This window comes from Mauremys reevesii, linkage group 1 (assembly GCF_016161935.1).
Source record: "Mauremys reevesii isolate NIE-2019 linkage group 1, ASM1616193v1, whole genome shotgun sequence".
NCBI lineage: Eukaryota > Metazoa > Chordata > Testudines > Geoemydidae > Mauremys > Mauremys reevesii.
The window spans coordinates 236,531,388-236,603,476 of record NC_052623.1 but is presented as its reverse complement, the minus strand read 5'-3'; the positions used below and the strand labels follow the sequence as shown (position 1 = coordinate 236,603,476).

The following is a 72,089-nucleotide window of genomic DNA, read 5'->3' as shown; positions in this document are numbered from 1 at the left end:
GGGCTGATTGGAAAAGTGGCTGCAGCTGGGGCCATGCCCAAAACAGAGCTACAGGGCCTTATAAGAAGGCCAGGGGAGCCAGAAGAAAAACAGTCTCTCTCTGTATTCAGAAGGAGATGGGCCTGGCTGCAGGGAGCTGAGATAGAGTACCTGAGTGGAGCAGGGCTGGGGAAAGGCTGAGGAGCTGGGGAGCTCTGGCCTGGAAAGCCCCAGGCTGCGGCCTAGCACAAGGCCAAAGGGGTACTGGGGGTTGCAGGGGGCAGCCCAGGGGTAGGCCAAGGCAGCAGGTCCAAACCCTCCTTGCCAGTGATGAATGGGCTGATACTGCAGTCTGCCCCAGGACATGGGGCTAGAGAATGACTGGCAGTGGCCAATTCTGAGGCAAAGTGGGGACAGTAGGGTGGGGGTTCCCCTGGGAGGGGGAGACCCAGTTAAAGGGGCACCGGAGTCCTGGGAGGGACACGGGGGCCAGGAGAAGACAGGTGGATCACCGGCCTGCAGTGGGCGCTCCGAACGCTGGACTGATCTAATTCCCAAGGACGACCAGCAGGAGGCGCCGCAGGGGTGAGTCCAACCCGTTACAATCCCGCTATTGGAAACTTAAACTTCAAAATGATTGAATGTGCTCCTTTTACTGGGCATTAGGGTTTTTTTATTTTGTTTTTTTAGATCCAGCCAACTGTAACTATGCATATATACCTTCTGCAGTCTCCAATGACTTTAGCTGACCCACAACCACTATATAAACTACTGTATGGGTGTCTTCCTTAAGGCCCCAATCCTACAAAGACTTATTCGTGTCATGTTCATTTTACTTTAAATCACTCACATGCATAAAGTTAATCATATGACTAAGGCTTCATGCTCCCCTGAACAGTAAGGGTGAAATCCTGACCTCTCTTGAAGGCAATGGGAAAACTCACATTGTCATTAATGAGGCTAGGATTTATCCCAAGTAACTTATGTTTACCACTGGGCTGGAGGCACTCCTCTGTCAGTTGGTAGAAGGATGCACTAGCTTTTCACTAGCCTCCTCCTCCCCCCACCATATATGCTTTAGCTTTAAGAAGACTTTCATTTAAAATGACTAGCTCCCATAATTGACACAAATATTAAATGAATAATGGAAGAACTAGAACACAATTGCAATTTATCACCAGATAGAATAAAATTAGAGAGTGCTAAGAATGGAATGTATTAAAATAAGGATTAACATAACTTTTCAGTTCTCAGGAGACAGCACAGCTTAAAATGTATTTAGAGTTCACCTTCTACTTGGCCATGATGTCCCCTGCACAATAAGTCTAAATAAAAGATAAAATGTATTTAAAATAACTAATTTGCATACAGACAAGGTCATCTATTAAACGAATCCCCGTGGACTACAGAAGAACAGCAGGCCTACTGATTTATGCCTCAAGGGAAATTTCAACTCTGTTATCTTAATAATGGGGTAACTATGAAGAAAATTTGGGTTATAAACCTCAAATACACATGCATGTATTCTATATGCAGATATTTGCATAAATATTTGTCCTGTATACTGAAATGGCACGGGGGAGATAAATTGAATCTTTTGGGATGTAATTACTACAATTGTACCTTCTAACTTCCTACTGTTCAATCTGTGTAACATATTTCATTTCAGAAGCTAGTTATCACCACAAAAAAGCTAATGTAAAGGAATGCTGGATTTTCTTTGGGGTAATCTTATTATTAGATTTTAGGAATATTCATTATGGATACATTGGGCAAAATTATGCTCTATTACACCCATGAAGTGTCCTTGAAATCAAGAGGATTGAAAGTACTAGAGTGTTTGACCCATGGCATATAAATGGTCATAGAAGTACACAGTGTGCATTTCACTACTCTGAACCAAAATATTATTTTTAAAAAATGCAGCAATATACTACATACAATTTCAAACTAAATGTGAATAAATGCTAGTAATGAAATTTAGTGGATCTGTTCTCCAAAGAAACTAAAAAAGCAAACATCCTGAATTAGTAAATTTTGAGATAGTCCTTCGACCATTAATATTGTGGGTGTGTACTCTGTTCTTGCAAAGCAGATTTTCTCCAAATGGAGCAGTTTTGGCTTATCTCAGACCTAGTCACAATGATCCAGGCAGTGGTGACCCGGACTTGTAGTCATCATGATTATCATTTGGGAATGTGTCATGAAAAAGCTCCAATAAGTACAAAGTGCAGCAGCCAATCGTATATATCAATGCAAGTCTGAGCGCATTACCCTGTTGTGTAGTGAGGGGAATCATATACCCTAAGTAGAAAGGTATTTAAACTTTTTTTATATACCACAATCTCATTGTTCTCAGGAGTACATGTAGCGTTAGCTGGTTATAGCCAGTAAGAGCAATGGAAACCCTCAGGGCTAGCCTGAGGTCAGATGGGCTCCCAGCAAATATTAAATTGTGTGCATTGTCCACAAGGCTGTGAAATCATGAAAACTCCCTATGCCATGAACTGTTTCCATTGAGGGGCTCCTGAAGTCAAAGAAACAGGCGATATAAGAGAGGAGGAAGCATGATGAGACCCCACTGCACCAATCTGAAAACTTACTTCACAAAGTCTCCCCTTGCCCTCCAAGTGCTACCACTCTGCACCAACTGCAAACACCTTAACTGAGCTTGCTTTCCATCCTGAACACAACCAGTGAGTTATCAAGCTATCCATTAAGACTTTCAAATGAAGCCTATGGGAACTGACTCACCAGAGCTGGAATCTCTCATCAACAGCTAACTGGACTGAATTTTTATTATTTAACATAAATTTCTTGGTAGTTGATATGATTTTTTTGCTTCTAGCTCACACATACCCTTGACAACTACACATGACTTGATTAAAAAAAAACAGATGTACATTTCCTATTTCCACCAGGCATTAGCCTCCTGGGTACTCAGGAGGACTTATAGTTATGTAGAAATCCAGTGAAATGTAGGAATCTGTACGATTTGCAGCAAAAAACTGTGGCTCAACAACAGATGTTGTTTAGACAATATTATCGCTCCCCACTTTCACCTGGTCTGACACAACTCACCATCTGCATCTTAAAACACAAGGGAACCTGAGGGATGAAAAAAGGAATAGCTCACTTGCTAACTGGGTCATGAAATATGTATGGTGCAGCCCCAATCTCTCCCTTTGGGTCGTGGGGCAGGGGAGTGGAGGAACTTAGGCTCCTGTGGTCTTCCCTCCCTCCTGGGCCAGGGATATTGCTGGGCTTCTGAGCCTATCCCACTGACTCCTGCTGTCATTGGACAACTGGGCTCAGGACAGACCAACTGAGTGGCTCCCACCTGCAAGGGCAGGGGGAGGAAAGAAGGGTTGTTTTTGCCCACAGCTGGTCTGTAGCCATTTTTGCTTTTGTTCCATCCCCACGGGCCATGCTGATAGCCAAACTTTATTTGGGGTTTGGAAGGGACTTCTCCCAACATGACAAAATTGGCAAAAGCATGTGGCAATTTTCACTTTCCATTTGGTATCCCAGAGGTCTGATTTAGTGATTACATCACAACTGTTGCAACTCTGGTCAGTTCCACTATGGTGGATGGGTTAAGAAAATCTCTGAATGTGAAGTCCCTGTAACTTTATGAGTTGCTTGGGCATGGGCTTTGAGCACAACATTGCACAGCATGGGGCTACACCTCCATGTCTCATGCAATGTAGGGCTCCCCTCATTTCTCCTACATCTTGTGTGGATGAGAGGGCAATGGATTGGGACTCTGGTTTTGTGCCAGAGTCCCTAGGTAGGCCAGGGGTTGTGCAGGGGGCATTGCCATCATACTCATCCTCAGGTTTGTAGCACCGGGAACTACTGATGCCCAGTTAAATTCCACCCTGGAACAACCCTGCTCGGGAGTTTGGAGAGGGATTCATTGGCTAATCATTTAATAAAATTGCAGCCTCTGCATTTAAGTCTATGAGTCTATAACCATACTTCAGCATCTGGCTCATTGTGTCTGTGTTCACCTCAATTCCCTATTTGCTATTTGATTGACTTCAGACAAAAGGATGGGATTTCAGTGGCACTCACAGGGCTTGTTAGGTAACCGGACATTTGGAGCACCAACTACATCATGGTCCTCATGTTAAAAAGTTGGTAGGTCAAAATGTAGCTGTTCTCCTGCTCATCACTACACTAACAAGAGTGCTAAGCTTTCTGCTAATATGTCTCAATATCGAGTTGCAATTTTCATCTATTTGTCGTTCATTGGCAATATTCAGTACTTATATACAGTAGTTGCTAAAACTGTTAAATCTGAAATAGAAAAGTTAAAACCATTGTTAGATTCTGTTTCTGGGAGGGAAGGAAAACTTGACACAAATTCACCACAGTTTTGACCCATCAGCAATATATGCTTTCCTGTTCCGTGTGTTCCCCCCACCTTTACATTATTTTTCTTCCTCTATTTTCTACTCTACACATTAGTGCAGTCATTGTACCGCCTACCTTCAGCAGGATTTGTGTATCAGGAACATTCCACAAATGGCAATTAACTGCCCCACTACAACATGAAGTTATAATGACCCACCAAGGGAAACAAGAGGGTAACCTCCCATGGAGATTATGGTAAGAGATTATGGGTGTATGACTAATAGGTAACTGTGCAGGGAATTCTTCAACCCTAGCCTGTGGAGCACTGTGCTAAAAGTGTGTGTCTCTCTCTCTCTCTCTCTCTCTGTAAAATATTCTTATGCCTATAAAGAAACTTAGTTTAAGCATGTATCTGAGTCACTCAAGGGTCTTCCCATTGTGACTATGACTATATATGTTTTCAGTATTGTTGGTAGCAGGATATGAGTGAGAGAAGGTGGGTGAGTTAATATCTTTTATTGGGCCAACTTCTGTTGGTGAAAAAGACAACTTGAAAAAAGGCTCGGTGGAGCTCGGCAGCTTGTCTCTCTCACCAACAGAAGTTGGTCCAATAAAAGATATTAACTCACCCACCTTGTCTCTCTCAGTGACTGTATAGTCATCTAAAATACTTTGTTACGGATATACTTTGTAAGTAGACTTAAAAAATGAAATATGTATGAAAATCAATGGGTTAACGGCTGCAATGGATTACAAAATGGAAGTGCGTAAAAAGGCATGGCCAAGCATGACCTAGAATTGGGCAATTTATTTCACTGCCACCAAAAACATCTGAATTGGATGTCAGTTATGTGCAACATTGTGTATTTAATTAGTGTCCTGGGTGTTCTGGCACTGGCTTTAACCATTCTTTTGCAAGTTAGTGCATGCTCAATATGAACTGAACAGATCATTACAGCTCTAATTAACATATAGCGTATATAAATGGAGATTATGGCCCTGACAGCCGCCAAATAAGCACAGACTTATCTTGGACATCTCCCAAGCTGCTTTCTTTTCCTCTGAATTCTGCAACAAGCTGATTCTCACCACTGCCCATTTCAGCCTCCACTACAGCTGTGCCAAGTTTCCTTGACAATGTCAGACCAAATCACTTCCCAAAATATTTCTTCTCCTTGCTTCTTTAAGCTATCAGACATCAGGACAGCTGTGGTCTGCTACAGTAAGCATGGAGCAGGGGATTCAGGAGACATCCAGACCTAGCTCTGATACTTACTCGCTACGTGACCCTTTTGCCGCTGATCTGCTCTGAGACTTGAGTTGTAGTCCTGCTCTGCCAATGACTTGCAGTGTGCCTTAGTTATCACAGCTGTAAAACATGGCTAAAAATCCTTACCCACCCTCACCCAGGCAAAAACATTGTAAGGGAAGAGTATTATTGATGTATTATTATAAACTTATTTTATAACCCAGCTACTGTACCATATTGAAGTACTTTTTGTTCCTGCTCTTACAAGCCACCAAGCCATATGTTGACTCAACATGCTTTTGGAATCCAAGGGCTTTCAGGGATCTCTGGATTCAATATATGAACCATATTCTCTCTCAATAAATCTGCCCACTTAGAATATGTTTGTAAAAAATGGCATTAAGGTGTCAATCTCATGTTCATTGCCATTCAGTGATTTCCTTAGCAAGCATACCTTAGCAAGCATACTTCATAGGGAAAGAGATTTTTCCCCCTTAAAAACTAGTCCTGAAAACTCAGCCTAGCCTCAGAAACAAACTGGGTTCTTTCCATCACATGCACCATCATCTGCAATTGGTGTTCTGCAGGCCTAAGAGGAATAAAACACAGTCAAGTTTTGGTTTTTGCCACTAAAGTCAGATTATGTCTGAATAGACAAGAGGAGCTGATCTGTTGTGCAAGATGCCATTTTTACATTGTCTCTTCACAGAGCAAACACAACACTTCCAGGCTGAATCATTTATTGGTCTTGTCCCAATAGTCACATCTTGCCCTTGAATTACAGGAGGGACAAAGGACTGTTCAGAGACTGCCTGAGTAAAAAGCAAAGAGACCGGCAATGCTACAGGAAGGAGAATTGCAGAATGTTTGGAAAAACAAAAATGGACTGTCTGGTTAAGCTAATGTCTGTACCCAGGGTTCTTCTATTTCTACCCCAAAATATGACACTTTTCCTTATTTTGAATACATACTTCTAAGCGGATGTGTTAAACTAGGAAGAGCTGGTCAGAAAACAGGGACATTTTCCATGGAAAGTATTGACTTTTCATCAAATCCCCAAAGCAAAAACTCTCTGGTTTTCAGCTAATTTTTAGCTAAAAATCTTTCTTCGGGTTTTGGTTTTCTGATGAAAAATGTTTAAGGAAAGCAGACACTTTACATGAAAATGTTCATTTTGTCAAAAATCCAGTCTTCTGTCAAATGATAGTTTCAAGAGAATCCGCCAATAGATCAGCCAATAAATAAAACTCCAGTCCTCTTTGGGGAATGCATTTTGGGACAGGAGCCCATAGAGAAGGAATCTGGTGTCTTTGAAGAAACTGATGATAAATCACTTGTGAACAAGCTGCTTCTGAGTCAGGGTTTTAAACATAATGAAAGCACTACCTCATTCTTTTAACTGTCAGCCCTTGACACAAGGGCTTTGTATTAGTGGCCTGTTTTTCATATGTATTGAGCACCCACAGATCACATTGTCTTTAAGAAAAGCTGCAAGGGGCTCAGCACCTTGTAGGGTATATCTACATAGCCCCTGGTGCCGAAACTCCCAGCTCAGACCAACAGACGTGGGCTAGTGCTAGCACTCTAAAAATAGCAGCGTAGACCATGCTTTGAAGTTGTGATTGAGTTGAAGCTCAGGCTCTGAAGTGAACACTGTCTACCCTGCTATTTTTAAAGCACTGGTGCAAGCCCCACAAGCCCAGATCTGTCAGCCTGAGCTGAGAGGCTCCCTGCCATAGGCTGTGTAGACATGCCTTAGGGAATTAGCATAGCTAGGACTTGAAATCTGGGTGGGCCCCAACTTTCGGGTGGGTGGGCAATGACAGGGAGTGGGACGGAGGAGGGCAGGAGGAATGGGGGGCCCACCTCCCCCCTCACCCTCTCCAGCTGGCCTTTATCACTCAGCAGGCACCAGAAGACAAGGGTGCCTGGGGTGCACAGGCTACAGGGTCTTCCCGTGGGGCAGAGGGGGGCCCCACTGGGGCTCAAGCTCTGCCGACCCCTGCCAACCCCAGCTTGATGTCTGTCTGCCCACATCCCTCTGTCCTGCTGGCGCCGTGGGCTTCTGACCTGGTCTCCAGTGCCCTGCTCGTGCCCAGCCCAGTCATGTGCCTAAGCACTCGGACCAGCTCCACTCCGGCCCCAGTGCTAGCCCTGCTGAGACCTGCCTCCATGAGGCACAGTCCCTGCCTGGGACGACTCACTCCCTCTCAGCCTGTGGATTCAGGGGACTCCAGCCCCAGCCGGGCTCTGGCTCAGATTTGACTGGGTCTGGATGCTGAGCCCCTGGTGTAGCATATATCTACACAGCAAATGAAGAGTGATTGTAGCCCTGGGTAACAATAGCCGTGACCACACAATGGCATGCACTTCAGCGTGGGCTAGCAACCCAAGTATGTGCGCAGAGTTCCCAGTGGACATGCACTGGGAACTTGTGTACTGGAGTGGCTAGCCCATGCTGAAATCCATGCCACCACATCCTCACTACTACTGTTACCTGCACCAGCGAGACTAAGCTACAATGGGTATGCCTACCCGCACAGCAGTCACACCTTCATTTGCTCTATAGACATATCCTAAAAGTCAGGCCTTGCATTGCTATGTGAACAGATTAACACGTGTCTGGGCTTTTCACTGGTTTCTCACAAAGGCTCTGAAATGCTTCAGATTGCACTGCAGACATTCGATTATCTGACTGTAGGGAATCAGCACATCGGGAACCACTCTTTAAATGAACAGTTTCCTTTATGACATAGCATTTAAGCCAGGATGGAAAGCTTATGCATGATGCTGATTTGTGTCAAATACTTGTTATTTTCAACGTTTTGCTGCTTTCCAAGAAGTTTAATTCTGTGAAGTTGGTCAGGTGGAGAGTCACTGTAGCCACAGCACAAATTATTTCTCATCTTTCATAACTCTTGAAAACTGCTCAGGAAATGTTTAAAATCTATCATCCATCCCAACTGAGAAGAAAAGCAATTCTACTCAGTGTTTTTCTGCCTTTTCCCTTTTAGCAAAGTGCAAATTACAGCATTCAAAGGTTGAATATAATGAGGTCTTACTCGCTGCTACCTGAAGGACATAATCACTACTTCTTTGTAATAGGAATACAAGTCTTTCACTGACCAGGGTTTTGTTGCTATGGTGACTTATTTTACCATTTACTTTTGTGTTTGCAATATTTCATTATGTCAAAAAACAAAACAAAAAAAATACCCCAACCTCTCCCACCTCCATAAACGATAGCAGGTTTTATTTTTTCCCCTCCAATTTGTGGATGGTTTCTAGTAGAGGAACAAAATGTGCTGTATTCCATAATTACACTTTCACAGAAGAGGAAAAAGCTTTCTCCAGCTAAACAAAACCTGATAAGCATCAACCCCCTCCAGTCATTCAGCTCAAGGATTTGTTGTTAATATTCAACATTTTTTGACACCAGGAAGCATGATAGGTGTCATGACGCAGGTCTTGCAAGCAACAAAAGGTTTATTAATGAGAAGAATGGACCTTTAAATGGTGGGGTTTGTTTTGTTTTGAAAATACTCTCATTAAGGAGAGATGAATTGAATAATCCAGTTGCTGGACTGTGTGAATATCAGTTATACTCTGAATACAGCTGATGTTTGTGTGGTTTCAATTTGTTTTCTAGGGGGCTGCTGATGCCAGCAGCAGACCAGAGCTAAAGTCATAAGCTAGGAGCTATTAGCCTTCCTCTAGCTTACTTTGTCTTAGTCTAGAGGCTTAAAGGCTTGTTTCCTGCTCCCTTCCTCCCACACACACACCTCAGTTAGGGGTGTCATATTTGTCTAAAATAAAAATAGCTATGCTGGCACAACCCATAGAGTACACACAGAGCGGTATAAGGGTGCCTTACATCAGAATAGCTTATTCCTCTTCCCATACATAGCTATAGGCCAGTATGAAATTGCTTAACTGTCAACAGTAGAGGACTTGCACTGCCATAACAATACTGCTATAATCAAAGAGGTACCACTTTTGTGTTTAGACAAGGACATAAGTGTCCTAAGGTTGCACTATCCTGGTTCTCTCTGTGTCATTTCCTCTTTCATTCACAATGATAACAAAAAGGTGACTTCTCTGTATAGATGTAGATCACAGCAGTATTCAGTATTTCTCATGTTTAATTTGGATGAATAAGGAAGGTCAATGCATTGAAACAGCCTTCCATTTAATGTTCAAAAGTCCAGAATACAACAAATTCAAGCAGGCTTTGTACTGTAAATGAAACATTTCCAATAACCCTATGAGAAAAAATGAAATATCCATATCCAGCCTGCAAACCCTGTAGGGCAGGGGAAGGATGTTGCTACCACTAAAAGCAGAAAATGCATTGGCCAGAATAAGATGATCAAATTTGTTTGTAGTCTTACCTCCTAAGATTCAGAGATGAATTCATCTCATGGATCAAAGTCCTGTGTGGCATTTTAGGTTCTGAGCTGAAGTGAGGGGAGCTGAAGAGGAAAGCCTACTTCCCCAGCAAATATTTTTTCTGCTTATCCTTACAAAACCAACAGATGGGGGTTGATCTCACTTAATCAACTCCTTGCTACTGAAGGGGCCTCAACCATTGGTGCCCCTTGGTCTCTCCTATGCTCTACCTGTGGATAATTTATCCTCCTGTGGGTTGTAATATCTTTACCCAATTTCAGTTGTTGGGATTAGTGTGTGGTTGCTGGGTGGTGGTGGTGGCCTGTGATATACAGGAGATAAGAAGATCTATTGTTCCCTTCTGTCCTTAAATGCTATGACTCTATGACCAGCAGTCACTCTGAAGAGGACACAAGGGGGCTAGTAGAATCATAGACTCATAAAACTGGAAGGGACCTTGAGAGGTCATCTAGTCCAGTCCCCTGCACTCAAGACAGGACTAAGTATTATCTAGACCACCCCTGACAGGTGTTTGTCCAACCTGCTCTTAAAAGTCCCCAATGATGGAGATTCCACAGCCTTCCTAGGCAATATTAAAAATAAAGTTATCATCTGGTGAGAATCAAACTCCCCACCTAGGAATACAGATGGTTTGCTGTATTAACTGCTACCAGTATTAGAGCCCTTACTAACTTTTCTCCAGCAGACTTCATATGGAGAAACAGAGGGAGCACCTCAGGCCTGGTGATATGGATGTGGAAGTCGAGAAAAGCGCAGACATCTTAGTCTTCGAGGAAGAGCAAGAGTCAGACTAACACTAGCTCTAATAACGCGAGATTTCAGGCAGGGCCAGGACAAGTGGAAAGCGAGTGGAACAAAAAAAACCTGTAAGAGATACTGTTTTTGACCTTGTGTTAGATTAGAATGGACTACGGACTGTAGCAGGAACTGCTGAGAAAAGTAAGATATCAGAAGGAATATGTATAAACAAGATGCGGTTGTTGATTATTATTGTCTGTAACAAAAGGTATAAATGCTTGCCCTAATTGTTTATCTAGCAGAGACCTGCCTTGGTAGGGGAACCCTGCCCGTAAGTACTCTCCCCTTGCAAGTGTTTAAGAAAATAAACTGCCTCTGGCTTGTTGCTTCAAACTCAGAGTGAGGACTCATTTTTCTCCCACATGGAGCATAGACAGTAGAATCAGGCTACTAAAGCTAGTATCACAGATCGACTGCAACTTATTGTATCAATTTAAGAACAACACATTTCATAGGAAATCCTGATTCATTATTACCTGCTGGTGGCTCAGTTTAAATTATTTGTTGAGGCAAAGGAGAGAAAGCGAGAGAGAGAGAACACAGACAATGAAAAGCCAGGAGGTATTTTTCCTCGAAAGAGAATGTTGAGATGACTGTTTCTCAAGCACGCAGAGGCAGCTAAGTAAGGGAAAAGGATTCACCCATCTCATCTCCATGAAGATAGAAAATTAGAAATGTGGTGCCTATTTGGTTTATTTATTTAGTAATCAGAAGCCCAGGGAGAGCCTTAGATTTGCGGGCAAGTAAAGCTTCCTCTCACTACTAGCAGATCTGATGGACAGACTATTTAAAGGATAGAAGAGTCTTTGGATAAGTTTGATAGGGTCAGGCTTTGGTGTGAGAAAAATAAAAAAAAAATCAAAAAGTTGATAAAGTGATAGATAAGGATGATAGGGAGGCATAGTTTATTTGGATTTTGAAAGGCTTTAGATACATTGCCTCATAATAGATTAAAGAAAAAATAAATAACTACAGGGTAAGAGGCAAAGTCTTGTGATGGATTTAAAACCAACTGATTAAGTGATAGGAAACAACATCACTGTGAACAGCTTCAATTCAGAGTAGAGAAAGGTTAATAGGGAGCTTGGCCCAAGGGGTATCCAATATTAAGGAAACGGGCATGTAGTTGGGGAAGTGCATTGAAAAGCAGATGTTGTTTCAGTTGATAGGCTATAGAGAATGGTTTAAAAAAACCTCCAGAATTGTTTACAGTATTTAAGATTCAGAAGTTTAATGAAAATTGATTAATTCCATCCTTTGGCCTACAGCAATCCCTTGTGGTCTGGTTTTTGGCTTCTTTAGAAATCTTTTATGTTGATATCACAACAGTGGAGGCACTCAAGTGAGCAATTTCCATATTTATAAGACTGTCGGCAGATTCTTAAGAACTCTCAACTTGAGCAGCCACTTTCTCCACTGGACGGACAGAATCCAATGACTTAGTTCTCCACAGCAATGCATCTGGTGTAGTTATTTTCCCCTTGTGCACAGTGGAACATAAAATGTTACTATTCTGATTTGTTGGTCCTTTTTACATACACCCATTTTGTACAGGTATAAATGTAACTGCACAAGGTGCAAAAAAGTGAAAAATCAGGTCCCAAATTTGTTGGATTTCAGTTTCTTCTGCAAGGCCTGTAAATTTGGGGCTTGAGGTTTTTACTGGAGTTATGAGTTTTGGTTGTTTTTAGTTGACATTAGTTCAATTTGCAAAGTTATGACCCAGAGGTGTTCCCTCATGACCTCAAGAGAAGGAGCAAGAACAGCTGCACCTTTTGCTCAAAAGGAGAGATTAAGAGACCAGTCACCTAGGAAGGTTGCTGCTGCTAGTAGAAAGCAGCTCGCTACATCCTACAAATGTGTGCCCTTTTGTTTTCGCACTTTGCATGAAACCTTCCACCAATAAGCAGCCTGGAGTGGCCTTCCTTCAATTAGAAGGAGGAGTGCCATAGCTATTTTGCCAGCCAGGGCAGAAAATATTTTTGGTGGTCCCTCTACACATCAAGTGGCCAAGCAAACAAAAACAAAACACAATCAGTGAAAAAGCTCTAACAGCTGAGCAGTGGCCAATCAGTGAAAAAGCTCTAACAGCTGAGCAGCACAGGGCTATAGCATCCACTGGAGGAAGGTGTCCATGGTGGCTCCCTGTTTGCTGCCCCTAGAACCGTGCCTAGCCTGAAGAATGAAGGAACTTTGTTTTTGTTGATACTCTAAAGTAATCCAGCCTCTTTCCTACAGTGCAGTTTTTCTTCTGTCCCAAAATGGTCCTTTTTGTTCTTGGAGGAGACTCTGGAAGTATGTTTGGCCCTATTGCATGTGTATATTTACTGTTGGATTCTTTTTTTAAGACTTCTCAGGGAATCCTGTGCATATAAAGTTTATCATGAAAATAGTCTAAAAAGTTGAGATTTATTAGTTCTTGGATTCCCAATTAGAGCTGAAGAGAATGATTGAAAGCATTTCCTTATGAGTGATTATGTAACTGAGTTTAGATGGTTGAAATGAAGATTAAATGCTTATAGGATTTCAATTAGGATCTCTGCTCTGAGAGTTAATATTGTACAAGAGTAGGCTGAAGATAAGGAGGATAGGAATCTGCCTTTGATGTAAGCAATATATCTAAAAAGTTAACCATCTCTGTGTTAGTTTCCCAAAGAGACTATTTTTCTATGATTAAGGAAAATAGAAGGGATGTTTCAAGTTCATGGAACTCATCTCTTCCCTGATGCAACTCGAACCACTCATGCAAGACGCTGAATTTGCAGATAAGGGGATAATGGCTTTGGTTTTAGATTGTTTTAAACTGAGGGTTATAAAGTTCAGAAAAGATAACGTCAGCAGTAACCCTGAAATTTTGGCTTGCAGTTCAGACCAGATGATCAATAGCAATCAAAGAGGGTGTCCTGCTTCTCTATGTCAAGCCAAATCAATTTCTCAAAAAAAATTGGTAAATAAAATAGAGAGGAGGGAAGTTCATTTATCCACTTTTTTTATTCCATTTACATCAAGAACACCCATCACACCATGAATAACTGCTATTAACATCATAGTGAAACACTCTTAGAATCATAGAAGATTAGGGTTGGAAGGGACCTCGGAAAATCATCTAGTCCAACCCCCTGCTCAAAGCAGGACCAATCCCCAGATTTTTACCCCAGTTCCCTAAATAGCCCCCTCAAGGATTGAACTTGCAACCCTGGGTTTAGCAGGCCAATGCTCAAACCACTGAACTATCCCTCCCTATCCAGCCTTCATTAAGGATGGAAGAAAACTTGGGTAAATATTTGCTCAAGTACAGATTCTTAATTTGTTTCAGTTGTCTTCCTGTCCCCTTGTGTTGGCTTTCTATGAAGAGTCTAGTGATCAACTATATCAGCAGGAAACAATGAGTTTTAAGGAAATATTTGAGAATATTTGTGGAAAGTGAATTCCAAACTTGAACTCAGTCATTACATTAAAAACCTGATTGTAAGAGTTACTGCTACATTCATCAAAGCAGGGAATAGAAACAATGTGTCGTTTATGCCTCTCATCAAAACCAGCCAATGCTTCTGAGATTTTACATCTTCCACAAATCAGTTAGAGAAGCAGGGATTATCTGGCAAAACCATTTGACCCATTTTGAGCCATGAACAAATTATCAAAAATTGCAAGCTATTTGTGGATAAGTTACAAACACAAAAATAGTTGCAACAGCTATCTCCTAGGAATGTCTTTTCCACAATCTGTGCCTGCCCCCTGGGTTAGCGTAAACCCTCTCACTGTTTCAATTATCATTAGGGCTAGTCGAATTTTCCATCATATTTTGTCTTTAGCTAAACAATTTTTTTTTTTTGCAGAAAGTGTGCTTTCCTCAAACATTTTTTGCTTTGCATCTGAAAACCAAAACAGTTTCAGTCAAACCTTCTTCCTCCCTCACCTCCACCCCCGCCCCAAAAAAGGAGGTTTTCTGTCAAAGTCAAAATTTTCCAGAAAATGTGTATGGAAACTTTTGTATGTTCATCATTTTTTCCCCACAGAACACCCACTCACCCACATTCAATCAGTACTTATGGCCTTACAAGCTACTGTCTCCTTAGGTCTACTTTGCCTCCGCACATCTCTCCTTTTCTGTTCAGGTTTGCATCACTCCCTGTCTTTCTGACAGAGCCCTCATGGGAATCCCTCACTTCCTCCAAGTGAAACTGTTCAGTAACAAACTCATTTTCTCTCCCAATATCGTGCCACTTCAACAGTTCCTAAATCCTCCCCAATGGCCATTTTTTATTGCTGTTTATCCTCTTACACCAAGACTCAAGCAAAATCCAGTCCTTTCTCCTTGTACATCTCCATTGCCAGCCATTCCTTTCCTATCCACTGTGCCAAAACTATGTTCCAGGCATCTCCTCTCTCTTTCACTTGGGCTCCTGAAAACTCCTCGTCTTAGGCCTCCCTTCCTCACAACTTTCCCCTTTCTAATCACTTCAACGCTATCTTTCTGGCTGTGTTTCTCCTGCTTGATTCCCTCCCCTGGTTTCCTTTCACATTCCATATCATATTCTGAGCCCTAGTCTTCACTGTCAAGGCTCTGTATACTGTCACCCCAGCCTACATCTCAGCTATTACTTCCTACTTGTGAGAATGTGCTCATTTCCTTATCTATAAAGGAAAGCATAGTAGGCACTAAACAGCTGACAGACAGCAAGAAACAGCCAAGCCACTGCAAATTTTAAAATGGCCACTTCAGGGCTGCCAATTCTTGACTTAGCCAAATTGAAAGGACCAGCCCCAGAAAGGCATGCAGAGGAAAGAGTGCCTAGAAAAGGGAAACCCTGAACTGGGTAGAACAAATAGGGAACAGAAAGTACCCAAGGAAGGTGTTGCTTTGGTGTTGTGCCAATCACCAGTGTCACAGTACCCTGCACCTTGTCTTGAGCCAACTCCTACTCTTGCCTTAACAAATCCATTGTTGCCTTTTTCATGCTGCCCCACCTATCTAGAACTGTCTCCTTCCTCCAGTGTATTAAGCTACCCCACTATCCTCCTTCAACACCCTCTTAAAAACTTCCTGTTCTGTTAGGTTGCCTTCCAGTGCTAGCCATCAACTATTCTGTCACTTCTCACCTCTTGCCCTCTAATTTAGCTCCCATAAATGACACACAGAGAAGTATTTTAAAAAAAAATGGCTTCCTTTTGCTACTGTAACTCTTACAAAGCTGAAGGTTTGAAAGGTTACACAGAAGAAAAAGGGGAGGAGGGGAAGCAAGACAAAACCAAATGACTAAATATCATTTATTCTATAGCAGTCAGTGGCAAAAGGAGAGGACAAGAAACAAAACCAGAAAATTCTGATTTTTTACTTTTTTGTTTTGTTTTCAAAACCTTAAATGAAAACAAGACTTTTAATTAAAACAGAATGAAATGAGAAATTCTCTTTTAATCAAACCCTTTCTCAGTGGGTGGCGGAAATCTTTGACAAAACACCATTCTTATGCAGGCAAATTTTGGGGGTAAAAAATTTCAAACAGCTTTGGTAAGTGGTATAAATGAAACAGAGAAAAGTAAAGTGACTTGTCCATGGTCACACAGTAGGTTAGTGGCAGAGTTGAGAATAAAAATCATATCTCAATAAAACCCAGGTCTTCTGACTACTAGACTAGTACCTTATCCACTGTGCAATCCAACTGGTGCAAGTGAGAGGGGATTTTGGATCCATGAATGTGCTAATTTCATATTCTACTGTGTTTGTGATCTGTTTAACCAGAGAGTTTAACTAGTTAATAATCTGCAGTAACTGGGAAGAATTCTAAACCAGACTTTAATTAGTATGGTCCATTTCATAAACAAACTAGGGAAATGCAACCTAGATGGAACAACTATAAGGTGGGTGCAAAACTTGTTGGAAAACCATTCCCAGAGAATAGTTATCAGTGGTTCACAGTCATGCTGGAAGGGCACAATGAATGAGGTCCTGCAGTGATCAGTTCTGGATCCAGTTCTGTTCAATATCTTCATCAATGATTTAGATAATGGCATAGAGAGTACACTTATAAAGGAAGGGGTTGCAAGTGCTTTGGAGGATAGGATTAAAATTCAAAATGATCCAGACAAACTGGAGAAATGGTCCGAAGTAAATAGGATGAAATTCAATAAGGACAAATGCAAAGTACTCCCTTTAGGAAGGAACATTCTGTTGCACACATACAAAATGGGAAATGACTGCCTAGGAAGGAGTACTGCGGAAAGGCATCTGGGGGGCATAGTGGACCATAAGCTAAACATGAATCAACAGTGTAACGCTGTTGCAAAAACAGCAAACATCCTTCTGGGATGTATTAGCAGGAGTGTTGTAAGCAAGACACAAGAAGTAATTCTTCCGCTCTACTCTGCTGATTAGGAGTAGTGTGTCCATTCTGGACATTTCAGGAAGGATCAGGACAAATTGGAGAGAGTCCAGAGAAGAGCGACAAAAATGATTAAACATCTAGAAAACATGACCTATGAGGGAAGATTGAAAACATTGGGTTTGTTTAGTCTGGAAAAGAGAAGACTGAGAGGGGACATGATAGCAGTTTTCAAGTATGCAAAAAGTTGTTACAAGGAGGAGGGAGAAAATTTGTTTTTCTTACCTCTGAGGATAGGACAAGAAGCAATGACTTCAATTGCAGCAAGGGAGGTCTAGGGACATTAGGAAAAACTTCCTGTCAGGGTAGTTAAGCACTGGAATAAATTGCCTAGGGATGAGATGGAATCTCCATCTTTGGAGATTTTTAAGAGCAGGTTGGACAAACACCTGTCAGGGATGGTCTAGATAATACTCAGTCCTGCCATGAGTGCAGGGGACTGGACTAGCTGACCTCTTGAGGTCCCTTCCAGTCCTATGATTCTATGATTCTTTGAAATGGTGGAAGTATTAAAAAATATTGAGAATAATAATGCAACAGATGTTTAATACAACTCTATTTCTTAAACAGCCCAAGGCAACCTGAAGCTAGAACACCAAATAGCTATTAAATATCCAATATGACAATATATAAACTGATGGATAATGATTATTCTTTCAAAAATTAGTAAAATCAGTGTTTGAACCACTTATATAAAGAACAATATTCTGCAATATTGGTAGGTATCAAGAGCACTCAAATAGTACGTTAGGTTTATGATCAGATAGTTATACAGAAACACTTTTAGAAAAGTAAATAAAATGGCTTCATTCGTTGATCTAAACCATCACTGAATGCTTCATTAATTTTCCTCTTGTGGCTTGTCAGCATCTCCAATTATCCCAAACTAGCCAGGAGCTTGTTTTCTCATGGTGCATTGTCTTAACACATTATGTTTCTGGACTAAGTAAAAAGCATTTGAGAATTGCATGTCACCAGGAGCACTAAGCTCTTGCTCCGTAGTTTAAATTCTTTCTTTCTCTGCCAGCTAAATAGATTCTAAATTTATAAATAGGCTCTGAGAACTTAGACACGGACATTATTATAAAGGTGTGTCACACCAGAGGACCCATAAGAGAGTACTGTTTATTTCCTAGCCTAAATCACATGACATGTATCACAAAAGGTTATTGTAGCTCTGGCTCATGGTTGAATTTAGTATACATTGAGTCCAGTGACTACTGTTATACTGTACCATAAATCCCCACCCAGAGACTTAGTTTCCTTCTATACACTCAGGGAAACCTCACCCCTAAAGAGGCCTCTAGATGGGTATATGTGGTTTCAAAGGCAAAGGGTATCATAGCATATAGGAATTGGTTAGAATCTCTTTAAATAGTTTGAGCCCTGTAGTGGCTTTCATTATGTTTCAGAAGCCACCAGAACCCTGCCATAGCTGTGTGTGTATATGTAGCAAGACCTTGCAAGTTGCAAATCGTTTGTGCTCATGGTTACTTGGACTCTACTGAGCCCACGTGTTTTCTTTATATTATGTTTGTTGTGCAAAAGGAAAAGACACACATCACTTGGAGCTGGTCAGTTATTTTTTTCTTTCGCATGGCAAATTTAAAACAAAAAGCTTAAAAACAAAAGCTTATAATTTTGAGATGAAAAGTTTCAATTGAAATACTTTGAAACAGCAATGCCAGTGCAATGCCTCGTGGGAGCTGTAGTTCTGGTGCCTCGTATCCTCATGTTCCTCTATGGGTCATACTTCTCAGTCAGGCTACATATCCCATGATGCATGGCCATCTCTTGCTTAGAGGCTGCGATGGGTGATGGGACGTGCATCATGAGAAACATAGTCTGATTGCAGAACCTGGCCCATAGAGAAGAATGGAAATATGAGGCACCTGAACTATAACTCCCATGAGGCTCTGTGGTGGTATATCCACATAGAGATTTTTCTAGGGTTGGACTTACAGTCAAACTGAAAAGTTTTGGTTTTCATGGGTTTTGGTTTCCTGGCTAAAAAATTTGAATTTTTTGTCAGGAAGCAGACACAGTTTGTGAAAAAGATTGTTTTGTTGAAAACAAAACCAATCCAGATATAATTTTTAAACCAGCATTAGTATCATGCATTAGACTAAACATTCCCTTATTGTGCATTTCCTTAGTCCCTCCCCCAGTTCTGCTTGTCTGTGCTAGCAGAACTGGAGGAGAATCACAGACCCAAATTTATAATCCAATTATAGAAGACATCCTCATTAAGTGATGGGACAATGGCTGCCATCCAATACCACCATTACTACCACCAGCATAGCCTGAAAGTTAACTTTAAAAAAAACAAAGATTAACAGAAGTCATAACAAAAGTATACAATAAACAAAAACCAAATTAATCAGCCAAATTCTAAACAAAATTAATGAGCCTTACAATGTACCCTGAAGATACCCAAATAAAGCACAGATGAACCAACAGGGCAAGAGAATTCTGAAGTGTGGGGTTGTTTCGAAATGACTCTTACAAGCCAAATTAAGTTCTACACTAAAAAAAAATTGCATCCCAGCTGATCTCAAATTCCATAAAAGGGCATAGAGTGAGAGACTGTTTCTCAAATAGTTGGGTCTCAGGCCATTAAAGATAATTGCCAGCAGACTGAATTGCAACTGGAAGCAAATATGGAGCTAATGAAGAATTTTGAATACTGCCATTACACAGTCAAGATGGTCTGATCCACTCAGGAGTTGGATCTCCTGTATCAGGAGGATGCAGATAGTCCTAACAATCCAGATAGTCTTTGTTACTATAGTGGAATATTCTACACCGAGAAATTTAAGGCACGAAGGATAAGCCAAATCTGCAGGAAGCGCAGTCAGGTACTCTTGGCCTGCCATAGATCAGTGGTCGCCAATGTGGGGGGGGCGCACCCCAGGGGGTGTGCAAGATGATCCATTGGGGGCGCGGCAGGAGGAGCCCCGCCAGAGGGGGGAGAAAAAAAAGGTGGCCGGAGGAGGGAGGGAACGAGCGAGCGGGGAAGCTGCCCCTCCTCCCACCACAGGCAGGGCCACCCGGAACGCAGGGGCTTTAGGGGCTGCAGGGCCCTGGGCTAAGGGGGCCCCGGGGCTCTGGCCTGCAGCTCTAAAGCCCCTTTCGGAATGTGGCCCTGAGTCCTCCAGCCCGTGGAGGAGCAGGGGCAGCCACGCAGCCAGCGGCCGGAAAGAAGTGGCACTTTCTCCTTCAAAGCCGGCTGGAGAGAACTGGCACTTTGAAGGGGAAAGCAGCGCTTCTGTCCGGCTGCTGGCTGCGCGGCTGACCCTGCTCCTCCTGAGTCCTCCGGCCCATGCTTGCAGGGCCACATTCCGAAAGAGCCTTTAGAGCCCCAGGGCTCCTTTAGCCCAGGGCCCTGCAGCCCCTAAAGCCCCTGCATTCCAGGTGGCCCTGCCTGCCGGGGGAGGGGGGGGCAGCTCCCAGAATCGCAGCCATGGGGGCGGTGCCGCAATGCGCAGAGCCACCTGCACACCTCCTGCACCAAAAAGGAGCTGCCCCAGGTAAATGCTCTGCACCTCCTCCCTGCCCCAGTCCTGATCCTCCTTCCCTACCCCCACCCTGAGCCCCCATCCCGCACCCTAACCCTAACCCAGACCTTTGAATCACTGTATCACAAAGTGTTAAACCAAAATTTTCAGAAATAATGAAGCATATTCAATCACATTGCTCTCACTAAAAAAATATTATTATTAATAATAATTTTTTGTGAGAGCAAAAAGGTTTTTTGTACCATTAATAAAATACAATAAAATTATTTTAAAAATATTGTTTTTCATCTTTATCTCATCCTTTTTTAATTTCTATATTTGTATGTTTTATAATGTACATAATATATTAGTATAGTAGTACATGTTTATAATTTATACATAAATAAATATACATATATTGGGGGTGCGTGCTCAAAAAATTTTTACTGATAGGGGTGCACGATCAAAACATTTGGAGACCACTGCCATAGATCATTACAGGCTATTACTGCTACAGGAGAATTGGGGGCATGGCTAGATCCAATAAGAAATTGCAAGATAATTTGGTAATAGATGGATACAACCGCATTGACTGATTCAGACACCAACCCAGACCACTCCTATGGATCATCCTCTCAACAAGCATTATTTCCATATTGCTTGGGTTGAGCTACAGCTAGTTTGCCACCATAGTTATCTGGGAAACCCTTTACAGCCAATTCATCCTCATCCAGTTTATTTGCCAGGCACTGCCAAAGTAATGACCCCATAACCTTTTGTTTCAGTGAAAATGTGAAACAACCTGCATATGAGCATATGTCTGACACTGCGGCTCTACATGTTTCAAATCTCTTCTAGTGGCTTTAAGGCTGAGCAGAGGGTGTAGCATGCATCTTGTCTAGATATCTTCAAATTGTCCATCAAGGACAGAGTATCTTATACATCTATTTTAAGATTTGTAGAGAATTAATGTAGATGTCTGAACTCAAGAAAACCTATGATATTAATTTTGATGTCATTAAGCAGGTGGCATGAGATACTGCTTATTATCCTGATCACAATCAAAGTTGTTAAGAATAAAATTAAAAAACCCACATTGCATCAAGAAAAATCCATTTTCCCTCAGAGCATTCCAATCTATAACCAAACTATTCACATTTTATCAGGGGAATACTATTTCTAAAAACACTGATGGAAAGACCTTTTATGAGTGTCTCAACTCTATTTGTATTGACTTTTCATTTATATCCATTAACAAGTGGGTTTGTGTGTGCTTTATCAAATTTTACTGTAGTTAAGTACGCCTGTAGAAAATAGGTCAGGAAACTCCTTTTGTGACAACTAGAAAATTAGATTAAGATAGTTTTATTTTAGGTAGTCAGGAATCTAGTTTAACTATAAAAATTGTCATTGACAATAATTCCATGTTATATCAATCTCCTTGAGTTCAGTGTCAAGGACCTGGTGCTTAGAGAGAAACTCATGTCTAAAATAAACATGGTAAAAAGTATATTTGGTGGAAACATTTATTGGTGTAATGTTATTACAAATTGGATTACTGTAGAAATTGGACATTTAAATTATATTTGTCCTTATACAGTATAAGAGCACTGCAAATAATAATAGCATGTAGACGGGGGTGGCTCCAGGCCCCAGCACGCCAAGCGCGTGCTTGGGGCGGCATGCCGCAGGGGGCTCTCTGCCGGTCGCCGGGAGGGCAGCAGGCGGCTCCGGTGGACCTCCCGCAGGCGTCCCTGTGGAGGGTCCGCTAGTCCTGCGGCTTCAGTGGAGCATCCGCAGGCGTGCCTGCGGGAGGTCCACCGGAGCTGCGGGACCACCAGACCCTCCGCAGGCACGTCTGCAGGAGGTCCACCGGAACCGCCCCTGCATGTAGACTAGGACTATGTCTTCACTGCAAAAAGGGTGGAGTTTGCTTTTTCGTTTGGTTTGGTTTTTTACAGAGTGATAACTAACACTGGTTAGGTAGGTGAGGTCAGCACTAAAGCCCCTGCCCAGGGTCAACCTCACTGCTACCTTGTGGTAAAACTATACTGCCTTGTCTGCACTAAGATTTTACAGCAAGATAGCTAATATATGTTGGTTATCTTGCTATTGAAAAAAAACACCTTGTTTTGGCAGTGAAGCTAAAGCCTGAGTGTTTTAGAAGCTCTTATTTGGAAGCTTTCCTGTTACACTTTCAGTATGTACCTCCCATGACAGGAGAGTGATTGCAAGGATGGGGTTAACTGAGAGAGCCAAATGAAACAGAAACCAAAAAAATTAAGATCCTCACTGTAACAATGAATGAGCCTCCAAAACATCTCAGAAGCTCTGATTATCACTTCAAAATTCATATGCTATATCCAAGCTGCACTGGTATGAACCATTAGACTGCAAATCTCTTGAAAACAGACTCTCAGATTTCTTTGTTTCCCCAACACAGAGCAAAGGACAGTCCCTACCCCAAAGAGCTTAATTTCACCAAATGTGCTGTAGACCTTGTAAATGAACTAGAGTGTTTCCTGTTAAAAAGTCATCCAATCTTGATTTAAAGTCTACAAGCGATACCCTCACTTAGGGCATAATTAGGAGCTTTGAAATATCTAGACTCTGGAACCTCTTGTTCCAATCCCCAAAGGGTCAGTTCAGCACTTCATTCTTTCTCAGGTAGATAATTTGAGTCTCATACACATCCCACACACTGTTAGATGCTATGGAAGAAATCTTGGTAGCAGAGGTTCCATGTTCTCTGTATAAACAAAAAGGGCCTGATTCTCAGAGTCACTGGAACTCCACTACCCCTACTGAAGTCAGCACAGAATAAGCTTTCCTTTCCCCAACCCCTTCTGTGTTCTTTGCCAAAACTTTCCCCTAGCCACTTGTGTGCCAGTTTCCTTTTGTCCTGCCACCCCAGAGATAACTGCATTTCAGCAGTGCTGTATTTCTATTGTTTTAAAAGTGCTTTGGAATCTCTTGGGATATTGTGTAAATCTTAATTATAACAGACTTTCCAAAAAATCCAGCACAATCCTGGGTTTTATTCTGTTATTCAATTACATAAAAGAAATGTAGAAGGTGGTAATTTAATTAACTGTGAGTTCAATTTGCTAAAATTAAAGTGCAGTTCTACTCTGAAGAGTGTCTCTGTGAAAACATGTTATTGTGTCTCACTGATTTCTAAATCAAAATTTGTCCAGCTTACAAGGAAAAAGATGTCTTTCTAACAGCCAGCCCTGCAAACTCCCCCTGGAAACTGAAAAGCAAGCCATGTTCTTCCTGGCTCATCAGTAATAACAATCCTGTAATTAGAACTGAGTTAATAGTTTTGTTGATGAGAAACTAGCCTAAAGAATAAGAGCAGTGGCAGCCCAGCAACAATGGTTCTTTCCCTCCACCATGCTGGCTATGTCAGTGCAGGTAGCACAGGCAGGTGAGAGTAATGGGACTACTTATACACCCTCTCTTCCTCTGCCTCCCTCCCCTGTCGTTATTCTCCTGCCTAGGTATGCATCTGGGCTCAGAATAGAGCCTATGGCAAGCAGATCTGGGGAGAACAGAATAAAATTGATTGGGGGCGGGGGTAATTCTGTTTCCTGTTTTACTTTTCTGACCAGAAAACCCACTTTGACTTTAGAACATCAGATGGGTTCAGCTGACAAACTAGATAGATAGAAAACTTTGCTTTTGATGGCTTCTGGCAGCTACTTATGAGGGCTTGAACTCGAGATCTCTAGATTTACCCATAGACTCTACTAGTTAATTTGGCACACTTTGCCGGTGGGTTCCAACATTCTGCTGTGCTCAAGCAAACAGTTGCATCCCTCAGTATTTCTGGGCTCTCTTCCTAGCTCTAAGAGGTTAATCAAATTAGGGTTTGGAACAGGGACTAAAGACACAATAGACAAGTGTAGAGAATTGGCATATTCACTCCAAAAGGCAGTATGGATAACTGAATGGGACTTGAGTGTAGCATATTAGAGATGTGGGCACTACCATGGTGGGAAACCATATTCCCACCTCTGCTAGCAGTGACCTTATGCAACTTCTTTTATCTGTAAAATGACATGAATGATAGTTGCCAGCCCCTAGGGTTGGAGTCCGGTTAATAAAGTGAAGTTCACATAATCAAAGAAGGTTTGCCTAGAAATCATGGTCTTCTCAACTGCAGCCTTGAACACATCTTTCTTTAGGCCAGGGAATGGTTTGCATGAGAAGTCTGTGTGATGTGTCAATGGAGTGCCCGCTGCCGTGTTCCACCTTCAGTCTGGAACTGGAGTGTAAACTGGTGGCATGAGTCAGCAAAAGAAAAAAAAGTAAAAATCAAAATTAGTTAACCTAAGCAAATAAATAACTAAAGCCCCAATTGTGGGGTTCAGCCCAATCCTATAAGCTCTGGGTGTGGCGTTGTCGCCTCCCCAAAGTGTTCCCCTCTTTCCCAGAAAGCCATCCTCATGGTCTTTCTTCTGAGCACTTGCACAGGGAGAGAGGGAAGCTAAACTAGAGTTAATCCCCTGTGTAGCAGAGACTAAGCAGTGCCCCTATGCCCTGTCATGGGTGGACTGAGAACTAAATGTGACCTTTTCAGTAAATGTATTTGAAGCATTCTAGCAAGGAGGGAAATCAAGATTTTGTAACATTTATGGAACAGTTGCTGCCCACATTGCTTAGCATAAATATTAAAGATGATTCCCAGTGTGTGCAGAAAGGCTATCAGATGCCTTTCAGAAAGCCCGTGGTGAGAAATAATTCAGGGGGAACCAAAATCATCTTTTTCATGGATGTGATAGACTGAGTGGTGAATGAAGCAAAACTCAGAAGAAATCCCCTATGAAGGGAAAGGATTTTTATCTTCCCAGACTTTAATCCTGCCATTAAGAATTTTAAAAAAGGAAAATATTTCATAGCAGAAGTGGAAACAACAACATTTCATAGCAGAAGGAGTAGAAATAAGTTTGTTAAATTCAGCCTACTTCATTGGGAAAACAGGTTATTTTCTTGGGACCAGAAGGCTGCAAATTGACTGCTGGCAAGAATCTGAGTACAACATACAGCACAAGAAGATGATGAATTGGTCCATGCAATTTAAAAGGCTGTTTCCATTGATTAAAGCTTTGTTCACAGAACTGTGGCATATTAGCAATAAAATATTGTGCTTGTTAAGTTGTTTCTTAAAGTGGAATATCAAACTAAATTTTTTTAAATGGCTGGTCGCTGACATCCTCTGGGACTTGTTAGCACAGAGTGTGACTACAACAGACAACAAATACTCACCGTGCAGGCCACTTAATTGTTTTCCTTTCTCTCTCCTTTCCATGGAGTACAAATACTTTGTGGTGAAAAAAACATGTTAGAAAAGAGACCACAGGCTCCCAGAAAGGACATCAAAGATTATGTGAAAGTTATTTTTACCTCTCCCAGTGAAAAAATGACCCTTTCAATAATCCCTTAGCTTTGTGGGTTGTGTTTCCTTTCTCTCTCTCTTCTCTATTTAAAATCTACTCTCTTGAGGAATAGTACTTTCCCCAGTATAGACCACAGTCCTGCAAGTTGTCCCTTGCAGTTTCAATAAGGGTCTGTGCGGGCATCCACCCATAGATAGCTCATTGCAAATGGGGTCCCAGGGAGTAGCAGAACTGAGTTTCTGTGAGCATTGCTACAAAAACTGAAGAAATGTTTAAAATATTCCATCTTAAATTATTAAACCTGAAAGATGATTAAATACCTAAGACTTAAATCCCACAATCCTGCAAACTCTTATGCATTTGATTAGTTCCTTTGTGTTCAGTAGGACTAATTATGTGTGTGTATGTGTTTAGCAGGACTGAGACCTTTTGCTTTTCACCATTTATACAATTTTACTATTTGCATTACATTCGGGTGGGACAATGACAACAGACTAGTGAGTTTCACATTCTGGTTATAATGCATTAACACAATGCTGAAATGTTTACACTGCAAGCACTTGTCTTATGCAAAGGCTTTTAAGAGTTTCACAAAAAAATATTTCTATTAGGTTTTGTAAAGTTTCCTGTTCAAAATCTATCACACTATATGTCAGTGTTTCTTTAAACATCATAACAATGAACCAACACAACCCCCTACCACATGTCAATCTTTTGTGGATTTTATTATAAAGAGGTAAAAGGATACTTGAGATAAAGACAAAACCTTTCCTGCCTCTGGGTATTTTGAAAGGTAATGGTACAGCTCCTGTGTTTCAATGCACCTTAGGTAACAAAAGCAGGCATATTTTGTGTGTGGGCGGGATGAGGTCTCTGTCCACTTCCCATTGGATTGCATCCACACACACAAAAATCATAAGGGTTAGCAATGAAACTGACAACTATTTTGGCATTTATCAGAGAGGCCAAAGACTGATAAAGGCATGGAGACTAAACTACTCCCCTCTGGAGGTGGTCCCTTCACTTTAGAGTTGAAGCACATTGCCAAAGTTTGCACGGCTTATTCCCATACTTTTGCTGTCAATCCAGCACTAAAAACTCATCTTCCTTTTAACTCATCATCAGTAGAACTCATCTATTTAAAACAAAGGAGGCAGTCCAGTCCAGTAACATTGGTCAGGATAATAGGGTAGCAGGGTGATTCTGTTGACTCACTGGTGTGGGGAAGTGCTGATTGATTTCTGATGACACACTGTGGCTGTGTGTCTCTAACTCAGGGGCGGCTCCAGGCCCCAGCACGCCAAGCGCGTGCTTGGGGCGGCATGCCACGGGGGGCACTCTGCTGGTCGCCGGGAGGGCAGCAGGCAGCTCCAGTGGACCTCCCACAGATGTGCCTGCGGGAGGTCCACCCGAGCTGCGGGACCAGCGGACCCTCCGCAGGCACGTCTGCAGGAGGTCCACCGGAGCTGCGGGACCGGCGACCGGCAGAGCGCCCCCCGCGGCATGCCGCCGTGCTTGGGGTGGTGAAATTGCTAGAGCCGCCCCTGCTCTAACTCCACTTTGGCTAAAGGAGAGGTAGAAGAATTCTCTGTCAGAGGGATCTAGGACGGTTTTTATAGGGAAACCGTAGGAAGAGCCAAGCTTGAGGGGGAAAGCTCAGGGCCAGGCTTACATTAATGATGGAGGTACCAGTTAAACCCAAATCTCAGGAAGAGGACCGATTGCACAACGGAACTATCCCAATTTATACCCACTGAAGAACTTGGCCACCAACGATAGATTAGCATGGAAATAACACCGGCTTGCAGTCAGCACCAACCTAGATTTGCAGATGTTTATTCATAAAATAGAAGGTATTTAAAAAACAAAAAGCAAACACCCAAACACATACTAGTACATCACTTCCCACAAAAAAAAAATTAAAATGGGGTCAGAAGCTAGTCATTTCTGTTTAGCTGTCTCAGCAGTAACTGATGTAAATTAAACAAATTGAGTAGAGATTTCAATAAAACTTAGTTCAAAGGATTACCCAAGCAGTTAAACCAAAGAGGATTTAAAAGATAACTCTTCCGCCCTTATTGGCAGGCCAGTGGCAGAGATTGTCAGAGGGTCTTTGAATCCCAACTTCTGTTTTTCCTTAAAAACATTGCCTGACTACTGTATATTGAAGAATTTGTTTAGTGGTGGATTTATCAAAACATTCTTTGTAAAATCAGTCCAACATGAGTTCATCAGACTCATCACAAGGGAGCTTACTTGCCAGTTAGAGATTCGACATCACTTGTAAGTTAATCACAGTGATAACTGGAAGTTTGTTATTGACCTGCTACATGCTGATTTAAATTATGGCATCAAGGAATTATTCTATCCAACAACGCAAGAGAAGAGCTCACAGTAAATATCACCATACAACATATTACCAACACTGGATTTGAACATAGGCCTTTATTCATTTAAAAAGATAGATGTGTTATAATAAGAACTGAGCATGAAATATGTAAACAAAGACCAGCATGCATTTTTCTACCATGGAGATTTATTTGTATCAATGTGGCACCATTTTTTATATTATAATTTATATTGAGTATTTTAATTTATAGAGTAGGCATATGTGAAGAAAGGAAGTTGAAAATCTCATCTCAAAATTCTGTGCCAACTGTTGTTACAAACAACAGCTAGGATTACTATAAAGGAAAGAGATTGGAAGAAAAGTGTGTGTGGTTTTTTTTTTTAAATTGACAACACTTTGGGTAAAATCCTGCTGCACTGAAGTCAGTGGCAAAACTCCCATTACTCACAATGTGGTCGGGATTTCACCTTGTGTATCTAGTTCAGTGGTTTGCAGCCTGTGGTCTGCGGACACCGAGGGGTCCATAGACTATGTCTAAGGGGTCTGTGAAAGGTTGTTGTTACCATTGGTGTACAAGCTCTTCCAGTCATGCCCCCCACCCCACCATTAATGGTATCTGCCTGTGCCCCTACTCTCTTACTGCACAACCAAGGCTTCCTGAGCAGTAGACAGCTTCTACCTTTCAGTCAGGCTGCAGCAGTAGGGCAAGCATACCACCTGCCCCTCTGCCCCTCCTGTGACATTCCCCAGGGTACAATCTGGACTGTTGAATATCTGTGTTGCCTTGATTCTCTAGCCTTGGATGTCTTTTACACTGCTTTGCTCTCAGAGCATCCACTCCTGACTTGCTCACTCAGCCTTAGGCAGGTAAAATCACTCCCAGCTGAATACATGAATGCCCTCCCAGCCTTCCATTAATTACACACAGGGTGAAACCCACATATTCCTGGTCCTGGCTTTGTTCCGTATAAATACTCATTGCCTCAGAGAGATATTCATTCTATAGCTGAAAGGATGTGGGAAACCCAGGTTCATAGCCCTGCTTTGCTTGATTTGAATAGGGGACATGAACCTCAGTCTCCCACCTTCCAGGTGAGTGTCCTAAACTCAGGCTAGGGTGTCTCTCTCACCTTTCGGCCCTGACTCCCAGGCCTCAAAAACCTTCTCGACAAGGGTTTAGTTGAAACCAATATGTTTCCATGCAAAGTTTTGGTTTGACAAATCAGCATTTTCCAATGGAAAAAATATTTTGTCAAAAAATTCCTGACCATCTCTAATTAGCATATTGATGACACATCTCAAAATTCCTGTAGCTACTTTAACACTGGGTGAGAGAGGTTGGTCTGGTTTTTCAGAGGCTCTATGCACACGCAGATCGCACTGACTTGAACTGGAACTATGCTGCTCAGAACTTGCATGAAAATCATGACCCAAGGGCATCCAGTGTTAACTGTAATAAAAATAGCACCCATTCCCCAACTTATTTGCAGAAATCAACTCCTTCACTGAAAATATGCTCAGTAAAAATAAAAGGGCAGTTGTCAAAATAAGTAACATCTTAGATTATGTAAATGGAGAAATATATTTTCACCATTTGTGCTGGTTATGGTTGGTATTTCTCTCAGCTTTGGTAATCAAGATAGTTTGTAAAATGCAAGCTTATGCGCCAATACATCTGTTAGTCTATAAGGTGCCACGGGACTCTTTGTTGCTTTTTACAGATCCAGACTAACACAGCTACCCCTCTGATACTTAAGATAGTTTGGTTAGTTTCACTTGGATTTACAACAATCTATCACCAGTCAGTTCCACTTTCCAGTTCCTGTAAAATAGTGCAATATTTGGTGTCTCAACCATATAGGGGAAGGTTCAACACTAAAGAGTCTTCAAACTATGCACTTATATGTAAAAATAAACCTTTAAATCACTTCTATACATAATATTTTATGAAACTTTTTAAAAATATGAACCTAAAATTAGATGACATTGTCCCTTTTACTAGTGCACATGCAACCCTGTTTAATCGTGCTAGATAGAAGACAAGATTTTATAAAGGAGGAAAAAGTTGATCAACTAAATTAAGGGTAAACTTTGAATGCTTTGTCAGTCTGTACAGCTGTGCATATAATGGAATTCAGATGCAAAATGTAATTGTAGATGTTACTTATGGAAAATATTCATGGTTTAACAACCATGCATACACTCAGACTCTCAATATATAAACAGAAAAGCTTTTTAAAATTTACATTTGGATTATCTGTACTCAGACAGGGATGGACTCTCATTGCAGCAATCTTGTACTGGTACTGGCAGCCACAAACAACTGGGGTAAATATTGAAGCAATTGTCATGCGAGCATGAAATCGAAACACAGTTTTCTTAACCGAGTGCCAAGTCAAACCTAATACACATTATCATGAATGTCACGCAACACTTAATAGAAAAATTGACTTGCAAATCTGGCCTAAGTAAAATAGGTACAGAATTTGTTGTAGTATACTCAAATACACCACACGTGCAATACAACTAATTTAGTGCTCTAAACAGTGAATGCTAGTTCTGAAAACCACTTAGTTGATTATAACGTCACAGTTTTGTATCTATTGCATTTAGGAAATAATGAAAATTGGAAATTAATTAGGCAACCATAAGGATGGTTCTAAGGTCCCCCTACTGTAAGCAGAAAATTCCAAAAGTGCTGAAATTTAGTCTAGCAAATGAGATGTAACAATATAGGGCAGACTTTTGGAGCTCTGATAATAAAACAGTGTTAACTCCTGAGTGTGAGTGTTTACTTCCACAAGACACTCTGGTAGCATTCCCATGGGGTTTTAACACTTACTACTGTAAAGATCTCAGTTTAATGTGGGTTTTGAAGTCTGGCATAATGGAGAAAAGGGTATAGAGTATTTAGAAGTGTCTTGGTGTACTGAGAAGGTCTGGACTTCAAGAAGAGTGTTGAAGATCCATGGGATATACTATGAAGATCTTATCAGAACCTAGTGTCATTCACAGATCGTGGGTGGCCAGACCTAGGAGAGAGAACCAAAGTCTGCAGTCACAAGGCAGGAGTCAAGAGTTAGCTAGGTTGGGACATCAAGAGGTCAGAAGCAGAAAACAAACTGGGGATCGGAACCATGAGTCAGGAACCAGAGTCAGGATACTGGCGGGGTCAGAGGCAGGAAACACACTGGTGGTCAGGAATCACGAGTCAGATGCCAAGAGCTCAAGCTGTGCAGAAAGACCAGAGCAGGGTAGAGCTCAGTTGTCAGACAGCTTCCAGTTCCTGCTGCTGGATTAAGTAGGGCCAGCGGGCCAATCAGTTGTTCCGAGACTCTGCCAGACCTCAGGGGTAGAGTCTCACACCGGGTTTCACGGTCTCAGGTAAGCTATTGTCAGCTGGTCTATAGGCTGCTCCTATAGACTATGAGGGCCCAGAGTTTTGACCTGTGGGTCATGACACCTAGAAGAGAGTTGGCTTTTAAAACTGAAGATCCATGTCTTTTGGTAATACTGCTTCTCTAAAGATGTTGCCAGGTTTAGCTCCTTATTGCAAGTCTGGTGGAAGTCCCCTAGCCACATGAGAGGGCCTCTGTTAGTCTTTCCACACCATCCCATCCATATAAACGCTGACCTTGGAAAGATCCTTGCAGTGACTGGTGAAGGAGCTTGTCACAGGAGCTGAACCTCATTGGCTGTGCATTAGTTCTTCTGCTGGGGCCTAGTTTGTCAGATATCCTTTCTCAGCTACCTTGCCTTCCTGGCAGGTCAAATTAAAATTATCCTAATTTTTGGAGGTGTATGCCTTTGATGCTTCGGTATTTGTTTTATTAACTGATCTATCATAACGCTGGTCCTTCCCTATTTACTGTTCTCGGGTCAGATTTTGTGCTGTCCTGAATTTACGGCTAGACACTGATTCTTATTAAAAAGTGAGATTTGAGATTATCTTGTACTTTTCACAGCTACAGGTGTCCCCAAAATTATGGGATGATGCTGGTTCTGAACAGGTCGTCTGATTTTCAAGTTGTTGGGTTTTTTTTAACTGAGTTCAATGGAGCGACACTGATTTACAGTAAGTGAGAATCTAGCTTAGTATCTTTTTTTACAGAATTAAAATTCTCAGGGTTTCAGCTCAACAAATTTAAAAAAAAGTAAAACTCAGACAAACTGAAAAGCACCAACTTCAATGCAAGGTCCATCATTCCACTTTATTCTGGGTCTTCATTAATTTTTTAGACAATGTTTACTTCCCGTGGTGAAGGGATATACCAAATGGCCAATGAAAGCAGACAGCAATGTGAGGAAGTTTCCACAATCGCTTCCCAAGCTACATCACTTCTGTTCCTAAACAGGGGAATGTGGTCACCTTGGCTGTCAGTTCAGTCTACATAATTTTTTCTTTTTTTTAATATTCAGGATCAATTTGAGAAAAGTTTTTTATTTTTAAAGTTTCATCTAAGCCAAGTCTAGTTATTGTGTCTTTTCTCTCCCAGACCTGTGTGCAGTGTTTTATCAGAAAACAAAAACAAGACTTCATTCAAACATAAAAGTGGGAACAAAATGTTTATAGATTATGATAGCATGCAATGGGACATCTGTGAAGAAATGTCCTAGACTCTCCCCACCCCTTTTATGTCTAGTTTTTTCTAATTTTTTTTCCTGGCACAGAACTTTAGATTTTTCTGTCATCTACTTTCCAGTAAGTGAAAGCTTAGAAGTTTGTTTTACTCTATTAAATCTACTCATTGGGATATAGAGTCTGCATTCCATAGAGACATCTGTTCAGCTATGAGTGAATTATTTATAAACCATTTAATAGGAGTATTGCTGTAAAATATTTTAAAATGTAGTTTAGACTCTAAATCAAAGTTAATAGCAAACAAAGCTAGGCTTTCCTTAGAGAATCCCATAGAATTTTTCCCATTCTTATTTTAAAATTCTCCCTGTAATGTAAAATGTTGTAGCAGAGCTACTGTGGGTTCAGGGCAAAATCTGAAACTGAGGGCTCCCCCCACTTCCAAAAAAATTACCATGAAGATGAAAGTTTAAGAAAAGGGGAGGAGATTGGGGAGGAGCATAGGGAAATCAGGCAGCCTACTCCTGAGGGATTGCTGCTCTCCCTGCAGTCCCACCTCTCCATGCAATCTGGGGCCTGGTCTACACTAGGACTTTAATTCGAATTTAGCAGCGTTAATTCGAATTAACCGTGCACCCGTCCACACCAGGAAGCCATTTAATTCGACCTAGAGGGCTCTTTAGTTCGAATTCGGTACTCCACCCCAACGAGGGGAGTAGCACTAAATTCAACATGGCTATGTCAAATTAGGCTAGGTGTGGATGCAAATCGAACTTAGTAGCTCCGGGAGCTATCCCACAGTGCACCACTGTGTTGACGCTCTGGACAGCAGTCCGAGCTCAGATGTTCTGATCAGCCATACAGGAAAAGCCCCGGGAAAATTTGAATTCCTTTTCCTGTCTGGCCAGTTTGAATCTCAATTCCTGGTTGGACATCGTGGCGAGCTCAGCAGCACTGGCAGCGATGCAGAGCTCTCCAGCAGAGGAGTCCATGCAATCTCAGAGTAGAAAGAGGGCCCCAGCATGGACTGACCGGGAAGTCTTGGATCTGATCGCTGTGTGGGGCGATGAGTCTGTGCTTTCGGAGCTGCGCTCCAAAAAACGGAATGCAAAGACCTACGAGAAGGTCTCCAAAGCCATGGCACTCAGAGGATACAGCCAGGATGCAACGCAGTGCCGCGTGAAAATCAAGGACCTGAGACAAGGCTACCAAAAAATCAAAGCGGCAAACGGACGCTCCGGAGCCCAGCCCCAGACATGCCGCTTCTATGAGGCACTGCATGCCATTCTCGGTGGGTCTGCCACCACTGCCCCACCAGTGATCGTGGACTCTGAGGATGGGATAGTGTCGACGGGCAGTTCCTCGGCGATGTTCGCGGATGGGGAAGATGAGGAAGGGTTTGTGGAGGACGAGGCAGGCGACAGCGCTTACAATACTGCTTTCCCCGACAGCCAGGATCTCTTCATCACCCTCACAGAGATCCCCTACCAACCCTCCCCGGCCGTTAACCCAGACTCTGAATCAGGGGAAGAATCAGTCGGTAAGTGCTATAAACATGTAAACATTTATTTTTTAAAAAACAGGAATAAAAACTATATGAAAAGAAGGTCAATGCATATAGGGATCGAACAGAAATCCTCTTGGGACAGTTCCACGAAGCTCTCGGAGAGGTACTTGAAAAGCCTCCGCAGGAGGTTCCTGGGGAGAGGTGCCTTATTGGGTGCTCCGTGGAAGCACACTCTTCCGCGCCAGGCCATCCTGAGGTATAGTGGGAGCATTGCCTCGACCAGCATGGCAGCATAGGGCCCTGGTCTGTGCAGGGATTCATGCAGCATGCGCTCTCTGTTTCTCCTGGTGACCCGCCTCAGGGTGATCTCGCTCGGCGACTGCTGCATCTAATTAGGGGAATTACTTTAATGTTACTATTGTGAATGCTTGACTTTTCCTTTGCATAACAATGACCGTCGTTTAACAGCCACGTGGTGGAGGCTGCAGAGGAAAAGCATACAGGGATCTTTCCCGGGACAGCCGCGGGGCTGGAACAGGGTCAGACTTTATGCTTTCCAGATTGCCTGCAGCAGGAGGGCACTGCTATCCATTAACTGTTAAGCAGCCTAAAGTTTACGGCTTACCAGGCCTGGCTGCTACACAGATTCTGCTGTCCTGCCCCGCTTGTCCGATCTCCAGTGCAAGACCCCAGGCAATGAAAGCGAATGCCGAAAATTAGAACTTGTCCTGAGAGCACATGAGATTAGGTGCCCTGTATGGTCTTGTTCACAGAAACTGAGTAGACTGTGTTCAGTGTTCGCAAACATGTATCTTTGCAAGGAAATCACTTCCTTTTTCCCATCACACAGCTGCGGCTCTTTCCCAAACTGCCCCGGCAACCCCCTCACAGAGGCTGGCGCAGATTATGCGGCGAAAGAAAAAGACTCGGGACGAGATGTTCGCTGAACTGATGGCCTGCTCCAGAGCCGAGGCGGCCCAGCAGAGCCAGTGGAGGGAGACCCTCTCTCAGCAGCAGTGCTCACACAATGAACGGGAGGACAGGTGGCGGCAGGAAGACCAGCAGGCGACTCAAACGCTGCTTGGACTAATGAGGGAGCAAACGGACACGCTCCGGCACCTTGTGGATGTTCTGCAGGACCACAGGCAGGAGCAGAGAGCCCCCCTGAACTGTATCTGCAACCGTCCTCCCCCGCCACAAAGTCCTGTCCCCCCCTCACCCAAAATCACAAGAAGGAGGGGCGCTAGGGGCCGTGAAAACTGTCACTCCACCCCAGCAGAGCGCTCATGTACCAAACAGCTCTCATTCCCTAAAGTATGAGAATTACTTCCCTTCCTGGCTCACCCGATCCCAAATCCCAGTTTCATCCCACAACTGTGTAGTTGAGTATTAAAAATAGTTTGCTGTTCATTACTGTTTCCGTCATGTTTCTTTGCAGAAGACTTTGTGTGAAGGGGGGGGAGGGGTTTGTTAATTGCATAGGACAGCCACCATTAACAGGGTACAGACATGGGGGCAGGATCAATAGCAGGTCACACACAGAGTCAGTCAGTAGGCACCCGGGTCACTCTGGGAGGTGTCTGCTGCCCCAGGGTCAGAGCGCCTGGCATCCACAAATGGCAAGGCAGGCTGCCCTTACCATGCCCTTCCACCCTAGCCATGAACCTCTCCGATGCCCTGAGCCCCAGCCAGAGCCATCATCCCCCCACACCTACTCACCCTTCCCACACACCCCTCACCCCTTCCTGCACACCCACCCCTTCCTGCACACCCTCCTGTAACCGTCCTCCCCCCAGAGACCGCTGTAGGAGCAGGAGCCTGTCAGTCCTCGAGTGTAGAAGCGGTCTGTACATCACTGCACACCGTACCCACCACAGTCGGTGTCCCTGTTTGAACCCTTGAACGAGAATTTGTTAGTAAAGAAAACTTTGTTAATTAAAAATGTTCCAATAACTTTATTTTTAAACATCTGTTGGAAGGGGGGAAACCTGGTGAACGGGGTATGTAACCGCTGAAAAAAGTCAATAGTAACTGAAACAGGGGCAGGTTCAGCTTCTCTGTAAAGAGACTGGACAGTCATAGGTTACCCTGCTCTCTGAGGAACCTAGCTTTCAAAGCCTCCCGGATGCACAGCGCTTCCCGCTGGGCTCTTCTAATCACACGGGTGTCTGGCTGAGCGTAATCAGCAGCCAGGCGATTTGCCTCAACCTCCCATCCCGCCATAAATGTCTCCCCATTGCTCTCACAGAGATTGTGGAGCACACAGCAAGCTGCAATAACAATGGGGATATTGGTTTCGCTGAGATCCGAGTGAGTCAGTAAGCTTCTCCATCTCCCCTTGAGATGTCCGAAAGCACACTCCACCACCATTCTGCACTTGCTCAGCCGGTAGTTGAAGAGTTCCTTGTCGCTGTTCAAGGCGCCTGTATAGGGCTTCATGAGCCAGGGCATTAGTGGGTAGGCTGGGTCCCCGAGGATCACTATAGGCATCTCCACATCCCCAACCGTTATTTTGTGGTCCGGGAAGAAACTACCTTCCTGCAGGCGTCTAAACAGACCAGAGTTCCTGAAAACACGCGCATCATGAACCTTGCCCGGCCACCCGACGTTGATGTTAGTAAAGCGTCCCCTATGGTCCACCAGTGCTTGCAGCACCATTGAAAAGTAGCCCTTTTGGTTAATATACTGGCTGGCCTGGTGGGCCGGTCCCAGGATAGGGATGTGAGTGCCATCTATAGCCCCACTGCAGTTTGGGAATCTCTTCGCGGCGAAGCCATCTATGACAACCTGGACGTTTCCCAGGGTCACTACCTTTGAGAGCAGTAGGTCAACGATTGCGTGGGCTACTTGCATCACAGCAACCCCCACGGTAGATTTGCCCACACCAAAGTGGTTCGCTACTGACCGGTAGCTGTCTGGCGTGGCAAGTTTCCAGAGGGCTATGGCCACTCGCTTCTGCACAGTCAGGGCTGCTCACATCCGGGTGTCCTGGCACTTCAGGGCAGGGGCCAGCAAGTCACACAGTTCAGGGAAAGTGCCCTTACGCATCCTGAAGTTTCGCAGCCACTGTGATTCATCCCAGACCTGCAGCACTATGCGGTCCCACCAGTCCATGCTTGTTTCCCAGGCCCAGAATCGCCATCCCATAGCATGAACGTGACCCATTGCCACCATGATCTCCGCGGCGTGGGATCCCATGCTTTGTGAGAGGTCTGTGCCACTCTGACACTTCACGTCCTCACCGCGCTGCCGGAGCCTCCTTGCCCGATTTCTCAGCAGCTGACTGTGGAAGAGGTGGACGATAAGGTGCGAGGAGTTGACAACGGCCATAAGTGCAGTGATGATCGCAGCGGGCTCCATGCTCACAGTGCTGTGGCGTCCGCGCTGTCACTGACCAGAAAAGTGCGGTAACAGATTTCCCGCCGGCGCTTTCAGGGAGAGAGGGCGGGAGTGACGGTTGAATGACGACAGTTACCCAAAACCACCCTCAACACATTTTTCCCCCAGCAGGCATTGGGGGCTCTACCCAGCATTCCAATGGGAAGCGGGGACTGCGGGAACTGTGGGATAGCTGCCCAGAATGCACCGCTTCCAATGTCGACGCTTGCCCCGTTAGTGTGGACTCACAAAGTCGAATTAGTGTCCTTAGTGTGGATACACAAATTCGAATTCATAAGGTCGAATCCACAAATTCGACCTAAGTTAAATCGAACTACTCTTGTAGTGTAGACATACCCTGGCTCTACTGCCAGTGGGAGCAGTAACCCCAACCCTGCTGTTACCTCTGGTCTCTCAGCCTAGCAGGTCACCTTGGGCCCAGCGTGATAATGACAGTGACAGTGGGATCTGGGCCTGGTTGGGGCAGGCAAGTCACTATCGATGGTAGGCACCAAACCTGAGTGGTGCTCTGACCCCATGCACCAAGTCACAGTGCCTCTCACTCAAATTTGGCCTAGCCATCCCACCATCATCTTGGGGACCCTCAAAAATGGGGGCCCTGCGGCAAACTGCCCTGTCTCTCTTCCCCCCGGTCCACTCTGTGTTGTAGCAGAATAATCAGTTTCTCTCAAGTTCCTTCCAATACGAAACCCATGTTTTTTTTCTGGGAGAAAACTAAAGCCATGTTTAAAAAAAATAAACCTTTCACAATTAAGGAAATTGATGTGGAAATTGATGTGGAAATTTTTCCCCTCAAGTTTCATGAAAAGCTATATATTCTGCAATTTATCTCAAATTATGCATCTTTTCCCACAAAAAAAAGAATACTTCATACTTTCATGGTGGGATCGCAACTCACTTTTACAAACATTGAGGCCTGGTCTACACTAGGGGGGCAGGAGGGGGCGAGGGGGATCAATCTAAGTCAGCGGCAGCGGTGCCGCGGGGGGCACCGGGGCCGGGGCGGGGCGGGGCCGGGGGGGGGCAGGGACCCGCGGAGGGGAGGCGGACCGGGGGGCCTGATCTAAGTTATGCAACTTCAGCTACATGAATAATGTAGCTGAAGTCGATGTATTTAGACCTACTCACCACGCTGTCTTCACTGCGGTGAGTCAATTGCTGATGCTCCCCCGTGGACTCCACCTGCGCCTCTCGTGGCAGCGGAGTACAGGAGTCGACGGGAGAGTGCTCGGGGATCGATTTATCACGTCTAGACTAGACATGATAAATCGACCCCTGATGGATCAATCACTGCCCACCAATCCGACAGATAGCATAGACATACCCTGAGCTTCCCAAGATTCCTTTGGGGTTAGTATTATGATTAGTATAAAAAGTATTAAAAAAAAAGTATTATGATTCATTGAATGTCTGAAATGTCATGTGATAAAATGAATTGCTTTTCTTACCACCTCATCCCATGTTACTCAATCAAATCAAAGGAGGAGAATAATATATATTTTAGGATGAAAATAAAATATTACAGCAATAAGCAGCAAAGTTGAAATACTAAATTTCTTTCAAATGTTTTTATACGAACAATTACAGGGCTAGGGGAGCCCATGCTAGATGAGGTTAAATAGTGCAAGTTTCTAGTTTTGTCTAGCAGTTTGAGTGTATTGGAAAGAGATTGAAATTGGGATAAGGCCTCAATCCTGCAAATACTTTAGCATGTGTATAACTTTACACAGGTGAGTTGTCCCACTGAAGTCGCTGGGACGTCTCATGTGTAGCAAGTAAAGCATGTGCTTAAACTGTTCCAGGATTGGGACCAAAATATGGTCTTCAATGTAAAATTTTAAGTGATCCAACACTTATGTATGTTTAATTTTATACACATGTATAGTACCAAAGAGGCCAATGAGACTACTTGTGCATAAATTTAAACATGTGTGTACATATTGGCATATCTGGGCTGAAATGTATTGAAGAATTTTTAAAAACTGAGACCTACTTTTATGTTGAAAAGCTAGAAGGTTACATCTGGTTTAAATATTGCTGGATGACACAATTTGAGCATTTTGTCAAATTTTCAAATTATTATACTGTTAAAAAGATTAGAATGTATTTTAGGGTATTTGGTACTTGTTTCAGGAGATAAACTGCTGTAACATCTCTATGGGTACGTCTACACTACGGGACTATTCCGAATTTGCATAAACCGGTTTTGTAAAACAGATTGTATAAAATCGAGTGCGCGCGGCCACACTAAACACATTATATGTCGGTGGTGTGCGTCCACGGTCCGAGGCTAGCATCGACTTCTGGAGCGTTGCACTGTGGGTAGCTATTCCGTAGCTATCCCATAGTTCCCGCAGCCTCCCCCGCCCCTTGGAATTTCTGGGTTGAGATCCCAGTGCCTGATGGGGCAAAAATCATTGTCACGGGTGGTTCTGGGTAAATGTCGTCAGTCACTCCTTCCTCTGGGAAAGCAACGGCAGACAAGCATTTCGCGGCTTTTTTCCCTGGATTGCCCTGGCAGATGCCATAGCATGGCAATCATGGAGCCTGTTTTGCCTTTTGTGACTGTCACCATATGTGTACTAGATGCCGCTGACAGAGGCGATTCAGCAGCGCTACACAGCAGCATGCTTTTGCATGACAGCAGAGATGGTTACCAGCCATACTGTACCATCTACCATACCATAAATTGGTAATAAGATGATCATGGTTACCAGTCCTTTTGCACTGCGCCATCTGTTGCTGTCATAAGTGCCCCTGGCTGCTCTTAGCCAGGGGCGCAAAAGCCAAAATTGGGAATGACTCCCTGAGTCAATCCCTCCTTTTTGGTATCTAAAAATAGAATCAGTCCTGCCTAGAATATGGGCAAGTGTACTAGAGAACCACTGTATCAGAGAGCGCAGCTGCTCTGTGTCAGATCCTGCAGAAATTATGAGCTGTATGCTATTCACAGGGGGTGTGCCTGCAACAACCCCACCTGTTGATTCCGTTCTTCCCCCAGCCTTCCTGGGCTACTGTAGCATTGTCCCCCCCACTTGTGTGATGAAGTAATAAAGAATGCAGGAATAAGACACACTGACTTGTTAGTGAGAAATGAGTGGAAGGCAGCCTCCAGCTGCTATGATAGTCCAGACAGGACAGTAAGGAGTGTGGAGCAGAGGAGCCCAGCATCCCTCTGCTAGTCCAGGGGCAATTGAATCTTTTTTTTACACATGAAGGGTGGGGGCTGACAGAGCTCAGCCCCCTGTTGCTATGACGACGATGGTTATCAGCCATACTGTACCATCTACCAGGAAAAATTAGGGCCAGGCACCCTTGATCGACCTCACCGATGCTAGTCTGCATGGTTACCAGTCCTTTTGCACTGCCCCATGTGCCAATAGCCTGATGATGACGATGGGTATCAATCTTATTGTACCATCAGCCACCCATGGCGTGGGGGGAGCAAGGATGTTGGTGTTGAGTGCTGCAGCATCGTGTCTATCTGCAGCATTCAGTAAAGATAGGGTGACATGTAAAAGAGTCAAGAGAGGATTGTTTTCCCTTTCACTTCTGGGGGTGGGTGGGGGGGTGCGTAAATTGCCGAGCTATGCCCTGACCCACCGCGGACACTGTGTTTGACCCTAGAAGCATTTGGAGCTCAGCCAAGAATGCAAATACTTTTCGGAGACTGCAAGAACTGTGGGATAGCTTGAGTCCTCCAGGCCATGAGCGTCCATTTGATTCTTTGGCTTTCCGTTACGCTTGTCACGCAGCAGTGAGCTGAGTCCCTGCTATGGCGTCTGTCTGGAGATTTTTTAAAAATGATTTTGAATTTTGTCTTCCGTAACGGAGCGCTGATAGAACAGATTTGCCTGCCCTTACAGCAATCACATCCGCATGGTCCATGCTGGAGCTCTTTCTTTATTTTGCCCACACGTGCTGATCAGAGCTCCACGCTGGGCAAACAGGAAATATTCAAAAGTTCGCGGGGCTTTTCCTGTCTACCTGGCCACTACATACGAGTTCAGATTGCTGTCCAGAGCGGTCAGTGGTGCACTGTGGGATACCACCCGGAGGCCAATACCGTCGATCTGCGGCCACACTAACCCTAATCCGATATGGTAATACCGATACTAGCGCTACTCTTCTCGTTAGGGAGGAGTACAGAAACCGGTTTAAAGAGCCCTTTATATCGATATAAAGGGCCTCTTAGTGTGGACGGGTGTGGCGTTAAATCGGTTTAACGCTCCTAAAACCGGTTTAAACGCGTAGTGTAGACCAGGCCTATTAAATATTTCCTCTAATGTAGCAAACTCTATTTTGGTGGGTGTAAACACTTAGATCATTTTTACAAATTTATATATACATACACGCGTTTGACTCATCTTTCCTCTCTCTATCCTTTTAACAGTAACACTGAAATATATTAAGCTTAAAAAAGGCCCTTAGCTAACAGTCTCCTGATATTAAAAAATAAATAACTAAAGCTCTAGTAAACATTTCCACAGGGAATATCTCCTGTACTATCAAGAACATAATACCAGACCTAACTCAGCATAGCCTTTTTCCTAAACAGATTTACATAACATCAATTATAATAAACCCAACAGGGCATTATACCCATATAGTTCTGTTACTGAAAGCAAACAAAACTAAAATAGGTGTTATGAGGGTGGCAACATTTGATAAACAAATGGATTTCTTTTTTTTCTGATAAAATCCAATAAGTTATTGTTTAATAATTGGAGCTGTAAGTTTTAATAATGGTTTCACAATCCTAACTGTTACATCGGATCTTCAATATTCCATCATGGGAGCTTGGTTTTTTCTAAACAAAATCTCATTATATTGTTTCCCCCTTCCCATTATGTTTGACCTAAAGAAGTATGGTCCCATGTTTATTCCTGTCTGACATGGAATTTTCTTCTCTGATTGGGTGCCTTTAGTCATATCAAAAAGTTGTTAATTATCATAATTAGCTCAACAGTAAGTGTCAACAGTTTAACTGGTGCATTGCAGACCTGGCTACATCCTTGAAAGAAGAGGTGTGCTGCTGCCACCCAGTCTCAGAATACTGTGTTCTTCCTAGAGCAGTGGTGGGCAACCTCCGGCCTGTGCCGCTTCCCACAGCTCCCATTGGCCAGGAACAGCGAACTGCAGCCACTGCGAGCTGCAGGCGGCTGTGCAAATGTAAACAAACTGGCGGCCCAGACTGGCCGCGTGTGGGCCGCAGGTTGCCCACCACTGGACTAGAAGGAGGTACACTGGACTGGGACACAGTGGGTTCCAGTCTTAACTCTTCCATTTGTTGCTGATAATATTTCTGTGCACTTCACTACCCTTATTACAGGCCACGACTCCATGTCCTTGCCCCAAGAGGTATGCCACTATTATTTCCTCCTATTGTACAAATAAGGTAACTGAGAGATTGGTAAACATCACTTCATGCAGAGCAAGGAATAGATGTCTGGTCTATACTCTGACAGAGACTTTCATCAGCACTACATATAAACTTTAAGATGGCATATATAGTTATATGCAAATTATTAACAAATATGCAAATCAGATCATTAAATCATTTGTATAAATGTCACATGGAGCATCACAAAACTTGGAGTCACACATGGAGCATCATTACTGATTTAAAAAATCAGAATCTAATAAGAGAGGCATTTCATTTTGGTATGATTGGGTGGGGGTTGGAGTGTGGGTGGGTTTTGACAGAGTAGCACCACTACTTTCTTCCCAGTCTGACCCATCTCTAGTAAACATGGAGAAAATCATCCAGTGAATGAATTAACTTCCAGTACAAAATTTTCATGGCACTATCCTTCCCAAATTCCCACTGTAAACATACCTGACAGATGTCTGCAGTTTACAAACATTTGTTACTGTTTGAAGCCTCTGTGCTTTGAGAAGCACATTGAGAAACTGCCAAAAAATTATCTTTCTGCATTGTTAACCAACCAGATAGATAATCTTTCAAGTGTGTATTATATATAATGACAATGTTCCAAACCATTATCATTGAGACCATCTGTAACCACCAATCAGACAAGAAGCTATACCTTCTAGAATGAATCTGGTTCAAAAAAATCTGCATCTTTCCAAACTCCATATGCTAAAGAGATCCACATTATTCATGCTCCTGTAGTGTATGCTTTCGATTTGTTAGAAATACTTTGTTCGTTCTAAATCATGTTGTAGGCATAGAGCTGGGGTAGTCAACAGGCCAAATCTGGACCGCCAGATGCTTTTGAACGGACCCTGAAATATTTTTATTTACTTATTATTATCATTATTGTTTTCGATGGTGTCTGGATCTTGGCTATACCTTGACCAAGAAATTTGGACCTTGACAAAAAATACTTGACTCTCCTTGGCATAAAGAGTATGGTGATGGACACACTGTAAATGTCTGTAATAATAAAAACAGCAGTGTGAGCAAGGAAGAAGATTTAGGATTCAATTTTTCAACAAAACTTAAAGATTAAATTCATAACCTCAATTCTTCTCTTTTGGATATTCACCAGAATATAGGTCCACTGATTTCAGTGGAGTTTTATTTGTCTTTAACAGTGGGTAAATTTGGCCCATAGTGGAATCATGCACAGTGGCGGGGGGGCAGGGGGAACCTATGTTGTGAAACTCTGGACGTTGTCATTTGTAGAACAGAATATTTCAGCCTCTAAAGCCAGTTCGGGTTGTAGTCTTAAAAACGGCACATATATGTAGTATTCCTACAGAGCTCCTTCTTCAGCAGGGAAGAGAAAAAGATGCTTCCTAACATCTCAAACAGGAAGCACTATCATGTACCATAAGTATCATATCAGCCATGAAAGAAATGGAATAAAGACATCCTACTAGGTGAGGCCAAACTGACTTGTCTATCAGGTGACTTGTCCACTTATATATACTGTCTGTTACAGCTCCATTTTGTTCTTACAGCTGTCCCCTTACTCCATTTTGTTCTTGTTTTCCTCCTGTGGCCGCCCCTCCCTGGCTGTTAAGTTGTTTACCAGGGCCTCTGCACTTCTCAAAGGGAGGGCCCCTTAAGTTGTCTAACCAGAGCCATTGCCCTTCTCAAAGGGATGGCCACTTATGCTAAGTGGGACCACTGCCCTGTTCAAAGGGTTAGTCCTGTTATCACCTTGTTAAAACCTGGGCTTGGTGTAGGGTGGCCACTGTCCAGAGCTGCAAGACCTATTGTGTTTTTAGGATCCTGGGCATGAGTCATACCTCTGGGCTCAGGGTTAGTCCAAACATGCCTCTGTGGCTGCCTGCAGTTTTTTCTCTGCCTCCCTCCTCCCTGTAAGAGGGGGAGCCAATCAGAGTTACTGGCGGGAAGCTGCCAGGGTTTGCTTTTAAAAACAGACATTTTTTGAACAGACTTCAGAAAGGTTCTTGCATTGCTGCCTGGTCTGATCAACCAGGGGTTCTGGGGGTCCTTTCTCCGCTCTCGTTTTATTTTTGAGCGTACCCCCATTTTTGAAACCCCCCCCCACGAAGAACGAATTGCTGCCTGAGAGATCTCCTGATTATCAAGACTGTACCGAGCCTTCTGATGTGCTTGCTGTTTCTGCCTCTGCTGCTGCCTTGGGGGATGGTAAGAATCCCTCTGTGAAACTTTCTATACTTTTATTTTATTATTTTAGTTGCTGGCTCTGTCTCCCCAGCACACAGACTCAAGCTAAACCTTGGTCTGTGTCCTGCTGGCTCTGTCTCCCCAGCACACAGACTCAAGCTAAACCTTGGTCTGTGTCCTAAAACCTCTCTTACCCACCCCCCTATCCTGGCTGCTGGCTCTGTCTCCCCAGCACACAGACTCAAGCTAAACCTTGGTCTGCATTTTAAAACCTCTCTCTTAAACCCTGTGGCACTCTGCCACTGAAAATAAGTTTGTGCTGCTGCTAAGTTCTGCTCCTGTGGGCTTTGCCTTGGACTGTTTTCAGCTGTATCCACTGCTGCAGTCACCCCACCCTCTTTGGAGCTGTGTCCTGGACACACACCACTCAGCCCTCTGAAACTACCCTTAGCATAAGGTGCACCCATTAAGTTAAGTTTAGCATTATACTTTGTAAGTTAGGCTTAGAGAATTGTTGCATTGTGTTTTAATTTGTGTAGTCTTGGTTAAGTTAGATCATAGATAAGATTTTGCTGTGCTCTGTATAATTGTAATTGTCTGTCTTCCCACTGCAAACACCCCACCCCACCCCACCCCACCTTCTCTGTGTCTGTCTACCTTGTTACACTCTCTCTGCTGCTTAAGCTTGCAGCCTGTTTGCTCTGTCTCACTAAGTTTAAATCTGTAGCATAAAACCTCATTGGTTACTTTCTTCCTCTCTGATACCCCTCACATTCTACATTTACACCACTGCGACACATTTTTACCTAAAATTGTTTGTTATTTAACACATTTTATCCATAACTGTTATTTGGTTATATGCTGCTTTGACACACCTTTTTACATAGAAATCGCTAGCTACCTGTTACATTTATACCTCAGTGTTAACTGATTACCCACTGTATTGTATCCTACTGTGTTGTACCCCACTATTGAAACCCCCTTACTGTTCACCAAAAAGAACCCCCTCCCCAATTGTCTACCTTAACAACCCCATACCCCTCACTATTGAATTTTCCCTGTTTTTGTATTTTCTTAATGAAGTTTATTTTGCACCCCACCCGTGTGGTAGTTGCTCCCCAAGATCCCATATACCTGCTGGCAGGGACATATACAAGGTTTAACTCCTTGACCTGTAGTGTACATATAATATGAGAAGTGAACTGTCAGGCACAACCAACTGGTTTGAGCTTGTGTTATACACAATGCATAAGAATGAGTTATACTGTAGAGAAAAGGAGTAGAAACTCCACAGTAGGATTAGAAATTTGGATACTTATGCCACAGTCTAGAATTAATCAGTTGCACAGCTTGCTATTTGCTAATATCTTCCTGGACAAGATGAAGTCTAAATAAGGTCAAACTAATTAATATTGAACAGGTACATGTAATGGAGTGTAGTCTATATAAGGGAGAAATTATACAACTGATGAGAGATTGGTATGCTGCCAAAGTCAGAGCCATCAGCAGTAAAAATTTGTCTTCATAGGAAGCATTGGAAATAATAATGAATTCTGATTAATAACAGAATGAAGATTTCTGATTTAACCCTGGAATTAGAGCAAGATGAAAGGTTGCGCCATTGCTAAGGTTAACAGCTTGGTTAAGAAGACTGTCTTGTCCAATAAAAATTTTATTTCCTTTTGAGAACTACAAGTTCTACTTACATACTTAGACCCTACCAAAAGTTCCTACCTGAATATTGTTTTCTTGTTCACACTAATACATTTCAATGCACTCTGTCATCCATCTATGGAACTCTCTGGCCAGGATATTATTGAGTTGAACTCTTTACTAAGATTCAAAATAGGATTAGACATTTACTTGTGTGCATTTGCAGTTACATCAGCAAGGATGTATGTCACAAAGGTTATCAAGCCTGATGATCCAAAGAAATAAGCTGAGGAAATCTCTCTCCATAGTACAATATTGCACAACTGGACACATGCATGTGGACTGTGGTAGTGTTTTGCCTTCATCCAAATGAGAGCTATTTCAGCAAACTTTCTTCTCTAAGGAGAAAAGGGGAAATGGTTTTCCAGAACATTTTTGTGAAAACTTTCCTCACCATTTTCTAACCAGCTCTACTCTGAATCTTCAGGAATAGGCCATTGTCAAAGGAAGGTGTGATGGGGCCTATACGCTCCATCTCTGCTTGAACCAGAGAAGGGCTAAACCACTTGCCTCCATCTAAAAAGAAACCCTAGCTTGGAGACTGAGGCATTAGGCCTGCAGAAAAAGCTGACAGGTGTTGACTGTGAGGCTGCTGGAAAATAGAGCCAAGAGCTGGGCCTCATAGGCAGGGAAATCTTAGAAAGCCCAGGCTTCCAATAGAGCAGGAAGGTGCTCCTGGGAAGAAAGAGTGGAGTTTCTTCCCAGACAGGACAGGAACCAAACCTGGGCATAAGACCTGGGGACTCCCCTTTATTCTCTTTCAACTTGCCCCAGGGAAAGACTAGCATATGGCCACCACGCAGAGAGGGGGGGGATCTTGATTGCTTCTGTAGGAAAGCTAGTTTCACCCTTTTACTCTTAGGTTCCGGGCCATTTCAATCTGTTAAGAACAGAAATTATATCTTATTGTCTATGCTGTGAAGAATATCACATCTGAAAGAAATGTGGAAGCATTTTTAAGTTGTATCACAGGACAAATGTAAGTAAAGTACACCACCTAATACCTGAGAAAATACATACAGGTCATCCAGCCACAGGCAATTTCCCCCCTCCCAAATCTCATTGTTCTGTGTTACATGAAGGTAGAAAAATGTAAAACGCATATAAATTTTCACTAAAGAATCTTTAACAATTGCAGTGGAAAGTAGTCATGACACAATGCCACCCACAATTTTAAAAAGGTCTAAGCCCACCCAATCACACCCATACATGGCCTCCATCTTTCTTCTCAAGTAAGGGTGGCCACTAGCCACCTCCAGATAGACTAGTCTTCCTCTCAGAGAATCTGAGAACTTGTGATGCTCTAACATGGATGTGTTACTGCAATCCCTTTTGATTTGCATATATATAGACTGCCACCGTGGATATCTATGGGATTCTGAAGGTCCAATCCTTTAGTTCTTACTCGTGTGATTAGTCTTTAACTTCACTGGGACTACTCAGATGAGTAAGGACTACAGGACTGTGTAAGGGCTTGAAGGATTGCACTAATAGGTCCTGATTCTACAAACTGCTACCCTGTGAGTAGTCCCATTAGTTTGTATGTTCCTGTGTACTGTATTTAGGAGTGTATACCCCTGGAGCTATATTCTGCCCTCAGAATTTGTCATTCAAATTTTTAATCAAATGACATTACATGTATTTTCAGAGAACTGTCTGGCCCAGAATCTACAGGCATAAACCATTCTTCTCTGTGTTTGTTCTTCCATAAAGAATAGTATTTAGCACCATTTGACTTAATTACACAAGTGTTCAGACACATTTATTATTAATTTAAGCTATTTATTATTAATTATGTTCTGTAATAAAAGTAGGACTAAAATGGTTTCATTTGTACAGTAATGGTTCATGAGAAACAAAATGTAATTCTAGCATCAATTTCAGTTGCAGTGCTTTGAGACTGTCAGAAGAGATTTGGATTTGTAACTACAGGAAGCCATTCTTTAAATCTCACAGGCAAACAGATGCACACAGTGTTTGTTTATGGTAGCTCATGTCTTACTGTTATAATCATTTAATAAGTATGGTAAGTATGAACAGTGCTGTTTACCAGTCAGATTGTTTTCTCTTATCACAGTTTTTTGTTTCATTTTTTTAACAGTTTTAAAAGGTCGACACTTTGAAAGGAGGGAGATGTGAAGGAGCCAAAGCTTAAAACTACACTGGATAAACTGCTAGAACTCAATCCTGTCTCAGCAGAGGCATTGAGTCACTAGATGGAAATATTTTTTCTATCCTATTTTTTGTTTCTGGAAGTCAGAGGGTACAAGCACTATTCCAGAATCAATAACATTGGGCACAGACAGTCTAACAAGTGACAAGTTGTTCTAATTATGTTATGAGCATGTTAGCTATTATAAAATCACAGACCGTGATCAGAACTACTTAGATTGCAAGCTCTTTGGGGCAGGGACAGTCTTCGTCACATGTGTACAGACATGGTGCCCTGACCCGTGACTGGTGCTTCCAGGCACTACTGCCATACTAATAAAGAAACTACTGATAATGAAACTAAGGTTGGAATTTTTAGCAGTTGTTCTGGGCCTCACTGAGACCCCAAATTTCATACAAGGAGGTGACTTTCCTCGCATGGATCTACCTCCTGCCAAACACCAGGAGATGCTGTTCTTCACTCCCTTTCCCAGGGTGTTGTATCAACCAGGCAAGGTATTAACAAACTTCAACAGGTCTTTATTTTTAAAGTGGAAACTTCTTTATCAAGCTGCTGCTGCACCCTCTGTAACTCTCACTCTGCCTCCTCAACTCCTCCTTCTTCCTTCCTGTTTCCTGTCCTTTCAGACTCCCAACAGCCAGTGCTCCCAGTTCTAATAATCACAAGCAACATCTAAACACCACACAGGGCCAAGTAAAAAAGCTCTCTTTTGGATGGGGAACCAAAAGAAGGAAGGATTAGGGGCAGCCCAGTGTTGGGAATGGGGGTGGAACTGCTGGGGATGCACATCTCCTTTCCTCACCCCTCTCCTTCAAGCAGCTCCACAGAGGTTCTACAGGAAAAATAATGCAGGCTGGAAGGCTGTTGCATTTCTTGTGGATCCTCTTTAGCGGGGATCTCCTAGAATGGGGGGGGGCATGAGTGAGTGGTCTCTCCAGCCCCTGAGGCCATGCTATCAGAGGGAGGGGAAAGGGTAGTAGGCTCCAGAGCTAGTGCATAGGCACAGGAGACTCCACTTGGATGGCCCTGCCTTCTGCAGATCTATAGGGCCTGTGGATCACAGAAGGAAGAGTTTTCCTTCCTCTTAGCCCTCCCTTCCATGGATTTTACTGGAGGAGGTGCCAGTCCACACTTTCGGTTGTAAGGATATTAGGCTGCTTGGCTTAATACCAGACAGCTTCAGGAGAATTGAAGGGAAACAATCTAGCAAGTAGGGATAGGCAAATTTCAGACAGGTCCATTGCCTGCCAGTGGTCAAATAATCATTCAGAAATATGGATGCTCAAACATATGAAGTTTGTCGGCAAAATTGGGCTTGCAATCTCACATGAACACTCTCCTCTGCCCAGGGGCGGCTCTACAATTTGGGCGCCCATCATCATCATCGCGCGAGGCGAGCAGCGGGGCAGCGGGCGGGACCTGCCGCGGGAGCATGACGGACGGGCGGGCATGGCGAGTCCGGCTGTGGTCGCGCTGCTCTCAGCTCCTCCTCCGCCCAGCGGACGGGCTGATCCCCGCGTTCAGTCTGAGCTGCTGCGCCGCATGCGCCTGGCGGGCCGAGCGCGCAGCGCACAGCGAGTCCGGCCGGCAGTCGCGGCGGCGCAGGTCCGGCGTCGAGGGCTCGGTGGACGGTGGGCCCTCGGCACAGGCATGACAGGTCGACAGCCCCCGCCTGCCCCCTGGGAAAGGGGAAAGGGCGCGGCGGCTGGCCCGCCCTGCCTCTGCCAGTAATTCAGTGAGTCATTTATTCAATAGATTTAAGCCTCTCTCTGTTAACAAAATGTCCATGAGCAATGTATAATTTTCTCAAGTTTACTTGCTATTCAAAATTATTCACCGTATCATTAATTCTTGGTCTATACGGGTTGTTCTTAAGTGATTCATTATGAATATTCAGTGTTTTAAATTCCAGCTTTGCTGGTTGTTACAACTGGACATAATTAGAATTCTAGAACATCTGGAAGAGACTTCAATGGGTCATCTAGCCCATCTTCCTTCCTCCCATCCCTACCTCCCCCACCCCGCCCTCTGTACTGAGACAACATTAAGTGTATTTTAACATTCACTTATCATTTTCCTGATCCCCAATTGGTTAAGAAATAATACTTAGATCACTTTCTGGTGTGCATGCTCACAATTATGAGTTCATAATTTGCTTCCAGTGAATATTCTCTACTCTAAATTTAAAACTTGCTATTTTTCTGTAAATATTCCAGCTAGTGAGGTAGTTTGCTAGAATATTTACAAAAAACAAACACAGAAGGGGTCCTAACACAACCAAGGCAAAATCATCCTGCCCCATCAAATATCAAAAAAAAAAAAGAGGTATCACCACCCAATCCTGTTTGAGATTTTTTTTTTTATTTTTTTGTGATCCCTAGCCAGAAATAGTGCAAACACAGCTGCTCCTATGTTATTTCAGTTCTCCCAGTCCTGGCTAAAATCCAGGAAAAAAAAAGATTATCCAGAAACACACACCACACACACAAATGTCTCTCTCTTCAACAACAGGCAGAAGTGTGAGGGGGTTAGAGAGGCGCATGGGTTGTTCTTATTTTACCATAACTAGTTCCCCACTCCCTACAAAATAATTATTACACATTAGCCTTGATAATCCACAGAACTGGAAATGTCACTAAATAATCCCCCTCTGAGTCCTAGTGCTAAGGCATCTCCTGAGAGAAATTGTCAAGGTACACAGAACATTCTGACAGGGACTGTGAGAACCGTCTGCTGCTGTTCAGAGAAAGGGTTCCTTTTATAACAAGAAGTGATTAGTTGCCAGCTAGCTCCCAGCATACAATTTCCATCTTGGTAGCTGACACTATAGGCAACCAGCACTAATCAAACTGTGAGTTTCTCAAATGAACAATGATCTTAAAACTGCACCAGAAAATTCACAGTTCATGCATGTCACCACTTTCCACTACATTTATTTCTGCAAAAATATATATTTGTTAATGTAATGAACTACAATATGATCAGTGCAGAAAACATTATGTTGCATTCTACAAATATAGCTTTCATGTTCATTGCCATTCCTAAACAGTTTTCAAATTTTAGGAAGAGCAAATTTAGCGAACAGCTAAGACTGAAGGTAGCTGGAGGTTGGTAAAAACTTTGGGTTATTTGCACTGGAAAACATAACTTTTCTATATTACAGATATTCTGGAAGATGATTATGTGTTGTCATTTCAATGGTACATAAACACCCCCATCTCCTTGGGGGTCTCTTAGTGCTTTGGTAATAAAAATAGTTGGGGATAAAAACCAAAATGGAAATATTTTTGCAAAAAGTTAATTTCTTTTTTCATTGAAAAATTTTGAAATGAATAGATAGATAAATAAATAGATGGGTGGGCAGTATCTTACCATAGTGTGGGAAAATGCACTGCACTGTGTAGGTCTGATTGCTCACCACAGTTCCCCCATTTGCTGTTTGTGGCAGTTCATCAGGTTGAGAGAGCAATCCAATCAGATTATTTCACTGACCTTGGATACCAGTGGATCAGTGAACTCAAACCAGTTTACTTCTCCTGAAGGTAGAGTATCCTTCCTTCTCCAGCAACAAGCAATTAGGATTTGTTTCCTGATAACAAACAAAACCAGAGTGTGGTTCACTTTAAATGAAATAATCTTTATCTTAAAAAAAAGAGAAGAAGCCTGGAAAAAATAAAGCACTTAATTATTCTTGTATAGGCAAATACCGTGCAGAGCTTCATTGGAGCAAACTAGGAACCTTAATTACACAGATTATAGGTAACTATTGCTGGATTGGGTCATCTCATCTCAGAATTCAGTCCTTCTCCCCAAGTTCAAAGCTGCTCCTTGCTTCTCCCAGCCTCTCTGTAATTCTCTCTCCTCCCCGTAGTTTGTGCATCTGTCCCTTTTAGGTAGTGCAGGCTCCTTTATATATTGAAGCCAAACTCTTGGCTTTTTCCAGAGGTCCCCCTTCTGCTCATGATAGTGGAGGGGAGTACATGGTCCAAAGCATACAACTTCCTTGTTTATCTCCTATAAAGTTTTGCCATTCCATTAAAATGAAGCTGGAAACAGGCCACTCATATCCCTTGTCCTACATCACCCCAATACTATTACCAATAGGTCAACAGAATGAGGTTTCATTTTACTAAACACTACTTGTAAAAATGTAACAGAAGAAAAATTGACACTTTAGCATCTGGGACACCATGACTCATTTTTCCTAACAGCCCTGTCTTCGTTCTCATATAACTGACAATGTGCAAATATCCAAAAGGGGAACTTTGTTAATGGTCACACAAACAGCTGACATCTGCTGTTCCAGAAATGAACCTGATTAATTCAATTTCATATCTCAAAGGAAAATGATATAAACAAAATTATGAGGCACAAACATTTAAAAGGACCCAGTCTTGCATTTCACAAAGCCATTCACTCCAGTGACAAAGGGTGCATGAGAATACAAGATTGCGAGGAAATCCGGCTTTCACAAAGATGCTTTGAAGAAGCAAACACACAAAACAGATTGAAGGAGGATTAACGTGGAGGTGAGATTACATTGGCAGAGAGTGAAAGGGAGAGAGAGAAGCACATGCAGATAACACACTGTCACATGGTATATTGGTTGTTTGGCTTTCTGTGTAAAAAACATATAAATTGGCCCCTGGAAAGAAAAATCCATTTTCCCTATATCTACTGGACAGATGTGTCTATGGTCATCTGACATTAAGAAGCTGGGTTTGCTAAGCAAATGACCCTGGTTACCCTGCCACTTAATCCAGGAGAAGCTACAGCATATCACCTGCAGACATTTCCTAGGAAGGGTGCTGAGAGGTCAAAAAACAAGCAAGAGAACCTACATTAAGAAGTCTGGCTCAATAGCAGCAAAGAGATAGTTTTGTTTGTACTGTTTTGTTTTTTAATTTTTTTTACTTGATGCAGTTCAATAACTGAGAGAGAAAAAGTGGGCCTGGGACCATGGACAGACAAGTCCTTGGTGTATTTCGTGTATTTCTCTTGCTAAAAGTCTAAAATATAGCACAGTAAGGAGAAGGAGAGGAGAGACCTCCTTGTTAACCAGGACACAGAGAATCCAGTGTATTTTATGGACTCTTTTACACATACATTGCCCTTCATTGCAGACACATATCACATTCTCCTCTTTCCTTTTGTGGATCTGAGTCAATGGACCATTAAAGTGCCATACATTTTATTAAAGAAATATCTTTTTCTAAAGACATATTTACTTTCCCGATCCCATACCCACAAAACCCAGAAACCAATCCAGAAACACATTCACATAAATGAGGAATACATTGATCAACCATTTTTATATCTGAATTCCATGAACACTGATTTTTCATCCAGGTACAAATCTAGTTAGAATAAATCATTCATTTTCCTTATGTTATATCTATTTCGTATAAACCCTTATACTTCTTTAACCCTACTGTGATGGGGTGTTCAGCCCACACAAGGCCTGAAGAGGTTAAGGTGGCTATGGCTAAGTGAACCAATTAACTACTTAGACTGAACATGGAGGAGGAGCCAGGGAGCAAGGAGGACTAAGTAGTGATGAAGCTCAGCTGGAGATGAATAGGAGGGGCCTCTATAGAGCCCAGTAGCTGAGAGTTGAAGTGGCTACAACTCTCAGGATGAGAGAAGGCAAAATAGGAAGTAGCCCAGGGATACAGCAATAAGGTTTAGGACTGGGCAGACCTTGACTGATCGTTGTAGAGTCCCTGGGCTGGAACCTAGGGTAGAAAGTGGGCCTGGGTTCCCCTACCTGTCACTGGGGTCCCAAGAGACTCTGACACACAAACCCCACCCCGAAAGGGGACAATTACAGTGACCTGCCAGAGCACCAAGCCAGGAAGCAGGAGCAGTCAAGTCCCAAACAAGCGAGATAGGGAGAGAGGCAGAGTGAGCAATGACAGGAAGTGACGTCAGACCGGCAGACCTAATCCCCAGAAGGAGGCGCTCCAGTGGTGAGTAGAGCACCCCATGACACCTACCCTAAGAAAAATACAGCTTTAAAAGTACTTTATGAAATCCTCCAACATGATCAGGAATTTCAAGCGCTAACTTTTCAATCTCGGCTGCATGGTGACTCACTTGAACACTTTACTGCAGAGGTTTTCAACTGGGGTGGGGGTGGGGGGCAGCAGCAGCAGCAACACCAGGCAATTTGGGCCAGCCCCGCATAGCAGGGCTCGGAAGTGAGCTGCACTTCCACCCCTGACTCACCTCAGCAGGCCACCTCCCAGCAGCCTCCACTCCCAGCACATGGCTCTGCCCCCAGCGATCGTCACACACACCTTCCCCCACCGTGAAAACCCGTGGGGGGAGGGGCAGGTATTGGCCCTGCCCTAGCAGGTAGAAGCAGCCCACTGCCAAGGTAATTTAAGGTAATTTAATTTAATTTGAGGTAATTTAATTAAAGTTGGGTTAAGGCTATCAAGCTTACTTTTCCATGTGTCTATTTTTGGCTAGTTTGGGGGTCACAATCAAACATTATAACTCAAAGGGGCGGAGGAGGGGCTCAGCTCAAAAAAAGTTTAAAACCCCAGTTTTACTGGCTTCCAAAGCAGAGGAATTTTTGAGACAGGTAGTGATGGACGCTGACTATCTGAGATGGGAAACTAGCCTTCAGTATTTTACTGTGGTAACAAGTAAACTGCCTAAGGCATGAAAATACACTCCATACTGAAAACATATTGTTGGAAAAACACTCACTACAACCATTTATGGGCAAAGCAACAGAATAAAATAACTGACCCAAATCTTGTCCTAAACCCCTATATCGAAGCTTTAAGGCCTTGTCAGACATTACCCACTGTCATGCTACCACTGGTGCAGTTCTGTTGGGGGAAGCTGTGACAGACAGACAATATCCTGCCATATCCAGGCCAAACCTTATGGAATAAAGATAAAATTAAACCTTATTGAATTAGATTTAAAATCTTTGGGGTCCACTGTATTAAAAATGCAGTTGTGTAAGTGTTATTGTGGGATTGTATGTAACTCCTTGAGGAGGGGGATGCTAATGTAATTCCTCCAGTTATCAGCCCTGTGAAGGCACCCTCCGAAACAGTAAATATATGCTAATTTAGTGTGGATTAGTCCAGGAACATCAGATAAAGAAAAGATTTTTGGATAAATAGCTTGGTTTTAAGCAGGCTCATGACCTTCTTCCTGATCCTGCAAACAAACAGGACTCCTGGTCTACAGAGAGCCCCAATCCTTAGGGAAGGGTTGGAGGGACTGAACCTACTGAGGCCCCATAAGACCACGTGCTCATTCTCAGCTGAATCTGTGATGAACTTGAAACCACAAGAAAACCCCTTGGGTGAGTTCTTGAAGGACCACTCCTCCCAGACTCCATGTTAGGATTTGATGATCTCTGGTAAACTTACTAGCCTGCGTGTACTTTTTCCTTGTTTGTAATATGTTTTCGTTGTAATCCCTTTTCCTTAAAAATAAAATAGGCTTGCTTAGAAAGAACTGTGTGATAACTTGCAGTTGTGAGCACTCACAACGTTAACTGTCTCTGAAGAGAAAGCAAGCAGATGTGCTTGGGCAGCTGTCTCTGAGGGGAATAACACAGCGAGGGCAGGCAATGGCTGGAGAGTGGGAAGCCTGAAAGTAGGTACCTTTAATGGACCGCAGAGGGGAAATTCAGGTGCAGTTGCTGTAATATTTCTGGAGCCAGCAGAGAAGAAGATAGACAGACAGATGCACAGGGAGTTGATGGACACACAACTGTGTGCTGTGCTAGCTTTATGGTTCTGTCTGCAAAACTTAAAGTGAGGCTTTGCACTGGGGAGAGGGGAGAATACAGAGTCTCTGAATATTTAAAGGGACATGACATCACAGTTGCTCTGAACTGTAAACAATAGCAATGATGGGAATGCTAGTATAGACAGGTGTTTTTCACCACTCTGTCATTTAATCCTGCTCAGATCAACTCTAGATGTCATGGTGGTAAAATGACTGGCGAATATTGTAGCCCTGTGTACTCTAGTACTCGCATCAGATACAGAGCTGGATTGGTTCAGGTGCGATTGAGGGGGGATTACCAAAAAATGTCAAACAGACAAGCCCTTGAAGTTGTATATTCCAGTTAAGGACAAGCCAGAAAAGTGATCCCACTTCCCCAGGGGCGGCTCCGGGCACCAGTGCACCAAGTGCATGCCTGGGGTGGCAGCCGCGGGGGGCGGCCTGCTGGTCGCCATGAGGGCAGAGGTCAGGCTGCCTTTGGCGGCGCACCTGCGGGAGGTCCACCGGTCCCATGGTTTTGGTGGCAATTCGGCGGCGGGGATACCGAAGGCACGGGACCGGCGGACCTCCCGCAGGCAAGCCGCCGAAAGCTGCCTGACTGCTGTGCTTAGGGCAGCAAAATATATAGAGCTGCCCCTGCACTTCCCAGAGTGGTGAGATCTGGCTCCAAATTGTCTCTGTAGCACCACAAGTTCAGAACATACCAGAGTTGAACAAACCAGCTGTTGAGCCTTACATAGTTGATGCCAAAGGTGCTCAGCCATTGCACAAGTGGGGTGGAGGGACAGAGATAAGAACAGCTGTCATGAGGAGAAAGAGAACTTTCCCCTTGAAGCCACTTGGCTGGGGTGGTACAAGACAAGCAGGCAAAGTTCAGTTCAGCCTTTCGTGTTTCAAACACAAGTAGAGTGCTGCCATGCCTCGGGATTGATGAGCAGGATATTTTTTTTATAAGATAGGTAGTTTATCATGGGGGGTGGGAGTGGGTGGTTGTGAGGAGGGAAGAGAGAGAAAAAAAAAAAGAGAGGTGGCTTTGCATGGCGGGGTGTGGGCAAGGGCTCCTAAAAGGTTCCGAAATCCAGGTTACATTTTGGATTAACACCCACTTCTTTGGATGTTTACCCAGACTAAGTTACAGCATATTATAGCTTTGCTGGGTAATTCAGATGCAGCACAGGGAAAGACAAAGCTAGTATATTTTCAGAAAAGCAAAATCAGAAGAAGGTACCTCCTTGTTCTTTGCAGCCATAGGATTTAATTGAATTTGAGTCACTGCTCTCCTAACGTATCATTTTGCTTAGGGAGAAAAAGAGAGAAGGGACTCAGGTGCTACCATAACTTGGAAAACTTTCACATTCCAATTGTAGAGCACAGCCAGAAAGTATAAGAGTTTTAAGTGAGAGAGACACTTTGTCTAAAAACTGATTGTTTACTGTGGTCTTTTATTCACACACACACGTGCATACACACACACACAAATAAAATCTTTGTGCTTCTCTAAACCAATGTTCCCCGCTGCTCTGAGGCAGGTGTTTAGATAGAAAATAATACAGTTTAGCTCTGAGAATACTGAGAGATCGCTATTTCACACACTTCCACCTCAGCAGGAAAGCAGCATCACTATAATTATTGTTCAAACCACACAGCAATGCCTCAAAATAGCTTTTTGAAAGCACTGCGGCCATAAATGTCCAAAAAAAATTACAAAAACATAAATAACAAGAAATGAAAGAACGAATATATATATGAACTACTCTATGCAGAGAACATTAAACTCCACCACAAACAGTATTCCCTTCCCAGTGTTTACTGTTGTCCTCCATTCTCTACCCCTACACACCACTATAGGATCTGGGCTAGATTCTTAGCTGATGTAAAACAGCAAAGTTGTATTGAAACAACTGAGGATTTTGAAAGGGACCTCGTTAGTCCCCTTTAAAGATCCCTGCCGTAGTAAGAGATTTTTGGCCACCATCAACATAGAATCTGATTGGTAGTTGTTGTTGTTGTTGTTGTTTGTGTTCTCAATTACAATTTTCAAATGCACCTAAGTGACTTAGCAGTCTAAGTCTCACTGACTAATGTGATGAACTGAGAGTGTCCTGGGGGGAAAGGCGGCTCATGGTCCTGCTTGCTGGCTAGAGTAGTCTTTAGCAAAATGTGCAATGAGACAGTCGGTCTAGAAAAAGGCAGCTTAAGGCAAAGGGTGGTGAGTTGGGCCTCACTGCCTTAAGGAGCAGCCTGCTTTGTCTCTCTCTGGTTTTGTGGTTTTGTGTGTTATCGCTCTGAATTCTAAGCAGTAAAGTAGTGTTATGTTGCAACCTTCCAACAAGAGTATGAATGATTTTATCTAACTTCTCTCTGTGTATGCTCTGAACATAACTGTCTAAATCACTTTTGAAAATGGGAGTTAAGTTCCTACGTCACTTTGGCACATTTGAGAATTTTTCCTGCATCTAATTTAAGGAATGATTCCATACTATCTTATAATAGTGCAAGTCAGGAACAACTTCTCTTCAGTCAATGGAATTAAACTAGTGTACTTGAGATTAATATCAAGGTAGGAGCTTGATATTACAGTGATCACCATTAAAACGTTACAATTTAGTCATTTGTTTTTGTCAGTGTCATCACTGTATTCACAGTATGCTTAATATAAGGAATATCATGGGTATACTGATCAGTTGCAAGTGACAATTGTAAAGTTTTGTATGATAAAAACTGTGGTGCCTGTGTTTTTATATTAAGTAGAGTGACTATAGATTGATTAGTTGACTTGTATATTGTACCCATCTTAAATATAAATTATTGCTATAAAAGATGAAAATTAAGGTCCCAGTTCAGGGAAGTACTTAAGCATGTGCTTAAATTACATTGACTTTAGTGGGACTTAAACACCTTAAAATTTAACACACATGTAAGAACCTTTTCTGAACAGGGCCTAGAAGGAGAAATGACTTCCAAAGGAGAATTCCTCTTTGATAAAAGCAGTTTTAAAAATAGCTGGTGTCAGAGTCGTCTTTCAGTTACACTGGTGTATAACTGGAACATACTAGTGAAGTTAATGGAGTTACTTCTATGCAACTTGATGGAGAATTGACTTCCTAGAGTTCTTCAGAGATGGGGTTCCTGCTTCCTGCCAACTCCACTTCGTGGGAGCGGTGGCAGTAGACAAATAGCAGAAATTGGCTTGCAGCCTTTCAAAGGCTCTTAAACCAGCATGTCACTGTAGAAATGGCATCTTGCTCAACATAGTGGTATCTGCTTCCTGTGTGTTTTCAAATCATACCCATGTAAGTTAATTTTCTTAGGTTTGAATTTCCTGGAAGTTTATCAATCTCCTATGTTGTTAAATATAAATAATGCTGCACCTTAAACTAGAACTTTAATAAATGTGAAAATTAAAAATAGTCTAAAAATTACAGTCAGTTTTCTTTAAAATGTTAGTTCCATTTCAAGATGAATACTTCAAATCCAACTCAAACCCCAATATGATTTCAGGGTTTTGCTTGTAAAATTATCACTATAGTACAATAACTGATAGAGAAAATAAATAGAGGGTGTTTTTATTATTGTTTTTGCACTCAGATTAAATACTGCTTATCTGGGATTATGGTTGAATTGGATGTGAATCTACTCATTAAATACAAGGAAATCGGTTTGTTTGATTATGTAGAAATAAAGCTTCCAGTTTTTTACAAGGAAGCCAACATCTACATTTGTCACTATAATTTCCTCCCCCTCTGTATCAGGCAATAATAGGCTTTGCTAGGGAAATTATGCAGGTTTGTTCCCCATCAGCATCTCTGCCCGGCAGCCGGGGGAGGTTGTGTTGCTCTGCTGACTATTTTCCCCCCACTTCTAGATGTCTCCCATAAATAATGAAACTGAGCCTTTTCTATAGCTCCTCATGTGCAGTAAACAATAAAGGAACAATGCCACCATACTTCCTGTGGCAAAAAAACCAGTCCCGTTGCAAACTTGCACAGTAACAGAGGATAGGATCCTGAAGGCATTAAATAAAGAGCTTTTCATCTCTAGGTTACCAGCTCCAAACTGGAGCCATGTCAGCAGTGAATAGAAGTATTCAGATTCTGATACAGATAGCTGAAACTTTTCATATTGAAACTTTTTTCCAAAAAAAAATGAGTTTGAAAACGAACTTTCATGGCAAAAAATAATTTGTTGAAAAGTTCTGTTTTTTGACAAAATAAAAACTGACAATTTTTTGGTTTCTTGTGTATCTTATTTTACCTTCATTCATTCCCTTTCCAACTACCCTTTTTCCTTTTATTCCCTGCCTCTTTTTCCATACTGCCATTGAAAAAGGAGAATGGGGAGGGAGGAGAAGGAAGGGAAATGGGGAATAACTAAAAAACAAAACTCTTGGATGGGGGTGTCAAAAAATCAAAACTTTGTAATTTTTCATGAAAAGTTTAAGAAAAAAAGGATCCATTTTTCTTTTTGTGGCACATACTTATCATTTTCCAACCAACTCTACAGTCCAAGAGCAGCATGGTGGTAAATGGCAACCTAGGCCTAAAGCAACAAGGGGGTGACAAGGCATGTTATGGTTACAGAAGATACCAGCTTCAGCCTATGTCTCTATCTCTCCCCCACAGCATGAATTAAGGAGAGTGGTGATGGTAGTAGAGAATTAAGACACACATGAAGGAAACAGCAACAATAGCAGGCCTAGCAGCTTAACCCTTTCAACCCTGTTCTCTTCCACAGGCAGAGATAGGAAGTGGATAAGGAACTCCTCCCCTCACACACACAGATTGTGGGGATAGGAATCTAAGGACTTCTTTCTCAGCAGCATCCCCGGGAACGTAAAATCTTCCATTGCTCCAATCTTCGCTCTTCTCTAGTCTCTCAGAGGAAGAAAAAAAAAGGAAAGAGAAGGAGAGTGTATGGAGAAGGGGAGGAGAGAAATGGACTGGCAGGGGGAAAGCAAAATAAATGGAAGGAGAATATTGTACAATAAACTAGAAGCTAGAAATCAGAATGAGCAATCAGGCCACCTAGTCCTATCTCCCACTAATGCAGAATCATCTTCTCTAGTATATTTTCTAGTGTTTTAGCCACTTTAGTTTTGAAGGTGCCAAATGATAGGGCTCTAGTTAATTCTCTTGTGTGACAATTCCACAGCCTAATAGATCTCCCTGTCAGGACGTTTTCCTATTCAGCTTAAATGTTCACATTCTAAACTGCAGCCTATTTCTATTAGCTATAGTCCCTTTGATCACCCTAGATTCCTTTCTAACCTTTGTGTTTATGAAACCATTCCAATAGGTACCCCTTATGTACCCTCAATTAGATTATCCTGCTTCCACTACCTTATCCCTCAATCAAGCTATAGGCAAGCAGATTTTTAATCTTTTCTCAGGGGGGGGTGAAAGTTTTTGCAGCTCTCTGATTACCTCGGTTGTTCTACTTTGCACTCTGAAATTCAGTGTTTTCATCTGTGAACTGAATGCAGTATTCCACCATTACGATATGGAGAGGGACTATCAACCCCTGATATGTGACATGATACTTCTGGACATGGAGTCCAAAATGATATTGACCTTTCTTGACAACTGTGTTGCATTACAAAGTCATTTCTCTTTTGCTCCCCACTATTGCCCAAGAAAATCTTTTCATCATTACAGTCGTCCCACTTACATCAGTTCTACACTGTTGTAATTTCAATGATTCTGGTGGAGTTGCTCCTTGTAATGTGATGCGGACCTGTATTTGTACTGTTTAGCCACTGGGTGGCGCTGTGTATAAAAGACCTTATTTAAAGCTAACCTAAGCCATACCTGGCAGAGCATTAAAGGATCTTATGATGATCACATCTGGTGGGTGTAAGCAAGCTCTGTGGCCAGTTCATATCCAGTACAGAAGTCCATCAAGGAGTCTGGTGGCACCTTAAAGACTAACAGATTTATTTGGGCATAAGCTTTCGTGGGTAAAAAAACCACTTCTTCAAATGCATGGAGTGAAAATTACAGATGCAGGCAGTAGTATACTGACACATGAAGAGAAAGGAGTTACCTCACAAGTGGAGAACCAGGGCCCTCCACTTGTGAGGTAACCCCCCTTCTCTTGACACGACCCTCCACTTGTGAGGTAACTCCTTTCTCTTCATGTGTCAGTATAATAACACCTGCATCTGTAATTTTCACTCCATGCATCTGTAGAAGTGGGATTTTTACCCACGAAAGCTTATGCCCAAATAAATCTGTTAGTCTTTAAGGTGCCACCGGACTCCTTGTTGTTTTGTGGATACTGACCAACATGGCTACTCCCTAATACTTGTCACCTACAAAAGTACATGATATTCCTGTTTTACCCCAGCATAAATAAGAGGAGACTCAGGCTGAATCTGCATTCTTGTGAGTTTGTGGAGCAGCATTCCCTGATTAAACTGCTGTTGGCTGATAACTGGATCACTCACTGTTACCTGGCTACTGGCTGGGATAGAGACACCAGTAAACTTCAAAAGGACAGAATCAGAGTTTTTCGTTATGTCCTTGGCAGCTGTACCCGTCTGGAGCCTGCAGATTATGATTTACAAACTCTGGCTGAGAACTCTACTTTTTTTCTTCCCACTTCCTTTAAGGAAAAATTCCTGGCTTTTCATTGGTTGAAAAGGGCTTTGATGATCTTTCCCATCTGCCATAGACTACTTTCTGGACAGGCTCTCACAGCTGTGGCAATTGGAGCCAAAACCCAGAAATCTAATGAGCAGATTTTGTCCTGTAGTCATTGTTATAGACTATCTTTACTCAAAGCAGCCCTGTCTGTGCAGGGAAAGACTGGCCAGTCTCACAAACACACATGGGGTGGGAGGTAACATTAAGAAACATAGGAGATTTAATAAATTGTAAATGCAATGCAATCTCTTTACTTAGGCAAGGTAATTTGCTGGGGTGGGTGGCGGTGGCGGGAGGGGGAGGAATTTGTTCCAATAGAGCACTGCTGAATGAATTGAATCAGAAAGATATTCCAGATGAGATGATACATTTGGGCTGGTGCTTTTCTCTTGAATGGATGAGTTTATTGATGGATTGTTCACACGGGTGACAAAATGTCACATGATTCTGAAATGAGCCACCTCAACAAGATATGGCCCAATTTACAATTGTATTTATATCTCAGCATTGCATGGATGGGGAACATGCATCTATCTGACAACATAGGGTATGGCAATTTGGCTTACTGATCATACCATAGTGGGTATTTAATTAATTTCAAGTCTCCTCCAGTCATATCAGCTGTTCCATCTGTGATGTGAAACTTTTCTATACCTTTCTGTCATTCCCAGCTGCCATTTCAGTTCCTCTCCTACTGCGAGCCAGATAATCCATGGGCAAAATATGTTGAGTGGAAAATCCACTGAAATTTCAAATATGTGATATTCTTTTTTTTAAATCGTTAAAAACTTCTGGGAGGTTTTATTGATCAACCTTCTTGGGAGCCTTCATTTTATGGTCAGCACTAGCAATGACTGGAATCAAAACTCCAGATCTGAACGCCCCACAAAGCTTGTGGCTCAAGCCCAGTTCTATCTCATATATAGCTTGTAGCATTAAGTAGTTGCTACATAAAACTTATTATAAATAATGTGTGTCACAAACTTAACTGCTACATTGTGATCCATACCCTGTAATGAATGCAATGTGGTATGGCAGCTATGAGTTATCCCCACTCGATAAAGCAGCTTCCGTCTGTCAATTTGCTGTCCCAACAGCATTTGCACAGGATCAAGACAGCGATGCTTCATAAGCAGCTAATGAAACAGTGCTTTCAGACAGACTCATTCTCAAGCACTTTCCTGGACAGGGCAGGATTTTGCTTCAAACTTTAAAGGATGGGAAAAGAGAAGACCAAAAAATCATCCATGTTCCTTTTTAAAGTATTCAATTATGTAAAAAGCTCTTTTTAAAACAGGTACATTTTAATATTGCAGGGCCAAAACTCTAGCCCAGGATTCTGGTGAGTTTATGGTACAAATTCTTAGTTTATCACATCATCAAAACCCCTCTGCAGAATTAGAACACCACCCTTCAATTTGCCTGTTATTTATAGTGATGGGCCCAAACTTCAGTTTAAAACCAGACAAATGACAGATGCTCCATTTCCCAAAGGATATCAAGTTTTTGCTTTGTTCCAAATGGGAACAAAACCTAAAAATTTAAATGGTTGGTGTTATTCAAAGTGTTTTGTTTAAACTGACTCTTTTATTTTGCATTAGGCAGTACTTAATTTGTGCCAAGGCTTGCCAGGGCTGAGCCCTGGCATCACCAGGCTTAGCAGCTCATAGCCCTGGCACCTCTGGTGCTTGCTGTGTCACTTATGAAAGTAAAAAAAATTGCTTGAGCCTTGGCACCTCTTTCATTACAAATTAAGCACTGACATTACAATACAGTATCTAAAAAAAAAGACAAAAATAAAAAAATAAAAAATCAAAATATTTTGTTCCAAAAATGACATTGTCAAAACTCGTTTCCCTTTCTTCCAAAACAAAATTCCAGTGAAATCAACCCCATTTCACAATGCATTTTCTTTTTGATGGAACTGTGTATTCTGACAGAGTATGGTTCCATCAATGTTTCTCTGACCAGCTACAATGCAAAGTTTAGTTCAACCAAATTCAGTGGGTTGGATCTGGGAGTTCAGTTCAGACCCAGGTGAAGATGCCAGTTCTGCAACGAGATGTATGCATGTAGAACCCTGAAAGCACACAGAACCTCATTGCCATCAGTGGGTTCTATGCACATGCTTTAATCCACCCACGCCCATCTGATTACAGGATGGAGTCCCTAGTTAATTATTTTTGGAGAGATTTTCAAAGGCACAGATGGGAATTAGAGCCCTGAGACTGCCCATTAAAGCCACTGGGAACTTTGCCATCGACTTCAATGGTTGCAGGATCCGGCCCTATGTTCCCAACTCCCATTGACTCCCAATGGAAGTTGGCCACTTAACAGTGCCATGTGAGTTTGAAAAATCTCCCTCTTAACACACGGATTTCACTCAGTCTGCATGAGCATGAAACAGAAGGGGGAAATATTGTTTAGAATGTAGATCATGTTGGTTGAGTCATTTTCTTTTTCGTTGCAGTGTTGGTTAAGGATTTGTCACTCCTTTGCCACAGGAGTAAAAGAAAAACTAAGTAGCAGCCTGAAATCTGGCATGGCACCAATTTTATTACTCTGCACTAATAGCAAAGTCGCACATAAAATCTCCAGAGGAAAATAGGACGGGGGGAGGGAGAGAACTTGTTTTAAAACTTTTGGTGTGTGTTTATATTTGTTTATAAACTGTGTCAGAGGAGTTCCAAGAGAAGTTGTTCTTCGTTCCTTTTTTATGAAAGGTACCTAACAAGTAAAGGAAAACAGACAGCAATAGACGCATCTTCCTCCCACAACTCGCTGCCAGAAATGCTGATATGAGAGAAATGATAGGCATCATTTTTTCCACAATATCTTTTTCATTTCTGTGCATGGTCTTCAGGTTAAGTTAAGTAAATAGAATAGGAAAGAAGAATAGCATTTCTTGCTTTAAGGCTTCTATATTGATCATTAGAGCCGGTTGAAACTTTTCCACTGAAAAATGTTTTCAATAAACAAAAATGGATTTTTGATTAAAGAGAAATGTTTTGTGGGGAAAAATCAGTTTATTTCAAAATTTGGGGTTTGGTTGAAAAACCCAACATTTTTAAGGTTTTCCATGAAAACTCAAAAATAGACAAAGTGGAAAAATAGTGGTATTCAAAATTAAATAATTTCCCAGTTATTTTCTCTCATTTTGTGACCCAAACATCTCTTTTTCATTTCCTTACCTAACTCTCACACTACACATGGTGAATGTTGCCACAATCATGCCCTTCAGTTTTATTTCTCTCCTCTGTTGATCCCTTTTTAATTCTATCAGAGAATCCAAAGGCATGCACTGCCAGTTTGGCAGGCTCTCTTGTACAGACTTCATCAAGGGCAAAATATTGGCCCCTTCCGTAGCCCCAGGCACCCACAGACTCCTTGTGCAGGTTGGGTTTATGATTCCTCAGTCGCCTGAACAGAATTATAGATGATAGATTTGGAAGAAGGGATCTTTTGGGTCACCTCACCCAACCGCCTGCTGTGTGTAGAAATAGAAAAAGGCAGCATTTCAGATAAATGTTTAAAACTCTTCTGGGAATTCTTTACCATTCAGCAACATATAAAATAGTATTAACATAAAATAAATGGTAATATCCTGTAAACAGGATGACAGCTAGGAAAAGAGAGCTTAGTGAGAGTGAACTGAATTTCGTCTGATTTTCTGTCCTGGACATTTTCATGTGCAGTATAGGTTAAGCTCTAAATGAACAATTCAGTAGCACATTTGACATATTGTCAGGAATTTTCCTAGTGGATCAGATTAGTGGTCCATCAAGCCCAGTTTCCTGTCTCTGAGCAACACTGAGGCCCAGTTTGCACAGCAGCATAAGAAAGGCTACCAGTACCACAAGTAGCAGCATGGAGAGGAGAACAACCTCCAGAGGGCTGCCACTTCCCCTGTATGCGAATGGGTGTTGTGTTCAGTAATTAGTCTGAGCCCAAAGTGCATTAAAGAGATCCTCTTTATTCAATGAGGCAGCATTAACTGCTTCTGCATAACAGAACATGGCCTTCTGCAGCACCCATCCCCCAGACTTCCTTAAGCTAAACCACATAAAGGTACAGTTCCCAACACCATAATGGAGGTATTGGGCAGAGCTACTGATCCAATTCACCTGTTAGTGTTCCTGCACTAGTATACAGCAGGAAGTTCATAACCCCAGGTATAGAACCAGTGCAAGGTACTTCCCCGGCAGAACAGGTGATAACGAAGAGGCATAAGGTAATTCCAGCATCACAATCTGTGCTGCCTCTCATTCAGGGCTCATAACAAAGCTACAATAGGGCCTGCTGACAGTGACCAGTATCAGACACTGCAGAGGAAGGTGCAATAAACCCTGCCATAGGCAATTATGGGATAACCTGTCCCCTGGGAACTTTCTTCCTAACCCTCAATAGTTAGACAGGGCTTAGGTCTGAAGCATGAGGGTTTATATCCTTTCCTCAAAACAAATTCATCTAAATTACTTATTAATACCCACTAGATCAGACTATCCCACTTACTGTAAACCACTGGACTTGGATTCAGGAGACCTGGGTTCTATTCCCAGCTCAGCCACTAGCCAACTGGGTGACCTTGGGCCAGTCACTTCACCTCTCTCTGCCTCCATTTCCCCTTATGTAGAATGGGAAATGTAGAATAGACACCTGGCATTGGCCACTGTTGGCAGACAGGATACTGTGCTAGATGGACCTTTGGTCTGCCCCAGTATGGCCGTTCTTACGGGAATAAAGAAATGATAGTGACCTCCTCTGTAAAGCACTTCAGGATCTACTGATGAAAAGACCATATGTCAGATTTTTTTCCCCATGTAGAGATTAGGTTCGATCCATTGCTTGATGTTTACAGCCCGGATCTCACATCCACTTATTGAAACTGTTATATCTGTCATTAGAAATGTTACTCAGTCTAAGCTTGAGCCTAGAACAGGGGTTCTCAAACTGGGAGTTGGGACCTCTCAGGGGGTCGCGAGGTTATTACATGGGGGGTCACGAACTGCCAGCCCCCACCCCAAACCCTGCTTTGTCTCCAGCATTTATAATGGTGTTAAATATACAAAAAAGGGTTTTTTAAAATTAATAAGGGTAGGGTTGCACTCAGAGGCTTGCTATGTGAAAGGGGTCACCAGTACAAAAGTTTGAGAACCACTGGACTAGAAAATAGTCAACTCTCCCTCCCAAACAACACCACAGTGTTTCTATTATGATTACAGAAGAGGGAATGCTGAAGCTCATATTTAAAAATGTGATTGTTCCAAAGAAGCTCAGGATTTGCAGATATTCAGGTACTTTAGATCAAATCAAAACTTCTCAATCAAGCACTGGCAACACTGGTTTATTTTAACATTAAGCTCATAACTTCAGCAAGAAGCCCTTACGGAAGGTATTTTGGGGGTAGCAGGAACATGGCTATAATCACTGTAATACAGTGGTGGCAGGACCTGCTGCATTGGTAGCACTGAATTCTCATACTAGCTCTCAGTTACCAGGGTGGTCAGCTTACTTCCTGCCATTCCATGTTAAATCTACTGGTGGGACAGGCTTCCTAAGTGCTTCTGTGGCAGTAGTGCTGCAGGTGTTCCTGGCTGGGACAAATGTACTTTTTAATTTATATTTCTTTTTTCTTCAGATCTCACTGTCATATGGAACAATTGGGGGGTGGCTGGGGGTGTCCATCCCCCATCAACAGGGAAATTGTGAGCTATCCAACTGCATGAGCAGAGACAACTGGGAAGGGGAAAGAAGACCCTGCCCATTGTCCTTGAACACAAAGTACGGGCAAGATTCTTCCCACCCCCGACGGGCTCATGGAGGGAGGGATCAGCTAGGCTTCCATTTTACTGCACTCCCAGGTAGTAGCACCAGGAGTTTTGTAGTGAATGGAATAAACTGAATCACAACAGTTAGGTTAGGTGGGCCAGGGAGGAGCAGCTCTGTGACATTGCAACGAAGATCTCTTTAATCTGTTTTTACAGTTCATATGAGGAGTCTATGTTAGAATTGTTCGTAGCAACACCAGGATATGCTAGTTATTACAATCTATGATTTTTAAAACATCTATTCTCAGTAGGCAAAGCACAAGAATTCTCTACCCTATAAACTACCAGGAACCATAGACAATGGAGAAGGGCAGCCTGTGAAGAATTCTTCATTTTCCCAAGAGTGGTTTAAAGCAATGGAGAAGTGGTTTTTCAACCTTTTTTCATTTGCAAACCCCTAAAAAATTTCAAATGGAGGTGCAGACCCCCGGCCTGCAGACAGCAATTCTGGGCCCAGGACTATCCCTGGGGGGGCAGGGCCCAGGGAGGAAATGAAGAATCTGTCACTCCCGGGATTGCCTGTCACTTCTGGGACCAAGCTGGGCAATCGCGCTGGCCAGCGGGGGCCGCCATTGCCCCCTTTGGTACCCCTCCCAATGTCGGCAGGCCTGGCAGACCCCTTTGGAAATCTTACACATAGTCTGAAGTCCCCCAGGGGTCTACGGACCACAGGATGAAAACCACTGTTCTATGGTAACAACCTTTTGCAGACCATTAGACATGGTCTGTGGACCCTCAGTTGTCCGCAGACTACAGGTTGAAAACCACTGGGTTAGAGAGATGAAATCTTGAGAGTCTGAAGGCAGCAGCTTCTAAGGCTACAGATGTAACAGTTTCAGGACCATCCTACTGTATTTCAGAAATTTTCTGCTTTTAACTGGTTTGTTTGCTGCACAGAGATTAAGTGGATTAATATATATGCCTGTGTATAGCATTCTGACATTGTCAGAACAGAGCCCTGAGTTTTAAATTAATGATCTTAAACAAATGACATAGTGAGAAACAACTGGAAACAAATAAGAAAATGTTGAAAGTAGCAAAGGGTACATATTGGAGGGAGCTGAGCTTCATGTATGGATTCAAGGGTTTAATATTATAAATAAAGAAAATGTTTTGTCAATATTGATCTGCCAGTTCCAAGACATTATCGAATCCTTTATAAATAGCCCACCATTCAGCAAGATATTTAAGCATGTGGGCAGTCCCACTGACACCAGTTAGACTACTCTATGTTTCAAGTTAGACATATGTTTGAGTACTTTGATGAATTGGGACTACAGTATCAGAACACAGATTTTTGGGGGGATGGGGAGTTAGTGGGTTGCTTTTGTTCTTGTTTTTTGCCAACGCTCACAACATCTATAAATGTGACTCTTTATGTACAGTGCAAAATCATCTTCAAAGTGCTACCTTCTGTGACTTTTAAGAACACGTAGGGGGGAACATTAAGATGTGCATGCTCGGTAAGTTTTTTTGCTGTTGAAGTCATTTCTAAAGCTGAGTGCTTTATGAGAGTGTGATGAGTTTCCTTCAACATTTCTTGTAAATAAAAAAGATGCCTTTTCTATCATAATAGCAAAGCATTTAGCAATGGGCAGGGACACCAGCCTGGACCACTAGAGCCATCTGAATGCCATCAAAGTTCAAAGTCATCTCTGAAAGCTGAAGAACAACTGAATAGCTGGATGTGACATTTGGGAGAAAAAAAGACCAACAGTATCTGTAATATTTCCAGAAAAGAAAACTAACGTCTACATAAAGCCGAGGGGAAACTGACATGGGGCCAAACCGTGACCCATGTATATGTGACAATAAGGGATGCAGTAGTACCTTTCCACCAGGTAAACCAGTGGGGCTTCAGTGGGCTGACCAGTCCTAAGATGCATACAGAGGATTCACAACAGCTCTGGGGGGAGAAAGTTATAGAGTTGCTTGGGGCACATGTTCAGTTCCTTCCCCACCACGACAGGTGCGGCAGAATCACAGACTATTCCGCGGGCCATGGTGGAAGAGTTGGGCAGCCACATAAGCCCAGAACCTTTGACGTATTTAGGCACCTAACTCCCAGTGATTCTTCCATTCATACATATTATGAGGAAAATATCCTTTAGGGTGGCCACACAAGCAGTAAGGCCCAGATCCTCAAAAGTATATACCGTAAAGAAAATACCAGTTCTGATGTGGAGGTCTGTATTTTGTGTGTAAATATAGATATAGATATATACATATACACACACACATCAGAACTTGTTTGGGCCATGTGCTCCAACAGGGTCAATGCCATAAAGATTCAAGCACTCCAAATTTAGTCTGTGCTACTGTATTCTATATCACTCTCACCTCTGTAGTATCTGAGTACCTTCTAGTGATGCATTAAGTGACACAACTAGCATCTGTCACATGGCTCATTATTTCTTTCATCCTCTCTCCAGCCAGAAAAGTGTGTGTGCTGTGCTGTTTTGTTTTAGATTTATTTAAAAATGTAACATAT

General features: G+C 42.7%; 1 long non-coding RNA gene across 1 annotated transcript; it reads right to left on the bottom strand.

Annotated features, from left to right (window-relative positions):
* Positions 1 to 23,850: 23,850 nt before the first annotated feature.
* On the bottom strand, positions 23,851 to 55,445 carry LOC120397992. Its single transcript, XR_005594122.1, has 4 exons — positions 55,362 to 55,445; positions 52,738 to 52,954; positions 47,214 to 47,312; positions 23,851 to 24,957 (listed from the first exon to the last, which is right to left on the bottom strand). It is a non-coding gene; the product is annotated as an uncharacterized LOC120397992 (long non-coding RNA).
* Positions 55,446 to 72,089: the final 16,644 nt, after the last annotated feature.